The sequence below is a fragment of the Thermobia domestica genome, chromosome 6 (genome assembly GCF_964235325.1).
Source record: "Thermobia domestica chromosome 6, izTheDome1.hap1.1, whole genome shotgun sequence".
NCBI lineage: Eukaryota > Metazoa > Arthropoda > Insecta > Zygentoma > Lepismatidae > Thermobia > Thermobia domestica.
In genome coordinates this window covers 76,121,740-76,181,570 of record NC_137459.1, presented here as the reverse complement: position 1 = coordinate 76,181,570, position 59,831 = coordinate 76,121,740, and the positions used below count along the sequence as shown (strand labels likewise).

The 59,831-nt window shown below is 35.7% G+C and overlaps 1 protein-coding gene across 1 annotated transcript; it reads right to left on the bottom strand.

Annotated features, from left to right (window-relative positions):
- Positions 1-22,920: 22,920 nt before the first annotated feature.
- Positions 22,921-51,677, bottom strand: PIG-B (phosphatidylinositol glycan anchor biosynthesis class B). The gene is made up of 5 exons (XM_081760678.1): positions 51,370-51,677; positions 42,669-42,820; positions 40,148-40,265; positions 37,950-38,175; positions 22,921-22,982 (listed from the first exon to the last, which is right to left on the bottom strand). Exons 2-5 carry the CDS (start codon positions 42,794-42,796, stop codon positions 22,921-22,923), a joined length of 534 nt encoding a protein of 177 aa, XP_081616804.1. The 5' UTR covers positions 42,797-42,820; positions 51,370-51,677.
- Between the last annotated feature and the right edge of the window lie 8,154 nt (positions 51,678-59,831).

Here is a 59,831-nt window from a genome sequence, read left to right as displayed (position 1 = left end):
CTTTTTTCTTCCCATTTTGAACCGGTACCTGAAAATGCGATTTTCTTCATGTTTGCCTGTGCCGATTTTGAAAATTCTTTCAGTAATCTATTTCTGTCGTCGAGTACTACAAGAATCAGTTAAAATCTCGCGGGCCCTTTTTTCTTCCCCATTTTGAACCGGTACATGAAAGTGGGATTTTTTTTTTTTTCATGCTTGCCTGCGCCGATTTTGAACATTCCTTCACTAATCGATTTCTCTCGTCGAGTACTACAAGAATCAGTTAAAATCTCGCGGTCCTTTTTTCTTCTCATTTTGAACCGGTACCTGAAAATGCGATTTTCTTCATGTTTGCCTGTGCCGATTTTGAAAATTCTTTCAGTAATCTATTTCTGTCGTCGAGTACTACAAGAATCAGTTAAAATCTCGCGGGCCCTTTTTTCTTCCCCAAGCCAATATTTTTTTGTATATTTTGAATGTATTCAAGTATGGAACAAAAGTATTATATAATTCCCTTAGTAGGCTTCTCAACTTAATATTTTTCAACTTAAATTTTATTTATTTTAATTATTTATTTTCTTGTGACTCAATATTTAATTGCAATCGTTCATTGGGGAGAAGGGTGGCCATTCTCAAATATATAAATATAGCATTCTTAAAATTTATGTGTTCTCGTACTATTAGTTTCTTCCACTAGACCTGGAAATTGCAAAATTAATACCTGGAAAACCTGCAAAATTCAGGGAAATTGAGTTCCATATTTATGTATGAACACTGCTATTTACAATTTTTTTTTTTTTTTTCGAATAGGGAGAACTGTACGAAAGGGTGGTTTGAGAATAGTATAACAGTAGGTTTCTGGGAGTGTTGTTCGAAATGAAATCTTTAAGTTTTACGTCCCACTATTATGCTGGCTAGGCTCAAGATGACGGGGTGTTGTTCAGTGGGGGTCAATGTTGCCAATTTTGGGTAAAGTCGCTAAATAAGGGTAATTCGACCTCAACGATAGCGCAGGGTGACCATAAAATTTTCAGTTAAAAACGGGACAGGTTCTTGCAACACTAGACTTTTAGATCTACCTTTGTTCTTATCAGTGCCTTGATATCAGAGTTCCCCCTCTCTCTCTTCGTTACAGAGCGGGTACTTATGAAAAAGGAAAGACACGTTGAAGTTTGTTTAACACACAACCAACTGCTAAAACCTCTGCTGCCTTTCGAGCAGTACTGCGAACTATAGAGTATGTTTAATATAGGGATTTTCAGTTCAATTTTTGCCGCTTTGTTATTATTAATACTTTTAAAAGGAGTAGAGGTACTGGGTTTGTTATTTACTTCTTTCATTTACATAAAACGGGACGAATACTACTTTTTTCCATCTACTGACGGGACGGCCGCGACACGCCCCTAAAACGGGACTGTCCCGGTCAAAACGGGACGTATGGTCGCCCTACGATAACGACAAAAAAAAAAAAAATTCCGATTGGAGACTTTTTTGGGTGATTTTTAAATAACGATTTACCTACTTACACATTTAGCGACTTTTTGCTGCAAACAAAATGTTCATCTGTAGAGAAGCATTATTAGTTCAAAACAGTTTTTACGTTCTTTTTTTCTGTTTGTTTGTTTTAATCAGCGCAAGTGATGAAGAGTTTGGAAATACAGCGTACTCACTACTCCACAATCCTGCATTGTTATGTTACCCTTGCCCTCTAACGAAGAATAACTACAAACTTGATGTCCTTTAGTTCGCAGAGTTTCCGTTGAGAGACACACGTAATACATCATTACCGATAGCAACAAGATTAGCTATAGATGCGTGAAAAAAGGCGAAGAAGGTGTTTGTTATATTTGTCCTCTGGGGTCTTTTAATTATTCTGCACTTTTTCTTTTACAAAAAATTGCTTAACGTAAGTACTGTAGTGTTAATTATTTCGGAACTATTTTGACCACAACATGAACAAAAGTACCCGAAACAACCTGAAATGATCCCTGAATTAAAGGATTGGTTGCGCCCTGTTTACAAAGATGTGAATAGAACCAGCGGCGCAAATCTGTCTTCAACATTGGGGGGGAAGGGGGGGTAAGACCGTTACCATACTTTTTTTGGCGATGTCCAAAATACTTATGAAGTTGAAAAACAATGTTGTGGAGGATCAGAGTTGTCTTTAGCGTTAGGAGGCTGCAGATTTGAGGCTTATTCTGGGGGACATCTCACGTTCCTTTGTAGCAATCGGACAAAAATCATCAAATTTCTCCCAAAAAACACATTTCAAATCGGATTATTTGGGAGAAGTCCCCCTCAGTTCCAAGATTGGAGGGGACATGTATCCGTCATCCCCCCCCCCCGGGATTTGCGCCAGTGAGTAGAACATATTGTTTAGTTTACATCTACAACTTTTACAATGCTTATAGACAATGAATTTCTCGATTATTTCTTATAGCGACTTTTCACCCAAAATTGGAGTCGTCACCTCTCGTTTCGCAAACTTATTGCCAACATTTTAGAAACTGGTTGCGGGGAGAGCTACAATGGATGACTCAAGTTATTTCGTCGCTTCCGCTGTGAACCTAAGTACAAGATTCCAAAAGTCACATTTTTTTGGTTCCAAACAATATGTCTGCTGGGTGAAAGCATAGACTGGAATGTGTTACCTTTCCTACCTTATCTTTAATCCCATAGTAGCTCCTTTCCCAAAGTTAAAAAAATGCAATTCTTCCTTTCTTAATAGTACTTATGACCCAAAGTATTACGTAAGCATTGTATGTTACTTATGTAGCTCACAGAGCCGCAGCTATGGGCGAGCAAGCAAAGCACGTGTCCCGGGCGCGTGGTTGGAGGGGCGCCTAAAAGAGAGGTTATATATTAGTACTTTTCCTGGCGGTATTTAATACTTTTCATCAGAGTGCGAAATCATGAAATCAAAGTGAGAGGAAAAAATGAAATGAAATCTTTGAGTTTTACGTCCCACGGTTATGCCGGTTAGGCTAAAGGAGACGGTGATTATGAGAAATGAATGAAATGGTGGAATGAAGTAAGTGGGAGGAAATGGGAGAACCCCGAGAAAACCCACGCACACGGTGTTTGTCCACCACAAGGTTCACTTGGCGGGGCTAGGATCGAATCCGTGACCCCAAGCACCAGAGGTGAACGCTCTACCACTGAGCCACCGCGGCCCTAAAAGTGAGAGGAGACTGGAGGAGTGAAGAGAGAGAGAGAGAGACAGAGAGAGAGAGAGAGAGAGAGAGAGAGAGAAGAAAACGCTCGCACTTTTACACTTCAAAGTAAATTAAGTCATTTATTTTTTCTGTCCCCCTCCTCCCCCTCCCCTAAGTTCTGTCAAAGTAAATAGCTAAAAACACTCCCAGGCCAGAACCGTATCTACGTTGGAAATTTCATCGAGATCGGTCGATCGGTGCAAGAGATTAAGAAAAAATGAAATGAAACCTTTGAGTTTTACGTCCCACAGTTATGCCGGTTAGGCTAAGGGAGACGCTGATGATGAGCAATGAATTAAATGGTGGAATGAAGTAAGTGGGAGGAAATGGGAGAACCCCGAGAAAACCCACGCACACGGTGTTTGTCCACCACAAGGTTCACTTGGCGGGGCTAGGATCGAATCCGGGACCCCAAGCACCAGAGGTGAACGCTCTACCACTGAGCCACCGCGGCCCTAAAAGTGAGAGGAGACTGGAGGAGTGAAGAGAGAGAGAGAGAGACAGAGAGAGAGAGAGAGAGAGAAGAAAACGCTCGCACTTTTACACTTCAAAGTAAATTAAGTCATTTATTTTTTCTGTCCCCCTCCTCCCCCTCCCCTAAGTTCTGTCAAAGTAAATAGCTAAAAACACTCCCAGGCCAGAACCGTATCTACGTTGGAAATTTGATCGAGATCGGTCGATCGGTGCAAGAGATTAAGAAAAAATGAAATGAAACCTTTGAGTTTTACGTCCCACAGTTATGCCGGTTAGGCTAAGGGAGACGCTGATGATGAGCAATGAATTAAATGGTGGAATGAAGTAAGTGGGAGGAAATGGGAGAACCCCGAGAAAACCCACGCACACGGTGTTTGTCCACCACAAGGTTCACTTGGCGGGGCTAGGATCGAATCCGGGACCCCAAGCACCAGAGGTGAACGCTCTACCACTGAGCCACCGCGGCCCCCGGCCGGGAATCGAACCCGGGTGTCCCACGCCAAAGGCGTGTTCATTAACCACTTAGCCACGAGGGAGCTCATCTTTGAGGCAGTGTAAACCCCCCAAAAAAGAAAGAAAATAAACGCACACTGGATGTTTGCGCAACTGAGGATCAAAACATTCTCAATGGAGTATGAGAAATAGTAAACGTCAATCAATGTGTGCTTTTGCTTATTCATTACTTCGTTAATACTTAATTCCTTCTAGAAATAGTGAAACAATACTATGAAGAAACACTAATTAAACTAATAACAATTACGTTGTATTTCTTACCATACCGTTTTTACCACCCATAGAATTTCAATCTAGCACTATACTGCATTAGTCACGCCGTAACGAAAGCTGAAATTCAAAGACCTGGCACTCGTTAACTGTTGAAGCTGTGTTGTAGCTACCTGTATATCACGCGGCCTGCGTTGGTACTCCTCAACATAAATACGTCACAGCCCAAAGCCAGGAAACATCACAAACAGAAGACAGGGGCACAAGCAGTGCCTGACACTTCACGAACTCAAACCCACCAAGACTCAACTCAACATGACCTTCAATTACGTTCTAGAAACCAAACCAGTGCTAAGGCACAAACTCACCAACTTCCTATATGAAAACACAAGAAAAAAATCTAACGTTTTGGTTCCAAAGTGATGACATAACAATAATACTAAAAAGGTTTTAATTTTCAGTAACCCAAACATTAATTAACTAGGGAACATAACAAAGCAAAAATAAATAAATAAAAATAAATTAAATTAAAAAATAAAAACCTGACAAGTAAGCTCTCCCTGACTCCTTTTTTTTTTTAATTTCAGTGAGGCTGTAAAATATGTCAATATCTTCGTTATATATATATATATATATATATATATATATATATATATATATATATATATATATATATATATTTCATTGTAAACAAGTTCTTTAAACAAAAGAAAGCTTTGAGAGCGCTTACCTCTGACGCGGTAGGTCCCTGGTTCGATTCCTGCTCCCGACAAATAGGCTTTTGGTGAACACTGTAGTTGTGGTTATTCTTAAGACTTTCCAGTTTCCTTACATTTTCTTGATTCCACCATTATCATGTATCTCATCGTCACCTTCTCTCTTACATTGATGTACAATCATGAGGCGTTAAACTAAAAGAAAAAAAAATCTTGCAAATATCCTAGTAAAAATGAGTTTTCTAAACTACACTAGTGGCCCCGCGTAGCGTATTCGCTAACGCTCTCGCCTTCGGTGCGAACGGTCCCGGGTTCGATCCCGGTGGGGGAACTCGGTCGAAAAAGTATCAAAAGATTTTAAGTCCAGCCATCCTGAATGAGGTTTCCTTGGCTTTTCCTCATTCACAGCAGGCAAATGCCGGAGTGGTACCTAACATATAGGTCCCAGGCCGTTTTCTTCCTTCCCAAATCCAAAAATGAAAATGAAATCTTTGAGTTTTACGTCCCACGGTTATGCCGGTTAGGCTAAAGGAGACGGTGATGATGAGTAATGTATGAAATGGTGGAATGAAGAAAGTGGGAGGAAACGGGAGAACCCCGAGAAAACCCACGCACACGGTGTTTGTCCACCACAAAGTTCACTTGGCGGGAGCTGGGATCGAACCCGGGACCCCAAGCACCAGAGGTGAACGCTCTACCACTGAGCCACCGCGGCCCCATTTTTCCCCAATCCATTCTTCCCTTCCTTTCCCCGGATAGTGTGATCACCGAGGGAAGTCATCCCTCATATGCGACGGGCTAACAAGGCCATTGATGCCGAAAGCCCAGAAATCTAAATCTTCACTACACAAGGGAATTTTCGCGCTGAAAACGGTTTATTAGCAATTATGTTAAGCAGCCCTGTAGTAAAACTGCTCCAAGTAATAAATCGTCACATATAAAACGGAATGAATAAACACATAACATTCATTTTGCTACCTTGAAATGTAAAATGTTTCAAAACATTAATATTTAAAGATTTCTCAAAATTCAGATTCACCCATTCCATTGTCCTCAATCATTAACGAGTTTTACAATAGTAAGAATTGTATTCATAAACTACATTACTTACTTAGTACTATATTAAAGCAAGTTACACTAAAAGAATATATAATTAATGGAATATTTAACTAAAGTAATAGTTAACTAGTGTACTTACCCAAGCATCTGTTTCCTTCCTCTCTTCTTTTCCGTTTGTAAACAACCTCGTTTCGCAAGCAAAAGACGGTAGTTCAATGACGTCAGCCATGGCGAAAGAAAGAGGTGTCTATAGGCGGCCTGGATCTCACACACAGATGGACGTATTTAACATATAGCTGAAGTATTTAACATACGTATACGTATGTAAAATACGGAAGATTGTTAGATGTCAGACATCCTGCAGCGACATGATGTAATATCTAAGCGGGTAAAAGGCAGTACCTATGTAGTATATGGATAAAGTACGCTCCGTACAGATTTCCTTAGTAAACATAACGAATCCTTGTATTTGTACAATATACCGCTGTCCGGATAATGGATTTTTCTCAGTGCGTTTCCTTCCACACATTCTATATTTAATCTGAACTTAGTATACGTGTTCTTTAATCTACAAAGCATAAACATGTGGCGTTTAAGATCTTATTTCAATGTTTTGTAGTTTCACGTCTTACGAGAGAGTTCCTATGGAAAAAAAAAAACAGCTATAGCATTAATAAAAATAGAATTTATCCCTCATGACTCTATACGTAAATTCTTAAAGTGCGTAAAATATTTTCCACAAAGAAAGCTGTCTAAGGTAATATAAATCCTTGCAAGCAGTTAAAAATATGAGAGAAGCGTATATATATATTATTTTTACATATATACGTATATTCTACACTCTCCATAAAAAACTTCTATAGTGAGTTTAAAAATCATTGGAGACATATCTCCAGACTTACTCACAAGTATAATATTGCAGGCTTTATGATAGCATGTCCAACCACAAGTATAAAATGTATATAATCATCACAAACACTGGAAAATGGAAGTTTTTAATGCTGTGACATATCTGCCTAAAAAGAATTTATGTTAATGATTCTGGAATATGAATTACCACATGTTTTCGAAAAATATCTTTTCGAAAAATGATTTTTTTCGATAACGAAAAATATTTCAAAAACAAAAAACGATAAATTTTCGAAAACCGATTTTTTTCGAAAAATGAAAAACGAAAAATTTTCCGAGAAACGAAAACAAAAATATCTATCGAAAAACGAAAAATGCATAATTTTCATAAAACAAATTAATTCCTTTCAGTTGTTGAGACTTCGAAACTACTATGTATGAATATAGGAAGTTTTATAGATCGGCTATGTTCGTCTGTCTGTCTATCTGTTCGTTCTGTGGCGAGCATGCAGCCGGAATGGGTTGAATTATATGTTTATTTAAAATAATTTTATTATTAAGAAACTGGCATTTCTTAACGAAAAGGGGAAACATCCGGACAGAGTTGTTATTTCAGAATAGACGAGCTATTCAAGGCAAGCAACCAGCCTAAATTCAAAACCAAACACACAAATGTCCTACTGAAGCATACTTTCACTTAGTTATAAATAAACATTCAACCTTCACAAAAGGTTGATCATTTCGCAATGAGTTAGCCTGCTCATCTTCCACAGGCTAAGGATCAAGGGATCCTAAAATTTCACTGTAGGGGGTCATTTCTTCTCAGATTTGGGAGAGTTTGAGCTACTTGTGTTCTTCTTGGAGGCCGACATCTTGGCAGAGGTACAAGCAGGACAATAATGCCGTGGACTAGTGTGGATGTAGCATTAGCGGCAACCATTCTCCAATCTCGCATATACTGTAGATTCGTGGTAATTTCCCGGACGGTCTCTACCAACAAGTGGCAAACGTTGTCTCTTGAATCATCATTGTCGCGAAGTTCACCGTCTTCACCCTTAACAAGTGAAATAGGTATGGTTGTACTAAACGTCTAAAAGCACTTTTAGGAGCACTAATAGAAGCACTAGGAGGACTCTACACAATGGCTGTAAAAACATAGGATTACTGACAGTATTAACTGGTGGTCCTCTACACACCAAAGGAGACACATTTGGTAACTGTTCAAAAGGTAAGAACAGTGTAGGCTGGAGAAACACTTGGGCTCGTGGATAGGAATTAACACAAAATTCCTGAGTAGTTTTTCCAACACTTGACTAGGAGATGACACTCTAGAAGCGTCGCAATAGTTCATGCAGTCCCAAGAATGTCCTGAGGCTGAGCATTTGCAAGTATGATGCGACATGATGTTGGCGTGGTATTAACCGAGGACGGTTATACTCATGGAAATCTATCGCAACCAATAAAGATCAAACGATATCCTTCACTCCTTACTTCTTCTAAAGAAGTGCGTAATATTGTAGTAAACGTTGTTAAAAATTGCTCAAGCTTTAGAAATTCGAGTCAGAGGTGGCCACAGGCGGGTTTTAGACTGCTTAAGAATGGTAGAATGAAACTAAAAAAAAAACTAAATATTTGAGGGGGATAAATGTACATTTGGGGCACATAATGGTCAATTTACGAGGACAAATGGTAGATTTTTGGACGGAAAGGTACATTTGGATACAGATGGTAAATTTAGGAGCAGCATGACACACTTTGGGGGGAAGGATGGTAAATTTGGAAGAGCTGTGTTCAAACCCTTGGGAGGATGGGTACACCTGATTTGAGGGATGCTCTGTATCTATAAAATATTTCTCTCAGTAAAGATGATGCTAATTAGACTACAAAAGAGAACAGCTTTTCTCCTTTATCATCCCTTCCCCAATCTCTAAGCCTAAATACACCTTACCATGTTCAAAAGATCCATAACTGGCGACTCAAATTTACAGGATAGTCATCAAGTAATGTAAGAAAATCTTCTTGAAGCCCCCAACCATTATCCTTTATAATTTCATAACGTCTCCTGTTGCCATAACAAAAAGTATTAAGGGAAGGGAAGATTTCAACGTCCATATGTTTCCTCTTAAAATGATAAAGTATTTCACTGGAAAGTAACACGTCCTTCCGATCTTCTGCAGGACGTGGAAAAGGTCAAAATGTTTTCTCTGTTTTGTTACTTCTAATTCAATGACTTGATACCTATATGACCAACCTTGTTTTCGTATTCATACTGAAAGTTGTGCACAACATAATGAATGTGTATTTATATGTGGTTTACATCTACTGCAAATATGATTACCATTATTGAGTTCAATTATTAGAGAATCCAATAAATCAAAACACACGGGTCATTCGAGTTCCTCCAAAACTGTATCCAACAACTTCTTTCTTTTGTTCCTAATATTTTTTTAAAAAAATATTAAAATCATAAGTATATTAAGGTATTTTTCTTGCAGATTGTTTATCAATATAATATAAAGTGGTTGTGGAATTCTTATGTTAGATGAAATTCTTCGCTACTTGACTAAAACACGCAGCAAAAATATGCAGTTCTCTTACATCGATTATTGCATAGATGGAATATTTAAACCAAGTCGTCAAAATGTGTTTGTACCATGCACTGAATGCATAAAATATTTAAGAAATTTCATAGTTTAGCTCCAAAGACTATCATCAAATCCTAATCAAAATGTATATACATATCTCCTACGCAGACACTTACTCTTTCTAACAAAAAAGAATCATAAGATTCAGTGCACCTATGTGGAAGTTATCCGTGAACATACAACATAACTTTTGTAAACATCTTTCAGTTTAACATCCAACGATTATAGCCGTTAGGCTAAAGGAGACGGATTATTAAAGTGAGTGAATGATGATGGAATAGTTGGTGGAATGAAAAGGTGGGAAGAAACAGCAGTACCCCGAGAAAACCCACATACACGATGTTGTCCACCACAATCTTACTTGGCCGGGGATCGAACCAAGAACCACAAACACCAGAGGGAATCGCTTTACTAGATAACTTATGTAAAATACAAAAGTCAAGAGAGGGATATGATTTATATTCACAATAACACCAGATTAACTGTGTTGCTAACTCAACATAAACCAGGCCCGCGGTGACTCGATGGTAGAGCGTTCACCTCTGGTTCCTGAGGTCCTCGGTTCGATCCCAGCTCACACCAAGTGAACTTTGTTGTGAATAAACACCGTATGCGTGGGTTTTCTTGGAGTTCTCCCGATTCCTCCCACTTTCTTTATTCCACCATTTCATTCATTACTCGTCATCACCGTCTCCTTTAGCCTAGCCAGCATAATCGTGGGACGTAAAATTTAAAGATTTCATATCACTTTTTCGACATAAAGTAATATTTGGGCCTCAATGGCTCAGTGGTAGAGCGTTCACCTCTGGTGCATGGGGTTCCGGGTTCAAGCCCTGCTCCCGCCAAGTGAACTTTGTGTTGGACAAACACCTTGTGCATGAGTTTCCTCGCGGTTCTCCCGTTTCCTCCAACTTTCTTCATTCCTCTACCATTTTCATTCGTTTCTCATCATCACCGTCTCCTTTACCCTAGCCGGCATAAGCGTGGGACATAAAACTCAAAGATTTCATTTCATTTCATAAAATAATATTTCCTCAAATGGCACACCTGTTTAAAATCTACATGTTAAGCTGAAACTTATAAACCATCTTTATTATCCAGTGTTACAAACTAGGAACACTAGAGTATCAGAAACATATAAAATTGGAGGTTTCTACAGCAGTAATAACGCAAGTGAATCGGACGGGGAAATGCATATCGAAAGTACCCATGTATGATCATGATGTGACATACTCCGAATAAGTGGAACAAATTTATCAGTGATTGAAAACCTGACTCTTTCACCTGAAGGTTTTATTTCGCAAATTTGCTTAGATAAGCATTATATTCAACCATGTAGGTAGTGTTCAAATGTCGTAAATATCGTAGTATCGTTTACAGCAATTTGTCAGCTCGAAGAGTTTCGGAAATATGATAAGTTAGTAAAGTTCACATTATCGTTTAAAATTATGTAATTGCGACAACTTGCTGTAATTACAACTATCGTTGCAATGTTATAGAAGCAGAGGAAAGTAACAGTCATTTAAAGATTTCCCACAAATTACTTAATTCTAGCCAGTATAGCAATTTTCACCCGTGTTTTTCATATCTGCGAAACGGTTTGATATTATATATTGCTGTAAACGAGATTATGACTTTTATAGCTTTTGAAAACAATCTACGTCAGTCGCTCCCAGAATCTTGCTCATTCGCCAAGAATGGGTGAGCCGAATTTGTTCAGGTAACGTGCGGGAAGTTCTTACGAGTAAAGAAGGATAGTCAGGTCAGTGTTTTCTCTTCGATACTTCTGACGCCATATCAAGTAGTTCGAGTGGGGCAGACTACTAGAACAGCTAAAGGGCAGTTAATTTACGTTGCACGCATAATAAAAACTAAAGCAGTTACAGTAAAATTAATAACAAGCAGCAAAAAGTCACCAATACGAAGGTCATTCAACTCATCTTGTGAGGATTTGTATGTTTGTTTGCAGAAGACAGTAGTAGCATTAAATGTTTAATGTGTTAAAAAAATTAACGAGTTGCCCAGGAAGCTTAACATCAACCTATTACAGCAATGAGTATGATTAAGTTTGAAGGACAAGGGGAACCCCAGGTTGCTGCATAAACGAGAAAAAAAGGATGTTAATAAATATAAATAGCAATTATTATTATTATTATTATTATTATTATTATTATTATTATTATTATTATTATTATTATTATTATTATTATTATTATTATTATTATTATTATTATTATTATTGGTCTAACAATGACTTTTAAGTCTCTCTTAGTAGCTGAAGAGTAAGCAGTAATGTCGTAGCTTGCTACACAGTTTTCAAATTTACTTTCAATGTATAGAAATGTATTTCTCAAAGATAATTCGTGGACCACCAATGATGCACAGCGCGGGCCCGGTAGACGATGCGGAACGCAATAATATTCCAATCACATCCAAAAGATGTATAAAATGTAAGCACTACTAATTTAATTGTTTTGTTTAAAATAATATTTGAATAATTACTTTTGTGTAAGCAAAGAATGATATTTATATATATATATATATATATATATATATATATATATATATATATATATATATATAATAAAATAGTAATATACAGGGTGTAACAAAAAGGTACGGAAAAATTTCAGGGATGGATTCCTTATGGGTAGGCAAGTAAGAAAGCTCATATGATCATGCATCGTTAGAGTTACTGCCATTGAGCCTCCTGAGGGTGTGAAATAGTCACTTTCTGGATTCCCCTCAATGTGACTCAATTTAAACTAAATAGCTCAGCTCCTAATTAAGATAGGAAGATAATATTAGTATTAACGTCTTCCTGAAGGATGAAGATTTCTACTACTTTTTCACAGGTGGACGCGGAGTCAAGAACAAGTTGCCCATTGCATCCAGTATGTGGGTTTCCAGGACTCTTGATAGGTGTTTCCTATAAGCTTCTGCGGGAGTATGTGTGGGCCTAGTAAAGTGTCACCGAATACCGCATCACGCACTGAGAGCAAACTATTGTTGATGTCTTTTTGTACTGATCACATGAGAATTATCATCCGCTCAAACGTGTATATTATGGTAATTGAAGATGCCTTTTCGTGTGAACTGAGCTTCATCTGTAAACACTATTGAGGGTGGGAAAATGAGATTAACGGCACACTGCTGCAGGTATCACTGGCAAAAGCCTACTCACGACAGATAGTCGGCTGCTGACAAATACTGCATTCATTGCAGGTGATATGGATACAGGCTCGCTCGACGACAAATATGCCATATCTGCATGTTGTTTACACGTAGTTCACCATCAGGCGACTCAATGGCCGTAACTCTGTAACGATGCATTTCCCGACATATGGTCATATGAATGTTTTTACTTGTCTACCCATAAGGAATCCACCCCTGAAATTTTGCCGTATCTTTTTGTTACACCCTGCAGTGACGGCTACTGTTAGTGTTGCAGCGTTGCGCGACGACCAAAGATTTTTAAGAAAAAAATATTAGCAGTAGTAGTAAGGAAGTGAAGAATTTTAGTTTCTATTACTCCTTTACATACCTTAAATAACAGATTTTTTTTACTTCTATAACTGTAAAATTCATTAATCCGTTTTAAAAAGCAGAAAACAATCCGTCAGAGAATCGCTAATTTGTGTTGCGTTGCAGCCAGCAAACAACGACCAGATTTCTGCAACACCGACATTGGAGCGAATGCTAAGTCGCTTTCCCCTATCTCAGGAGTTAAAAATCCTGGTCGTTGCAGTGCTCGTGCAACGCGGGACGGTTTTCAGTGAACGAGATGACTTTTTGCGCTAAATAAGATTTCTGAATATTATTTCACTACCAATTAACAAGTGGCATTCATTTTTATGGATTCATAATTATATTTAAATTATGGAATTGTCATGAAGCAAACCAATATAATAATACAAATTATTAAAAAAGAAGGTGATCGCAGAATTACAAAATAAGAAACAAAATATGTAGTAGTGCAGAAAACAAATGAAAGTATACATGCATTTACAATTTAATTATTAGTTTATATAGATAATGGAGCCTTTTTGTACAGTAATTTGTGAACCAAATAATAATAATGTCAATATATAGTATCATATTTCAAGAATTATTAATATGAATCCTTCATTTCTGAAGACAGCGAAATTCTTTGAACAACAACCTGGGTACTATCTAGTAATCCGTAGAACCTGAGTTGATATAATGAAAAATCACATTTATGCTTTCCAAAACATTTTCCAAACAGACGTTTATGCTGAAAATTGTAAACCATTTCCTTTCTGTAGATAGTATTTTAGTATATATGTATATCTTCTATAAAATAAATGTATCATATACTTTTGATAGCTTTCCGTATGGGAGCATGGTGGCTTACCTTTGGCATGTGGGCTCCCGAGTTCGATGCCCGGCCAAGTAAGTTTGTAGTGGACAACATCGTGTCCATGATTTTTCGCAGGATACTCCCGTTTCCTGCCACATTCTCATTCCATCAATTATTCCATCGCCATTCACTTGCCTAAATCATCCGTCTCCCTTAACGTAAGGGACATAATCGTGTGACGTTGAACTGAAAGATTTAACTTTCCATATGAAACTGAGTAATGCATTGGCCACAATGCAGTTGGAACTACTTAGCAATGCTGTTTGCTTTAACTTTCTTTGAGTTTTGGCTCCTATTATATGCTGAACCTAATGCGTCCAGAATATGATCATAAACAATGTGTTTTAAACTAGCTTAGAGGAGACACGACTAAACTGACTCCACCTCCAACCCGAGAGTAGTTAGAAAATTAATAAATTTTAGCTCAGAATTAGATGTTGCTTTGAGAAAACCTACAGAGCTTAAAGGGACATCCAAAATGATCTAGAATGAGCCTCCTAGAGGTAATGCTTGAGGTTTGTCAGGAAGAATTACCATACAAAATTAACGAAGCTCATTTCCTGGCTATTATAGCCGATGAAACAAGTGATCCCAAGTGTATTTCAAATGTACTTCATAATGATTCGATATTATTGTTTTTCGGTAGTTCAATGCAGAGATTTCTTATATATATATATATATATATATATATATATATATATATATATATATATATATATATATATATAACACTAACTTCTGCCACGAACTGTTTTCAGTCTACGCTGTAGATAAATTTCGATCACTGTCAGGGATATGGGTTAGCTAAAATGAATTGCACGGATTAATCTAGGAAAATCATTTAGTGAATCTAAAAAGCTTCTGAAATTGATAATAACTGTACCTATGATGTCAGCAGAAGGAGAAATTTGTTTTTGCATATTGAATAGAATTAAAACTTTTTAAAAGAATTCGATGTTTCAAGAAAGGTTATCAGTATTGGCAGTCATCGAAAAAGACTATAATTATATTTATTTTCACATATCACCTAGTATGTGCGTCTAAATTTATGTTGATTAGTTAATGAATCCAGTTTCTGTCTCCGATTGTTTGTACTGCAACACCCGAGACCAGCACTTACCGGCCGCCACTGACACCCTGTATAACATCTGATTACAATAGATTTGTGAAACTTCTGACGAATATTTTTGTATCTACGTACTCACAAAAAAATACTGGCAAGTAAGATTGAAAGAATCACATTTTATTTTTTTTATTTTATTATTTTATTTTTTACTTAAATCATTCTCTTATAACTTAAATCAATTGTACTTGAATTTTTAAACGGAATACAATTTAAATGCTATTCCATTTTCAACTAGTAAACCACTGGGTTATCAGATTTCTTGCAATCTGTGATGTAAGAATAAAAACAAAATCGAGGGTTTCCTTATATTTATTGTTTTATCCACGAGCGCCCCTGGCGAGAGACAGGGCGACATGTTCCCTCCCCCAATATTTTATTGACGAGATGAAATTGACCAACGTTGATCTATATACAAGAAGTGCATACATGCAAAACAAACGAATTTATATGTGTTAAATATTTGGATGGTGTGATTGAGATGCCCATTTGACGTGTGCCACTTTCAAGAAATACAGTATGGCACTAAATTCATAGTACAAAAGCAGAGAATTGATTCCTGAGAGTACAACAAACAAAAAAGTTCCAATAAACATGGGGCGAAAACCCCATCGTTTACGTGTTATAGGTTACCAAAAACATGAAAAAATGAATTCTAAAGGTTCATAGCTCCAAAACTATGGGATCTAGTGTAGTTGGGTCAAGACTTCACTTAGGAACTAGTATATGCTCTATCCAAAAATACATGTTTTAGAATCCTAAGGTAATCACGCAACAATTTTTATGGAAGTAGTTGGAGAGTACTTTATATGATAGGCCCGTAGTCAAACTCCCTCTATAAAAACTGTTGTGGAAGCACCTCAGGATTCTGAAACACGCATTTTTGGATAGGGCACATACTAGTTCCTATGTTAAGTCTTGACCCGACTATGGTAGGTCCCATAGTTTTGGAACTATGAACCTTTAAAATTCATTTTTTCATGTTTTTGGCAGCCTATAACACGTAAACGATGGGGTTTTCACCCTATGTTTATTGGATTTTTTTGTCTGTTTTACTCTCAGAAATTACTCCTCTGCTTTTGTACAACGAATTTAGCGTCATACTGTATATAGATATGTATTTAAAAAGCTACATTTTTTGGTTAGTCAAAATAGTCTCGATTTTGACTTAATTAGTAATTATTGGATTTCACGACGATCGAAAACCAGAGAAGGTAAAAATGTATGGAAAGTTGATCTGCTAATGAAAAAAAACGAAATCTACAAAAACTGAGAACTATACAATAGAAGTAAAGGCGACAAGAGAAATTAATAATTATAGAGAAATTTTAATAATGTATATGAAGGAAAATTTCATGAAAATAAAAGGAAGCAAGGGAAAACTACTATGGCAATAGAAACTAAAGATATAAATGAACTTTTAATGAGAGAATTGCAGCTTCGAAAACATGGAAGTAATACATTGAGGAACCGGATGATAGCAAGAATACATTTTATATCTTAGGTATTAAAACGAAAAATGAAGTAAATGAGGATGGCAAAGAAATTCGGATCCTAAGGGACAAGTTCAAAAACATATAATGAAATTAAGGATGAAAAGGTAGACAATATACACCACTTTATTAAGAATGCAGAAGAAGAAGGAAAAAAATATTCGAATATGTAATCAAATAAAGAGTGTCATCATAAGACTTTTTTCAGAGGGTCAAGATTTTATATGAGGATTATAGAACTACACAGCTTCAAATGCACTTAAGAACACTGACTCACAAGCAGGGGCGTCATTTCACACTTCGCTTGAGAGGGGCAAGAGCACCACCGACGTAAGACTTTCACGTTTTGTACTAACTGAATATATTAGTAGACAATCGATTAAAGTATATGAATTCCTCAAACTCTTGTGGAGTGAAATTGCCCCCTCCTGCCTTCTCGAAATAACGCCCCTGCTCGCAAATTGTACACAAGAAAAAAGTGATTGTAGATTGTACTGTTCCCAACATGGCATCGGTAGGACATGCTGAATGTGAAATACATACTATTCTAAAGCGTACAACACTGGTCTTAATACCACAAATAACTACTCCGAGCAGCCATGCAAGGAACAACTCAGATGCGTAGCTGGTCGTACAGGTGCTGTATTTCTGGTCATTGTGAGCTCGACTGGTCAGGTGCCACCCCATAATGTCGCACAGTGCCCGATAAAGTCCGGAGATCTAGTAGGCCAGGGAATGAGTTTTCTGACAGTGAGTAGAGGGTAAAGGGTTCACTAGTCGGTATGAAAATGCGCCTTGTGCTAATGAAGATAAGTGTCCAGATAAGCTTTGAGGATTGCAGACAGTCTAGTGTAGGTTCTATATGACAAATTGATACACGCTAGATTTTAACGTTCACCCGGGCAGAGACCCATCACTGCGTTCAAAACAAAACTACTCTCATCATTGAATATAATAATTTTTCACTTCCCTTGCCACTGCACTCTCCCTCGATATATATATGTATATATATATATATATATATATATATATATATATATATATATATATATATATATATCACAGAACATAGAATTATAGCAAGTGACTCGAATACAGGTACTAAAGAAGCTTAGGCTAAAAGATCAAAGATTCGAAAAAAAAACTTACATATGAACCAAGTATTTAAATTTTGAATACCGCAAATGATATAGGATGACGAAATGGGAAGACCTAATTGATAGCAATTTCATCTCCCAATAGCATCATTTACGAGTACTATCTAGAAGAGTATCGAATATGAGTTTGCTTGTGAAACATATTGATTATAGGAGGTAGAAGAGCTAATGATGAAATGAGCGTTACCGCAGAATCTGAATCTAAAATAAACATGATACCAGAGAACATAAGGGAAGACTTTGAAAATAATATGAGATGAAAATAAATTTGAAAAATATTAAATCAATGATGGGTAGATGATTGAGGCCGTGATAGACGTCTAAGCAAGGCTGTAGATTAGGTGCCTATTACAATACCTACATAATATTATTAACTTAATTATAAAATGTAAACTTTAAATAGAAACACTGGTGAAAATAGTAAAAAAAAATCCTTAAGAAGATAGTAATGATTGTGATGAAAAGCATGCTGTGTGAGTCATTGAATGAAGAGTTACAAAAAGAACTGGGATGAAAAGTATTGCATTGTAAGAAGCAGAAACGTTGCATTACGAGAAGGCAACACAAAATATTCGAGTTCTGGAAATTTGTACTTTGAGGTGAACGTGAAATTTGGAGGAATGAACCAGTGAGGTGCATTGAGAATAATGAGTAAAAAGAATATAAATGGGAGTAATTAAGAAGATATTAAGACATTGTTGGAGAATGAATTATATTCCGAATGACATGTAGAAGGAATGGTAGAACGAAAACAAAGAAGGTAGAGAAAAAATAAATTAATGGATAGCATTAAGAGTATAATTGAATCGGTGAGACGAAAAAGGAGAATATTCCAAAAAATAACGAAAACAAACTGAAATAGCCATTTTGTTCTCTATGAGTAAATACATGGAATGAACGTAAAAAAGAGAGTGTTACTTCATAATCCAGTGTTAGACATTGATTTGAAATTTCCGCTGAGTGGAAGAAAGAGAACATTCCTGGAAAATTCTCCTTTTTCCACGCAACACCAGTAATTCCCTGATCGGCCACTAGATGATGCGCCAGTCACAGGTAGGCTTTCACATCAGTCGTGGAAGGTTGTGTACTGTAAAGTAGTCGTGTTAACACCGGAATGCTACGTGTTATGAACATTGCAAAATAATATTCTAGTGCCTTGAAGTATTCTTTAAAATTGTGTCTCAACAATGTCTTCGTCTGAAGACGATATGTATGAACCTAAAAGGAAAAAGGGTAGGCACAATAAAGACCAGCGTATCGAAGAAATTGAAAAACAAGCTAGACAACGCGGAGAAGAGTTTGTGACAAGTAAGGGGCATTTAGTGGAAACAAGAGTAACAGGTAATGATTGTAACTGTCGCAAAAAATGTACAGAAATGTTTACTGAAGAAGAAAAACGATGTATAATAAATGTTCTTTTCTGTGGACGTCCTAAGAACGAACGTGATACGTATCTTGTAGGCTTAATTGAACGACATGATGTTGCACGTCATCGTCCTTTGACAACTGAATCTAAGCGTAATACTTCATCTTTTAAATATTTTGCAATGAAATATAATACTAGAATAGAGGTGTGTCGCAAAGCTTACATGGCTCTTCATGCCATAAAATCTAATAAAGCAGTTGAACGTTTAACTAAGCTAGTAGAAACAAATCAGAAACCAGAGGATAAGAGAGGTAAACACACTAACCGGGGAAATACGTTAGGTGCTATAGTTTTGAATAAATTAGATGAGCATATTGCCTCGTTCCCCACAAAGGTTTCACATTACACATCTCAGCCCATTACTTATTTACAATCTGACTTAACAGTGAAAACAATGCACGAACTGTTTGTAGAAAAACATCCAGAGTTAAAACCAGTTGTTAAATATGAGTATTACTTACGTTATTTTCGGGAAAATTATGGTTACCGATTTGGACGTCCACAAGTGGATGTGTGTCCCACATGTGAAGATTTAAACACGAAAATAAAATCTACAACTCTTAATGATATAGCAAAAAAAGTTGCAGTAGCAGAATTACTTGTCCATAAAAGGCGGGCAAACAAATTTTACTCTAAATTCAAGGAAGTCAGTGGCATGTGTAAAAGTAGAAATGACGTCATGGCCATAACATTTGACTATATGCAGAATCTTCCCCTACCGTTCATTCCTGTTCAGGAAATATTTTATTTACGGCAACTTTGGTTTTATGTTTTTAATATCCATGATATAGGTAGACAGAAATCAGTATTCTTTACATATACTGAAGGAGAGGCGAAGAAGGGCCCTAATGAAGTATCTTCATTCATTTACAGTTTCATTAATAGCATCCCAGATGAAGTTACAGAACTGCATATATTTAGCGATGCTTGTGGGGGTCAGAATCGGAACCACACCCTCAGCAGATTACTTTTGGGCCTAACCATGAATGATAGATTTAAAGTGGTTAGTCATTATTTTCCAATCCGGGGCCACAGCTTTCTGCCATGTGATCGAAACTTCTCAGTTATTAAAAGGGCAATAAAAAGGTATGATCGCATTTATACACCAAAACAATATGAAGACATCATTAAAACAGCCAAAAAGACGTTTCCACAGTTTGAGGTAAGGAGTGTCAAAAACGATGATATCATTAACTTTAAGGATTGGTGGCCTTACTATTTCAAGAAAACTACAACAGACATTGAGAAAAAAGGTGAGAAGTTTTCTATTAGTCAATATAGACATCTTGTGTACAATAGTGAAACTAAAGGCTGCATAAAAGCCTATCAGTACATTGATGGCATAAAAAACGTAACTTTTAAACTGAACAAAACAGACGCTAGCAAGATGGTGTTTCCTCAAGACCTTGCTTACAGGGCAAAAGTACCAGTGAATCCAAAGAAGCTCAGAGACATTGAAAAAGTTAAGCATTACGTGCCGGAGGTGTATCAAGATTTCTATAACAATATCGTGCAGTTGCCAGTTTCTGAAGATGCTAGTAGTGACATTGATGATGAGTAGATACAAAGGTGTTTTGTTTAAACAAACTTTATTCTAAATGCATTTACTATACATTTTCTACGTTTTGTATCGCATCTAAACTGATGTTATAAATAACTTTTCATTTTTAAAAGAAAATGTCACTAATATTGTTTTGAAACTTCCAATGTAAATAAGTTTTTCACTAAATGTACCATGTATTAATGAGTTGACGGTTTTTAACCATGTGTTTAGAAATAACATTGGTTTTTCTGTATATTTTGTACACTTTTTTGCCACATTTGTTTGTTGCGTGGAAAAAGGAGAATATTCCGCAAACAAATTTCCTGTGTAGCCGGAAATATAACATATTTAAATGTTTTTTCTTCGTGGCAAATAATAATCCTTAGCATACACTACAAGTTTATAATGCAAAACAATCTTGTATGAGCAACAGATTTCTCAATAAATAGTTTTTTTTAGTTTCCCGAAAGTAAGATATTCGGGAATGTTCTCCTTTTTCTACTCACCGATTCAATTCCTATGTAAAGGCGAAGGAGTTACCTAAAATCCACATAGTATGTAAACTTAAATTTGTAGCAGTAATGAAAGAAAATGATGATGTATGGATGAGTTAAGCAAATTTATCACTACTGCACTAAACCTAAGTGCAAGTATCTAAAACTTACATTTTCGATTACAAACAATATGTCTGCTACTTACAGAAATCATGGGCTAGTGGACGTGCAAATAAGTTTCCTTCTCTTACTTACCTTTGATCTATTTGGACTTCAAAGTTCCCTCTTTCAGAAACTTATATACAGTGGCGGATCCAGGATATGATCAAGGGAAGAGCCAAGCCATAGTTTGCAGCTTTATCCAGTGTATACCTGAGCGTCAAGGAAGGGGGGGCTATAGCCCCTATAGCCCCCTTGGATCCGCCCCTGTATATATATATATATATATATATATATATATATATATATATATATATATATATATATATATATATATATATATATATCGGATGTAACATAAATTCATGACCAAATGGCCAAAAGTGACGAGATGAATGCGGACATCCAAATATGTAAAAATGTTCCTATAAACATGGGGCCGATGCCACTTCGTTTCCAAGATACAGAGTATTCAAATGTCGAGTCTCTCCAATGGCTCACTACGAGAAAGTGAATGGAAATGTTCAATATTACAGGAATAATGCAATCAAGTGGAATTGTGCCTGTGCAAATACATTTACACTAACATAGAGAATGAAACTAATCAACATTTGAGGTCATTGGGTTGTCAGTGTTGCCAACCAGGTACAAAGTGTCATATTTTCAAATAGCTGTAGACGTCCACACTTTAGCATATAATTGCTCACATCAAAACCTTCCTAAACATGGGGCATATTCCGTTTCGTTTTCGAAAGGCAATTCGTCAAAATGTGAAGTCTATTAACGGCTCACAATAGTAAACAACGGTTCATAGTTCACAACTACCTAGGTATTCCATGTTTCCAAAGTAAATAATTGAGAAAGGTATTCGATGGAGGCTACAGCGTTCGTTTATACCACACATAAACATTGTAAGACAGTGCTCGTAAAGATAGTGACAAAATGTATTACAAGAAATGTTCGAAGTGACCACCTTCAGTGCACATACACACTTCCAACTTTCGTTGCATTGATTACCTGATGCTCTGGTGTATTCCTGCAGTATTTCGGATTGTTTCACAACCAGCACGAATACAATCTCGAAGCGCTTCTACGTCTAGCATTGGGGTAACATACGTAAGTCATTTCAAATGTCCCCACAAATAGAAATCTAGTGGATTCAAGTTTGGGCTACGTGGAGACCAGGCAATAGGTCCACCGCGGTATATTCAACGATCATGAAAGGTACGAGTAAGAAAGAGACGAATATCCTGACTAAAATGTGTTGTAGCTCCGTGATGCATGAAGAACATTTGCTGTCGTATGGCTAGTAGTACATCGTAGAAGAGATTGAATCAATCCTTCTCCAAAAATACGAGGTAGGTTGGTCCTGTGAGGCGAAGTAGAAGTACGGAAGGCACCAATAAGCAATCACCGACAATACCGGCCCAAACATTTACAAAGAATTGCTGCTGATGTTCTTGAACCGTTCGATGGTGATTTTCTTAAGCCCAAACGTGCTGATTATGAAAATTAAAAATTGCAGCTCTTGTAAACGTTGCCTCATCTGTAAACAGTATAATTGCAATAAAATCAGGGTTTACACACTGTTGCACAAGCCATTGACGGAAAGCTCGTCGTACAGGGTAATCGCAGTTGATGAGGCCTGCACCCGATGCACATGATAGGAATACAACCCGTGACTATGGAAGAGCCTCCATACCACTATATGATCAACACGATATCTCTCAGCTAATTGTCTTGTATTTACAGAGTGATTTGCTTCGACACTACGTAACACTGCCTCCTCCATCGCTGGAGTCCTTGTTGTTCTGGGTCTCCCATGGTCAGCAGTGAATGGAAAAAACGTACCATGTTCGCTGAGACGACGATCAATGGACTGAAACATTCTCCTGTCTGGACAATTACGGTTGGGATATGTCTCACGTAGAGATGCAAAAAAGCCGGCTTTTTTGATTCGATGTTTTTTTGCACATAAAAAGCAGGCTTTTTGGGGAAAAAAGAGAATTTTGGAAATTTTGGCTTTTTTCATTTTCATGATTTTTCTGTTTAAATTGCTTTCTTATAGTATACTCTAAAGTTAAATAAGATTCCATGACCTGAATGCCATATTTCGCTCTGGAATTCACCATCATGATGGATGGAGCACATGGTTTATGAATTAAAGTAAACATAAAGTAAGTAGTATTTGAGGGCAATTTTAGAAGCTATTTAACTTTATTTTAACTTCTGAATTATCGACATTTTTTCTTCTCTAGATCATTTCTGTTTAGTCATCCGTGTTTCACTTCTTAGAGCTTAGTACTCTAGCTTCTAGCACATAATTAAACTTATGTTTTTCAATATATCTATCAGAGCGTACGTTTTTCAATATCTGTCAGAGCGTACTTCCACATTTCCGTTATACTGTAGCTGTGCAATGATTTAACAATAATCTTCCGGATACAACCTTGAATACCACTTGATAGGAATAATCAGTATCGGATTTAGAAAAATATTTGGGAGTGGTTTTTCTAAATAATGTTTGTTTTTTCTAAAAGTTCCTAACTTTTATTTAAGAGGAGCTTAAGTTTATGAGTACGGGCATAACAAATATTTCGTTTCGTTTGTATATTCAGCTATAATCTTCCAGATACAACCTTGAAGACCATTTTATACTGATAATCAGTGGCGTATTTAGAAAAGTATTTTGGGAGGGGCTTTTCTTATTAATGCTTAGTTTTTCTAAAAATTCCTATTTTTTTTTACTTGAGGACAGCTTGAAGTTTATGAGTACAGGCAAAACTAACATTTAGTTTGTTTTAGAAATTCCGTAATTTCGGGGTAGAGGCTTGAATCCGAAAGACATCCCCACCCTAACCCTCTTCACAAACCCATCACTGCTGATAATTAATAATAACAAAGATTTAAAAACGATTAGAAAGTAAGTCGGCCAGGACTCACAGTACACGTACTATCTCTACATTCACAGATGGAATTAAAAAAAAAACTTTTGTCAAAATGGTCGAATACGGGTTGAATCCCGGACTTAACGATAGAAGCGCGAAAGCTAACCACTCACTCATGTTTGTTGTGCTGTTGTGCTTAACTTAAATGTATTCTCTCTCTCTCTCTCTCTCTCTGTCTCTCTCTCTCTCTCTCTCTCTCTCTTTCTCTTTCTCTTTCTCTGTGGCCACAAAAGCTCTCCATTGACTTCAGTCCTTATCCAATTCAATCCAGTTTCTACTCTGTATTCCTATTTCTGCTACATCCATCTTAATATTGTCCTCCCATCTGGGCCTAGGTTTTCCTAATGGACGTTTCCCGATTGGATTTCCAGTTAAAACTTTGAAAGCGTTCCAAATTTCTTCCATTCTGGCTACATGGCCTGCCCACCTGAGCCTCCTAGACTTGATGACGCTAACGATATTTGGTACGTCGTATAAATTATGTAGTTCCTCCTTATGAAGTTTCCGCCATTCCCGTTCCTCTTGAGTCCAAATATTCGCCTCAGAATTTTATTCTCAAATAATTTCAGTCTGCGTTCTTCCCTCAGCGTAAGCGTCCATGTTTCACAGCCATAAAGCATAACAGGCATGATTATCATTTTATATATTGTAAGCTTTAAATTCCTTGACATAATTCGCGACGACAAAATATTTTGGACTGAATAATAACAAGAATTTCCTGATTTTAGTCGACATTTAATTTCTTTGTGGGTATGATTTTGGTCTGGTAATACTGATCCATGATATTTGAAAGTATCCATTGTGTCGAAAGTATTAACTGATATTTTAACGCATTCATTATTTGCCGTAACTTCCTTGTGAACTTCCTTGTATTTAGATTTCTCTGCATTTACGCATGTCCCTGCAAGCGTTTAATAAGGCCTCTGCATTTCTTTCGATCGTTCTATCAGATTTACATCATCAGCATACACCATAACCTGGTGAATACCATTCAACTCTAGGCCCTGGTTCCTATCTTTGATTTTTCTTATAGCGTACTCCGGAACAAAGCTGAATAATAACGGCGATAACGCATATCCTTGTTTCAGGCCAATCTCGACGTGGAAGCTCGCATTTTTCTACTCGGACTTTACTCTGGAATTCATTTAAACACTTAATAAATCTAGCTTTTTTGGTATTCCAAATTCTGTAAGAATGTTGTACAATGATTCCCTCCTTACCGAATTGTAAGCGTTTCTAAAATCAATAAACAGTTGATATACTCGGTAATATATGCCCATTTCTTTTCGAGTATTTCTCGAATGGTAAATATCTGGTCGATTCCGACTAAATTCATACTGATAATCTCCAATAATTTCATCTGCGTATGGGGTCAATCTTATTAATAGAATGTTAAGAGAAATGCCTCGATAATTATTACAATCAATTTTGTCGTCTTTCTTGTGAATTGGAACAGTGATTGATTCTTCCACTCTTTTTAAATGTATTCCATAGTTTTTATTTTTTATATGAAAGAAAGTTTCGTGACTATGTGTTGAATTTTCTCGTTAAAAATTCAGAAACCGTGATGGTGGTTATATATTCTACAGCCTAGGAAACCATACGCTCAGATGAACCGTCTATTACGTATATGATCCATGAACAGAAAATTCGGTACTTTCCCGATTCTGAACAAGCTTAAAGAGCAGTCAGTGCATTACAGAATTTGGAGCTTTACCGATTTTGCAGATCCGAAGCACCTCATAGGTGGTAACATATTATTACATATGTGATCAATCAGTGAAAAATTTGTTCGAAATATTCATACAATGTATATGAAAGTAAAACTTGACTGAAAAATTTCAAGAATGTACAGAACCACCCGAAACGAAGCTCTTGATGTGCAGATTTCTCTCACGTTTTTGTTTATTTTGTTTCAAAAAGAAGGTATGTAATATTTTGAAGTAAAAATACTACATACAATTTTGCTAGTTATTTGTGTATCATTTTTTAAAGTACTTATTGTATATAAGAGGTTAAAATATTACTAGCAGCGTTCACCCCGCTTCGCTGCGGTCACCCCGGAACGCAATAAACTTTGTTACTTAGATAATTTTTACTTTTTCGCTTTCAAGTGATATGATAAAAACCATAGAAGATTGCAGTAAATGTTAACATTATATCGCCTGTCATTTATGTTAACCCGCCCCGCTTCGCTGCGGTCACCCCCGAACGCAATAAACTTTGTTACTTAGATAATTTTTACTTTTTCGCTTTCAAGTGATATGATAAAAACCATTATAACGCCTGTCATTTATGTTAACCCGCCGAGTGACACGGTCATGCGGGTTGCATATACATACGTTTATTTTTATACCTATGATGAACTAATAAAGGATTTGTACACCTTGTCTCAAAAAGGTTGAGCGCATTCTTTATTGGTGTTTTGAGGCAAAAATTTTCAAAGTCCAACTTCGGGTATCTTCGGGAAATAGTAAACCAGGTTCGAACCTCCAAGCCAGCCTTTGCAATCGGGAAAAAGTTTGCAGATGTGTTTTTCTTCTTTTAAATATAATAAGACTTGTTACCAAGTGTACAAAAAAAGCAACATTGATTGAAATACTTAATGACACAATATTTCGAAACTTTGTATTAATGTCAGCTCATGTTTGTTTGTCATTTAGCTCTCCATACGTAATGGAACATTTAGATATGTAAACGAATCTTTCCATATGTAAAAGAATGCTCAAAGTTAAGACATAAAACATAATTATCGCCTGAGTACTAAAATAAAAGTCAAAGTAGAACAAAAACAGCGTTTCTAGTGGGTATGAATGTCATAATTTTCTTGAGAACCATTATACATCGCTAAAAGTGCCTTAGCAGAAGTCCTTGTGTTAGCTCACTGGTAAGCTGTCGGGTTTCAAATCATAAGGTTGTGAGTTCGAATCCCATCTGGGTCAATGCTCTTTTAAAAATTATATTTTCCGCAATGCATGAAAAATTATATAAAATAATGATATTAAATACATCAGTTGTATATATATATAACATAATCATTGCAGAATGTAGTAATTATTATGTTTAAAATATAACATCTGAAATATGTAGGTGTTCACAGTAGGTCTGTATTATATATATGAGAATGTTAAATACAAGTTAAGAAACTCGTTCACTAGCAATAAATAAATCATGTAGTGTATTTATTTGCAGCTATTTGTTATACAGATGTAACTTCTCAATATTCTCAATACAGCATGTCATTTACATTCGTGAAATACAGTATATTCCTACGGATATAGAAAGTGTGTAAACAGAGTATCCAAAGTCGGATCCTGCTTCAAGACACATAACTTTTCCCGATCCCCTTAACGTCACGGGAAGAAACATAAATTCTCTTTAAAACGGAATATCGTTACTTAGAGTCTCATTCGAATACGTTGAATATGCTTTTGTATATTCATTTCTCTCTCTCTCTCTCTCGCGCGCGCGCGCTTTGTTTATGTGTTGCGGAATATCCCAAGTTGAATACAACATTTGCAAAGTATATGACCATCAGTGTCATGGAATACCGGAAATTGAAAGTCGTGTTTCTTCAGGTTGGATTTGCGTGTTCATGTTAGCTCACTGGTAGAGTACGGGCTTGTTAATAAGGTCGTCTTGAGCTCAAAGCCTGCAGAATTATTATTATTATTATTATTTTTTAGTAGAATTGCACAGAAATCGGATTCAAGGAGTGGTTTACTTCTAGAAATATTTTCAGAAGCGTTTAGGTAGCCCTGAAAATGACTGTTTTCGGGAGTTAAGGCGGGGACATTAATATTGTGTCCAATACCCTTCTGAATTTATTACACGCCCCATTCTTCTGGGCATGGAATCTATTAAATGGGTGACAAATTTATCTCCTTCCCCTACCTCCAGCTATGCTTCGGAAACAAGATGCCACAGGTCATCCTGGGTTCTTGGTGGATCTGCCTCAGGCCAACTATCCCTTAGAGTACGCTTCACTTCTGCCCACATATTTTCCGTGAGATTGAGGTCTGCTCCACGAGGCGGCCAGTCAATTAAATCAATCTCAGGCTGCCCTGCGAACCATTCCTGAACCACACGGGAAGTATGTATTGGCGACTGGTCTTGCTGGAACTGAATTACATCATCAGGCGGAAATACTCGTACCCATGATATTACTCATAATATCTAAGTACTGAGCACTGTCCAGGTGTCCTTCAATTCTGTGAAGCTGTTCTGCTCCGCGCCTGAAAATCCAACCCCAACATGAAATAGATACATGGCCACTGCGATTTCAAGCAGCAACACATCCAGGGTCATATCGGGTGCCTCTCGGGCGATACACAAAACGGCGTCCCTCATTTGATGTTGTGAATATGGATTCATCTGAGAAAACTACGTTTTCCCAATTGCGACCCACATTCGCCTGTGCAAACGCGAGACGGCAAATTTTGTGGTCGTCTGAGAGTTTTTCCTTCACGGCAGCAACACAGCCACGTAACCCAGCATGACGAAGCCTTCGCAGAGCTGTATGCTTACTACCAGGTAAGAGAGAAGCTTCCCTTAGCTGTCTAGACGTCCGTAGTGGGTCTAACCGGGCTTCGTTTACTAATCTCGCATCTTCTGCTTCGGTTGACACATGCGGACAACCAGAAGATCGTAAATTACCAGTTTGACGTGTAGGACCATATTTCCGAACCCATCGCCGTCCTTAGAGGCCGGGACACCTACTCGCCTGCTAGCTGCAGTTGCAGAATAGCCTTCCAACTCCCATAAAGTAATTACTGCTGTACGTCTATCCATAGTTACCAATGTTCTGAGCTGTGAGCAGGAAGCAATAGGTAAAAGCTAGTACCTGACGTGTGGTTGGTTGATTGCACGACACGCCTATTGTGGGGAACGACTTGGTCAACGACTCGCGAAAGAAATCTGAAAATGGTGCGCCGTAATAATAATATTAAAAACAGTTTTTATAAAGGAATATTAATACATACGAAAAGCTGTTTAAAGAATGAATTTTTATACTGACTTTACACGTATAAAAACATATACCATATACCAAACAGATTGAGCGATATGATGATAGCTGTATTGAGACGAACACTTTCGAAGTCCAACTTCGGGTATCTTCTGAAAACAGTAAACTAAAGCTGCTGGTTCGAACCTCCAAGCCAACCTTAGCAATCGGGAAAAAATGTACAGGTATGTTTTTCCTTCTGTTAAATATAATAAGACATGTTGAAATGGTATTAAGTGTAGAAAAAAAGTAAAGTTGATTGAAATACTTAATGATACAATATTTCGAAACTATATATTCACACTTTCGTTTCGTCATTGTGATTTCCATACGAAAAAAATAATTTACGTATGAGCTCAGTTATATTTCAGAAGCAGCTTCCGAAAAGCGGTCATGTTAGCTCAGTGGTACACCCCCGAGCGTTTAAATCGTGAGTTCGATACCCGTTCAGGTGAGATTCTTTTATGATATTCTACTTTCCTCAATGCATGAAAATTCTGTAAAATAGTTACATTACAATTCATCAGCTGTATATATCAGTTGAATATATATATTCATATCATTTCACGACATAAGCAATTCTTATCTTTAAAATATAACATTTGAGGTATTGACAGAACGTCGGTATGTTATATGTGAATATTAAATACAAATTAAGAAAATCGTGTAATAGCAATAAATAAGTTATGTAATGTATTTATTTGCAGCTATTTTCATACGCAGGTAACTTCTCAATATTCGCATTACAGCATTTAGGTAGAGAATATCGAAAATCGGATCGTGGTTCAAGACAAAAAACTAGCTAGCCCCAAACTGTCACGTAAGAAATTCACCAATCGCAAAAGTAAAGTGAAGAGATTGAGAGCGGCAATATCTTAATCGCTCTCTCTCAACTCTCTTATCTGCATTTATGTTCCAACATAACTCATGTATGCCTAGAGCAGGGTTTCTCAACCTGGGAGTCGTGGCCCCTAGGGGGTCGCGATGATAAGCGGAAGAGATAAATATAGTTAGAATCTAATACCGGAAATTATTTTGAATTTTGTTCTGATAGGCATACTTTTATTTTTATACATACTGTAAAGAACAATAAAAAATAAGTCTACTGAACATTTTCAAAGGGTGCAGAGTTGTTTAAAAATGAATTTAAATGAAAGACGTATGATATGATACTAATGAGAACTGTATATAGAAATACTAGAAAAATACACATGGAACAAAACCTGCACATTGAAATACAATTAAAATTGAAACCTAATGAGATACCTAAGCATGGTGTAATTTCACTAGTGCAGCAATGCCCGGTTCAATCTTCGTGACGAACATTATGAAGCCATTTTCAACTGATAAGCGATTTCTTGTCTTTGTTTTAATGTTTACCATAAAAAAAAACTTTCGCACAAGTACGATGTAGCAAATGGAATTATCACTTTTAAAGCAGCAGATACCAGACCAGGATATTCTTCTCTCCTCATCAGGCAGAACTTGTCCAAGTCTTCGTTACAGAAAACCAGTTGCAAAGACTTGTAGCATGATCATTCTATTATTTGGTCAAGAAGTTGTGGGCTTAGATCAGATACGTTAATGGCCTCTTCAATGAAGGAGTTTAACATCCATCTTGAACCAGCACCTTCGTCGTTGGGAATATAGATAGTACAGTTACTGTATCCACTGCCAATGCCGGGCGCCGAAAAAAGAGGCACAAATTTCGGAGGAAGTGTGTTAATCATGTTAGGAAAGTAAGGATGCACGCGAGACAAGACGAGACGTGAAATGGAAAATTTCGTCTCGTCTCGCAACCTCAAACGTTGGTCTCGTCTCGCGTAAGGTCTCGTCTCGCAAATGTGAAGTCTCGTCTCGCGTCTTGCATAAAATTTTGAGTCTCATCTCGCGTCTAGCGCGAGACTTTCTCGCATGGTCTCGCAGTCTCACATATATTCTAGGTCAAAATTTTGCAATGTGTTATTCTATGGCTGTTGAATGAGATGTGATATTCTGTCCGAAGGCAGGTATTTGAGCTAAAAGTCCCTTGGCAAGGTGAATGGTGGTTTGCCATTGCTTTCCATGGGATGAATGTTCATAACATCCTAAGGAGACGGAACCTAGAGTTCAACATGGTATTCGAACTTGTGTCCCCTCCGCTACAAATTAAAAGAAAAGTTGTGCTGGAATTTGATCGCTGGACCATTAATTTTCGTCAAATTAATAGCATAATTTACAGCAAAACCAGCATAAATTGTTGCTGGATCCAACATTGTTTTCCAGCTTAGAGGTGTCCAGCAATATTTGGCTCTTCTAAAATATCGTCGCCACTATCAACATTTACACGTTTTGGTCGTTTCCTTGAAGGGTGATTTTTCCAGTATAAAGATGTTTTTATACCACCAAAAGCGCTTGTACACAACAAAAGAACTCCTCACAACACAATACGACCCAATTCTTTTGGTTCGTTCGTGCTTGTAGCAATGTTGCATTATCGCATTTTATCAACTTTCGCTTTCAACTTATACTGCCAGATCTAGAAAATAAAATTACTGACAGATATAGGGCCATTCCTACCATCTCCTACGAAACCTATATGGACATCCTGCCAAACCAGTATTTGAATTAAACTTCCGAGCTAGAGGGGGATGTTTTTGATAAATATATAGAAAGAAAATACTTATTCCATGTAAAAATATCATGTTATTTCTGCGAGCCGGGCCGGGGATAAACTTTGAGAGAGGGGATTTCCCCGCCATCCCCCAACATTAATCGCTAGTAGTAATGTGAAAAAGACAGAAACAACAGAAATAACATATTTCGCAGCAATAGGGAGTCTTATTCGCTTTTCAGACCAAAAATAGAAGTTCATGTATTCGTGCGCGCCCGCGTGTATGTGTTTGTGTCGCAAAAAAAAAGTCCTAAATCTATGCTGTAATAAATATCCAATTTACAAAGCTTTTCTTTTTTTAGAAACTAAAGAAGGCTTTAATTCTGAAAATTAACCTTGATTAATAATAAATCTCATAAAATGTCTATTGCCCCAATCACTTTTTTGTTCCTGGAGGCATTAACGCTCAACTTAGAAAACTCAATAAATGTAAAATTACTAAATATACAATTAAATGTAATTCATAAATGTTGCGAGACTGCGAGAAGTCTCGCGAGACTTCTCGTGCGAGACTTAACCGAGTCTCGTCTCGCATGGTTTAGTCTCGTCTCGCGTCTCGCATAAAATTTTCACTCTCGTCTCTCACTCACGCAAATGCGAGACGAGACGCGAGACGAGACGAGACGTCTCGCGTGCATCCCTATAGGAAAGTGCATGTGCACATGTATAAAATAGAAGGAAAAACGTAATAAAATGTGCTCAAAATCAAGGAAAGGCAGGGTTTACTTTTGAAAATTTTATTGAGCTTCGTGCCAACCATGGTGGCGCTTCGCAGCTAGTCTGTCGACCTCACTCATATGTACGGAGACATCGTCGTATACTCTCGCCCCGAGCGCTGATTTTCCATGCCACGGCACTGTTCACTATAAACAAGAAATTGATTCTACTATTATAGAAATAGGTATGTTAAAAATCCCACACAAGCTTATTATAAAACACAAATTATAAAAGGGTCGCTGGCAAGAGGATGTGATAAAAGGGGATCGTGATAGGAATTAGATTGAGAACCACTGGCCTAGAGTAATTTTAACCAAATTTCTTATAGTTTGAAAAAGAATGCTGTCGGGTTACCTATGGTGAATGGGAGGGGGATACATATAAAAGATTGCTAGAAAATGATCGGTATTAGTGTCGAATTCATAGTTTTCGGGGTCGCTTAGATAAATAGTGTGACTTTCGATTTCGCTTAACTCCGATTAAGCTCTCATTAGTAGGGATGGGCACGAGCGATTTTTCTTTGAAACTCGACTCGACTCGAAACAGACATCTTTGAGGTCTACTCTAGGACTCGGCGCGAAAAATATCCTGCAACTCGACTCGGATTAGAGTCGAGTCAAACTAAAACGAGCCAAATCCTGTGTGTAGTCCTACCGAGACAATACATAGACAATATAATTATTCTATTATCAATTATACTACTATTACTACAAATAATAATAATAATAATAATAATAATAATAATAATAATAATAATAATTATAATTATTATTATTATTATTATTATTATTATTATTATTATTATTATTATTATTATTATTACACCGTGTATAAACATGAACGATAGATGGTTAGTAAAGGAATACTAAAAGCTAGTTGACTGCCGACGTCGGTAGTCATGACGTCTATAAAGCAAAGACATCGTTCATTACCCTAAGCTGTAAGCGTCGGTGGACTACAGATGGTCAACTATTGACCTCTCGCCAAAAATTGGTGGCCCCGCAGCGACAATCCGCGGTGGCCCCAGTTCCATTTTGAAAACATTACTACCAGCGGCAGAGACGCGATGAAACGACGACGAACCACAAAATTACTCTCCCAAAATATGTTAAAATGCCTATATGTGTGATTTGTTTATATTTAGGTGAGTCAAAAAAACAAAACAAATACCCCGGGGTGGACGCGAACTATCAATATTACGATTACTAGGCACGTGTTCTTCTGATTTCCCCACGAAAACGATCATAAAAAGCTTGCTTGTTGATGGATAAATCATTGACGTCTTAATTTAGCCAATCAGACAAACCCCTACATCTCGAGTTCTAGGAGGTGATACTGTGAACCGTTTCAGATTTATTGCTTTCTGGTGGGGTACTATCTATGTGCAAAATTTGAGTATAATAGCCGACATGCATCTTCGGTGCCTCTTATCTTTAGTACAATTTTAACCAGAGATGGTGTGGGTCAATGAAAATTTGATCCACGAACCACCATGATCCAGTATCACCCACCACCCAAATGACCCATTGGCCCACTCTGACCCATCATCCATCGTGATCCACTCTGACCCACCACCAACTATGAACCACTCTGAACCATTGCGACCAACTCCGACCCACCAACACCCATCGACATCAACTCTGACCCATGATCCACGTCCTCTTCTCCGTTGACTAAAAAGGCTACACTTGTAATAAAACAAGACTGTGAAATTATCACTTATCGGAGTTTGAATTTCTACCGTCAATGGCTCAAGCACCTCTCTGTTACAATACTGGTGGATCTGACCTTTACGATATATAATGGCAAAGTGTTTCTCAACTTCCGAATTAAAATGAATTTAAATTTATCATATATAATTATTTCTTTGTTGCCTTACAGACACATTTCAGAAAATAGGATGAAATTTGAAAGTCTCAAATCAAGGAAAAGTAGACCAACGTAAAAAAAGAAAGAAAAACTAATTTTCTATATCATTAAGCACCTGGAGTGCCCCTCTTTATCTAATCCACCTCGAAAATTATGGATTCGACACTAATGTCGGTCTTTATATATATATATATATATATATATATATATATATATATAATTTTGATGTCAGTCCCTTTCATTTCTCCTAGGAGAGCAAACGGATACTGCCTCCGTTAGGACTAAATTTGGTCTTAAATGACATTAAAATTTCTACCAATTAATTTAGCGACCAGTGTTGCATTTAAAAGCTCGGCGCCCCTACGCACTTTTGCTCTCGGCGCCCCCAATAACTACATATTTCTCCGCCCCTTCATCCCTAACTTAAAAATAAAACTTAATTCAAATATGCTTAGTTAGTGAATTTATTACATTTAAATACCACTCACTACATGCTACAGCTAGAACTACGTAACAAAAAATAACAAATGTGAAACGTGTTCTGAATTATTTTTAGATTTCTTACGCTATTATTATACATATTAGAACAGTAAAAGAGGATTGTTCATGAAATAGTATATTTGCTCTTGATTTTTAACTTTTTCATACGGAAAAAATTAAAATATTATTCAAGTTTTAAATTTTGCACTCTGCAAATATATTGCCCTCTAGGCAGTGGGACTAATGTGAAATGTGGACTAATGTGGACTAATGTGAATTGCGGCGCTGAAGCGGCGCTGAAAACTTACGATTCGATTCTAATATCGGTTGATTTCGATATTTTTATGTCGCTACGTAACCACCCTGGGTGCTAATGGGAGCTTAATTGGACTTGAATTGAAAGTACAACTATTCACCTAAGCGACCACGAAGCTATGGATTCGATACTAATATCGACCCGTTTCTAGCATTTATATGTATCCCGACAGTACTCTTTTCCAGACTGTAAGAAATATAGTTATAATTGCGCTAGATATATCAGAATTATGTTGAAACACACACATACATCCACTTTTATATTCTGTATAAATAGAGAGTGAGCGTCCGAGCGAGAGAGAGCGACTAAAGGCATCACCACTTCCACATTGCAAAAGCATATATCAGGAATTGAATTGAAAATCTATGTAAAGACTTTCTGCTGTGGCGTGCTTCATAAGGACAATTCCAGTCTGCTCACGTGACCTTTGGGGTTCATGAATTTCTTGCGAGCGTTGCGACTTCGGATTCTCTGTTTAAACCCTCGGTTTATGCATCGAATAAGTTTTCAAGAACATAAATGACATGCTGTATTATGAATGACGAGAATTACCCTCTATATGACAAATAGCTGCAAATAAATACACTACATGATTTATTTATTGCTAGTGAACGAGTTTCTTAACTTGTATTTAACATTCTCATATATATAATACAGACCTACTGTGAACACCTACATATTTCAGATGTTATATTTTAAACATAATAATTACTACATTCTGCAATGATTATGTTATATATATACAACTGATGTATTTAATGTCATTATTTTATATAATTTTTCATGCATTGCGGAAAATATAATTTTCAAAAGAGCATTGGCCCAGATGGGATTCGAACGCACAACCTTATGATTTGAAACCCGACAGCTTACCAGTGAGCTAACACAAGGACTTCTGCTAAGGCACTTTTAGCGATGTATAATGGTTCTCAAGAAAATTATGACATTCATACCCACTAGAAACGCTGTTTTTGTTCTACTTTGACTTTTATTTTAGTACTCAGGCGATAATTATGTTTTATGTCTTAACTTTGAGCATTCTTTTACATATGGAAAGATTCGTTTACATATCTAAATGTTCCATTACGTATGGAGAGCTAAATGACAAACAAACATGAGCTGACATTAATACAAAGTTTCGAAATATTGTGTCATTAAGTATTTCAATCAATGTTGCTTTTTTTGTACATTTGGTAACAAGTCTTATTATATTTAAAAGAAGAAAAACACATCTGCAAACTTTTTCCCGATTGCAAAGGCTGGCTTGGAGGTTCGAACCTGGTTTACTATTTCCCGAAGATACCCGAAGTTGGACTTTGAAAATTTTTGCCTCAAAACACCAATAAAGAATGCGCTCAACCTTTTTGAGACAAGGTGTACATTTTCAGGTACTAGACTGTTTAGAACCACAAAAAGCCAAATAAATACAGGAAGCAAGGAATACTGTCTGCAACGCTGACAATATTTAGTTTGTCTAGCCTTCATTAATGTCAATTTTTGGTCACTACCTAAGACAATTATTCTGTTAGAAAAGCAAGGTTTACTACTTTTCACATCACTCGAACTTTTGAATGTCTCGAAATAAACCCTATCTGGACAGGTTGGATTTTTTTTTTTTTTTTGTTTGTTTGTTTGTTTTTAATCCTTATTTTAACAGCTTCAGTAATAGAATTATGTGGGACTGAAATTCTTACCAAATGTAAATAGTAGGTGGTGTATTACCTCAAGTTTTAAAACATTTTGTAGGTGAAATAGTATCTCTAAAGTTCTGTCCAGCTACAACTTGTGATGCTAAATATCATTTTTCATTTACAAAACACTTTCAGAAAAACGTTAAAAAAAAAAAAAAAAATGTCCTACGAAATACTGAAAACCTAACTATAATTTATTGCAGCCACAACGTTCATATGTGCAGAAGTAAAGTGTATTGTGTAAAACATATTTAAAATGTTGCAGTAAATGTACATTTCGTTATTTTATTTGGTTAGTTTATATGTATCCTTTAATGCATATATAGGCAAGTTTTAATGCAGATCGATCCGCACTCTAGTCATAACCCGCTTCGGCTTTAGTTCTGGTAGAAGCCCTGTCTCAATTAATTTACTGGATATGATTGTCGAAATTAAATGATAATTTTCTCGCAACATTCCAAATTGATCAACAATAACACATAGCGTTGCATATGCACAAAGAAAAATAAAATCATATTAATTTTCCATTTAATTGTGAGTCGGGAAAACTACAATACTATAGTGACAGTTCTAACTTCTTTCTAATGATGAACCTTGACCATAGTTAAGTTAATAGTATACCCTCCATAAATGACGCACAAATTTGACCGATAAATTCTAAATATTAATTAACCTTAAACCCTTCACAGTCACGTTCCATAAAACAGAATAAAGTTTTGGTTTGCTGAGTTTCTTAAATAAATTTCGCCATATATATCTGTATATACATATATGTACTCTACACTCACATCTATAAAAAAAAGATATCGCTATACGCTTGAATAGTGTACTTACCCCTTCTTTTCTCTTGCCATGGATAAAAATAGAGAGCAAGTGCAGTCAAGGCAGTCTCCAAAGTATTACTAAGCGTTCGGGAAGAACAATAATACCAGAAGTATGAGGTAGCCACACTGAATGCAGCCCAATTGCCTTGACTTCCAGTTTGTTCGCATACCCACAGCCAAAAGTAATAGTCAGCTACACTACTTAAAATTGCCTGCAAAATTCTTGGTAGCAATGTCTAAAAGTAAAGAAAAAAGAAAAAGAAATTCACTGTTATTTCAGGTTTAGATAATTCCCTCTTAAAAGTTTTTAGAAAAGCCCGCAGCAATACTGAATGAAGCCCAACTGGCTTCACTTCCAAATAGGTTAGTTCTAATAGAAATATATCTGATTTCTATAGGAGTAGGTCTCCCATCATCTTGTTCCACACATTGTCTGAAAAACAGTCTAACTGGACTGTTTTGTCTCCTCCCTCTTTCACTACATACAATGTATACCTTAAAATCAGTCTCTACGGGCGAAAATAACGTGTTGGGCAGCCCAAGTTTTCAACAGTAAACGGAAGTTGAACACTCATACTCTTACAAGAACCTGAAATGTCCTTTTTATTCTTTATCCATCATTTATTATTTCGATAAACATACGAAGATTTTATGAAATCGAAGAAAGGTACACTACTTCTTCAGTCAGTGTTGATATTTGCTAATTTCTAACACTCAAGACTGATGACTTGTCTTTGCTAAATTAATTCTCTGTATTATGTAGTAATCTTGACCTCTTACATACAAAAACCTGTATAGATAGGTATCTATAAGGTCACTCAAAATTTCCGTCTTTTTTGTAGGTAATCTGATCTGACCCGATCTGCGAAAATGTACTCCTACTGAAGAGTGAATAGTGATGATATGCGGTCGTCTACGTGGTTAGACATACGAACAGGTGCGAGATGATTTCACCCGTTGTTCAAAAGACCTCCTCCAACAAGACAAGCTATTAAGAACACTGTCAACAAATTCAAAAGAACTGGCAGCGTGCATGAAGAGCGATCTGGCAGGTCACCTGTTTCACAGGAAACCATCCATAACATTCACCACGCTCTTGACCCGCAGTCCATGTGCACCGACAAGATGATTCAGTAGGCACCTTGGCACTCCTCGAAGTACTGTTTGGAAAACATTATACTTTACATTGAAGCAAACCTATCACGTGCAAATTTTACATAACTTGGAAGCAGACGACTAAGCAGTGACGTGGTTTGATCTGCCATAGGCTGTTACGTTTGAAGGGTTAATGGAAAATGTTCTGTTAAAAGCGATGAAGTTATGTTCCAGACGTGCGCGTTAGCCAACGGACATAATATTGTAATTTGGGCACTTGAGCAGCCGAATGAGGTGCTAAGAGTGGGGACGGGACACGCTTTACGTTAATGTATGGATAGCATTACCAAAGAAAACTGTATGGACCATTCATGTTTAGAGAGCAAATAATAACGGAAGACATCTACCTAGACATGCTGCAAAACTACTTGGCGCCTCAGTTGATCCAGGATGGCATTTTGAGTAATGCAGCATGAGGCATCACCCCATTTTGCTCTAAGTGAATTACTTAATATCACATTTCCGAGAAGGCGCATTGGTCGTACATAACCAAGGGTTTGGGCTGCCTGGTCACCGCTCGATCTCAATGAACTTTCACTATTGGGGCTTTCGTAAGTCTCGGGTATAGAAGATAAAAGTCACCAGTGTGGAACAGGTAATGCAACATCTATGCAGGAATTACTTCAGCTATGTTTGAATGAGGGATTCGAGACCTACAGAACAGCGCTGGGAATCATGTGTAGAGTTACAAGACCATCAAGTTTAAAGATAATGTCTTCTGCAAGTACGTATGTCTGTATGTATTAATTAAAAAAAAAAAAAAAAAAAAAAAAGTACTGGTTAATGTTCATAGCGAATCCACCTTTTGGTATATTTATCCTTACGTCAATGAAAACTGTTGAGTGACTATGGAACACCCTGTACATATATATCACTGATACCTACAGATTTGGTGTTTTAGCACATAGACCTCTAATACAGATTTGAATCAAGAAAATTTACGATATTGTTAATATAATCGTACTTCCGGATGAAAAGAGCATGCTTTGATAGAAAGACATATCTAGAAAAGAAAACAACAATAATACATGGAATAAATAAATAAATACTTACTAAGACAAGAACGGAATCCAGGCCAACAAACTCAACAATTTTATATAAAAATGCAATAACTGCAGGATATAAGTAGCTTCGAAGTCCTTCTCTCCATTCCCATGTTAGATAACCGTATCTTTGACCAAGTTAAGGAGTTCAATATTAAACAGAGAGAAATCAGTACTGGTTCTATTCAAGTAGTAGTTGCGAGTGAAAGATAAACAGTTCATTTAAACAAGCACTCACAATGATACAATGTTAATACACAAGGTATACAGCAAAATTGCCGGCAGAGAAGTTTCGAAACTCAAAATGTAAGCTTATTGGTTCATCTAGGAGGTTCGTGGAGAGGGAAAATAATCTAAAATTAGATAATACTGATTACTTGGCTAATAACGATAGCACTCATACTAAATACACAATGAAGTTGGGAACTGCAAAAGACATCACTGTAACAAAAATAAATTGGTAAAATTGTCATTATGTTGGTATAATCGACATTGTATATCAAAGGCAGTGAGGAGAGGTAATAATATTAATAAAAGAAATCTGACTGAGACAGACTGATTGGGCTAGTCGTAAACATGGATGACTTAATATGCACCCGACAAATATTTTACTAATTCAGAATAACTATTGTCGTTGAAAACTTCAAAAATCTTCGAGTATTTAGAATACAGCTATTAGCTCAGTAGTGAATGTTCACTCAATTCGTAGCAAGAACACCTCAAATACAATGGAACACGGAGAGAATAGCATGGTAAGCAAGCACATTTAAACACATTTGGTCCTATAAGCGTGCAACACGCGAAAGCAGCACTCTGCAGGTGTTCCATGCGCGTGCATAGCACGCTCCCTTATTTCAATAATGCATTTTAAACTGTGCGCAATATACATGCAGAACAGTTGTAGTAAGTTTCATAGGGGCTCTATTATGAATATATATATATTGTAGCTATGGACAGTATATACTATGGCAGTAAAACTATGAGCTGTTTGTAAGTTAAAGAAGAGACAACGTGAAAGAAGTCTAAAGGAGGTTTTATTATGAAGGAAAACAGACGCAACGTTAGACAACATTATAAACAAATCTGGTATGGACAGAAGTGAACAATTAATAGCTCACTGACCTCTCAAACACGAAACAATTATAGTGGCGGAAAAACTGAGTTTCCGTTTGCAAAAGACGAACCTTGGGTGACCATGAACAATGTTCTATAGAAACTAAGTGCCTTAGAACTTACATCTACTGGTAAAATATATGACATTACTCTCAAATTAAGCAAAGAAATGTAAAAATTTCTTCATGAAAAACCACAGTAGTCACAAACAGGATCCAAGAGCGAAAAATACGTTTAAGTAATATGGCAAATTTTTGTTTGAACCAAAAAGTTTTCATAGCACCCCACATACAACCTGTGTTACTGACTAAATAGGCCTGAGTTGTTTATATTGTGGAACTTCTTTAATTCCCACCTAAAGGAACCATGAACAATTTTCTAATTATTCACAATTTCAAATCCTTCACGTTCATTTAACATTTACATCATGTCACTTACCCCATGTAACACAGGTACGCTTAAATGTAGTACATATTAGTTGAGATCATATTATCATTTATTACTGGTACACATAATATATATTTTCTAGGTTTTTATTTATTTATTTACTTATTTATTCTGTCTGTGTGTGTGACTTGTAACGTCTTGTAGCTTCACTTCTGGATAATTCTCAAACATGATATTTGTACAGCACTATAATACATAAGAAGAGTTTATCTGTCAACATTTCAGATTTTCAGCTTTGTCCCAACAACGATACAGTGTCAATTTCTTATTTATTTATTTTTAATTTTCTATTTTTGAAACATAGTAACTTGTAAAGGGAGCAACTTGCAATGTTTATTTTCCACATGGTACTTTTCAGAGCGACTTACCCCAAAAACAATTAACTATGAGATTACATTCCTTCTCGGGGTAGTATGCTTTCGAACACTGCATATTTATCGATTTCAATGTCAAGTGATAGGTGGATTTGGACAATTTTGCATACAAATTTAATTAAATGTGTACTGGACATAAGATAGGTTGTTCTTATATATATTTTGGACTCTGTAATCATGTACTAACTCCACATTAAATAGCATTTGGCTACAAAATTGTCAAGAAACCATTTTTTTCTCTCTCTCTCTCTGGAAAACCTGACATGGACGAACCCTTACGTGCTATCAAATCAGTGTAATTTAATTTACAACACTTTATAAATGAAAACCAGAGTTTTCGCAAGTTAAAAAAAGTTCACGATATTTAGTTGAGTTAATCGATGTTCTATTTGCCTCATATCCCAAACAGCAACTACTACCGTACTTGTTCCCTCTCTCCGCCCTCCAACAAAGCAATATCTGCATGTTGTCTTATGGTATATGGATGTGAAGCGGTGGACAGTATAAGAAATTCAGCTTAAATTTTGAGAAACATCATTCCACTATGTCTATTTTGTACCTACACACAACCCAAATATAAACCAACTAAAAGGATACCCAAATGCTAAATTGTGTGCAACTTCCAGTGATTGCCAATATTCATCTGGAACATACGACGACTGAACCAAAACTACAGATGAAAGCCTCACAAACAGGAAAAAAGCAAACAGCCTCGGTCGTTTCATTGTTTCTCATCCCTTTTCTTCAACCTGCAAAGAAACTTCAATTAATGAAAATGAAAATAAAAAAAAAATAAAAGTTGTGGGCAAGAAATGAAGAAACTTACCTCATGTACAGACTGATTCAATTTAGTTCACATTAGTGTGAATATATCGTTGTAGTTAAAATCAAGCTGAATTTCAAACAAGACTTTTTACGCATTATTTCATTTCCTCTTTAGGTGAGTTAAGTTTAGCTACCTTTGTTACAAACGAACTCTAATATTACCCACACTCTTATATTACCTCGAAATTTAGTCAGGTATATTTAGGTGTCCGGGCTAACAGAATGTATCGAATTGTATAAATAAACATATATAATAGAATGCAGAAAACAAATTGTACCTCAGCATATATCGGCTAAATTGGTTTGATATCGTTAAAAGACACACTGTGAAACTGTAGATTATAAGTGTCCTTTCTTAGAACGTGACTCAATTTTCGGTATCTGGGTTACTACTATCTTTCGAACTTAATACTAGAATCAAGTTGGAAACTTAGGTATTTACTAGGTGAGAACAAAATGGAATCATATCCGGTTATTACTAAAAATAGAAATGTACACCTGCATCAACAAATAATGAGTTATTGACTGATAGAACGTACGGCATATATGGTTCAATGTAACTATAGTACTTACCTAGATTTGTATTCCTTAATGTAAAATAAACCTTCCAATATTTCAGTTACATCCACGAGTAACCTTTAACGAGGATTAATGAGGCTTAATACATGTATATTATATTGAGATCTTTATATGTTTATTCTTTCAGTATCAGTGAAAATTTCAAACTTATATACTCTACACACATCATCAATTTAGGGAGAAGCCAATTGTCTGCATTATCTTTTACACAGAAAGTGAAATTCTTCATGCTAAAAAAATCTGACTCCCTCCTAAATTGATGTGTGTAAAGTGCACTCCAACAAACTTTACATATTAAAGCTGTTATTTCTATTTCTCAGGGCTGTGTTATTTCCTGCCACTAATCTTAATGTCATGAGTTTATTCTGCATTAAGGAATACAAACAGGTGAGTACTATATTTTCAAATAGTGAGATATTTTCAGATGTATAGTGTTTAGTCCGTTTCTTTTCTTTCTTTTTTTTCATTTAGGTAACGACTAAACGAGCTTCATTTTCGTTTACATATATAACATAATAATTAAATTTTTGTTCTAATCTAGTAATTACCTAAGTTCCAAAAAAGTTGTTAATATTCTGCTCGGAAGACATGCCCCATATATCTAAAATTAAGCTAGTACGTTCGAACAGAGTACTTGAAAGGTATGATTTTTAGTGTTTATGAAGAACTATGTTGGAAGAACTATAACGTCCTTTTCAGCACCAAGGCAATGTGAGACAAGGTATATTTATTTACTAGGGATCTGAAACACTATCCCAACGAAGTACCTGGAGCAGAGAATTATGGATTCCGTTTGGAGTCACGTGGTATCATAGGTTGTAAGTTATGTTCTATCAGGTGGGCGACTTGAATCGTATAATACATGTGCCGATGTCAGTTTGACGTTAGTTTAAAGATTAATTTAGGAATGAACGTATTGTTTACAGATGATGAATTTCTTATTTAAATTTATTTCGTTTGTCATGTGAAGTATGTGATACGGAAAGTAATAGTCATACATTTTCTTTAAATATAGGTATTTTTTAGTTAATGAAGAACTGAACGTTAAACGTCATAAGTTGAACAGTTCTGGTCACAGAAATCTAGACTGCCTTCCAGACACTAAGTGCAGAAAAAGAGTCCAGATCCTCTTGAATTTCATTAGGCCTGACTTATCTTCCCTGTATTTTCCTAACAGACAGGGTTGGGAATCGAACGATAGTATTATTGTATGTATGTCATAATTTGCTTGCCTGTACGATGTACGATCAAACAACACTACCATACTAAAAATATGGTACTTTTAAGTTGTAAATGTGATATTTTAAAATCTGGAACAATTAAAAAAGGAGAAATATGGCAGTAGGAGCAATGTTACACCTACGAATAGATTATGATAACTAACCGCCTGTTTTACGTGCTTGTTTCACTGTCAGTTGAGTGTCCCTACATCATGCCCCTGTATGGTGATCTTTGAAGTCATCAAAAGCTCATCGAAGTCAGCACGGTGCAAGAATATTTGATAACATTATGTTGTTTTCTGGTAACATATCACCAAAAGGGTTGAAGATTTCAGGAAATAAAGTAAAACCACATTTTCATGCAATGTCACTATAAGCTTCAAGACACACTAAAGTCACTATATGTTAGAACGTAGTAGACAAGCAGGGTGGAAAAAAAATCACGATTTTTTTTTAAAAAATCATTTTTGTTGATTTAAATCAAATCCTTCTCCTCGTATAATACAAGTCGCGAACTGAAGAAAAAAACATTAGAAATTAGTATTAAATGTTAATTATGCCATTTAAGTGAAAGTATTGGAGTTTAATTTTGAATTAATCCCCCATCGTTTAACCTATTTCAATCCCGAACAATGTTTCTTATATATTAAGAAAAAAAAGAAAAAGTGCAGCAACGTTTATCAACATGACACTTTTTTTTCATAAAAGTTACTGATATTTGGCAGGGGTATATTTTTAAAAAATCGGCACGAAATACATAAATTTCGGGTACAGTTATAAAATCTTAAAATAATAATAAGTTTCGGAGAGGGAATCGGACCTCTCTAAATACGCCCCATTATCTGGGAACGAATGAACAGACGCGAACACAAAAGAATTTTCGTCTTAAATGTCGATGATGATTTCCCCGGTGGAATAGTTAACGATTTAAAAACCCAATGTTACGAGAAGAAGACAGCAGGTTTCTCTCGTTACCCGTTCAAAACGGGATTTTCCCTAATCATCCTCTACATAACACTCGTTTCCATATTGTGCTGTATATACATTTGAGTTTCATTGTATTATGATTATTATCTTCATAATCAAAATAACACAACAGAAAGGGAACTTTACTTATTTCCACTTTAAAATTATTTATTTCGGAATTTGATTTCAATCAGTGATTTTTATTTTAAAAAATCAACTGATTTAAATCAATCCACCCTGTAAGAAAGTAAAACAAACTTTGAAGAACTGGTATGGGTTAACACATTTTACTGCCCATATAGTGGGTATCTGTTTTTTTATTGTAGGTAGGACCCTTAAAACATTTTTTTTCAGTAAAGTAGCGTAAGATGTTTGTAAACATTATATTATATATATATATATACCAGGTGTTGTAAAAATAGCGCCGACGTACTACAGAGCACTATTCTAGAAGTTTATATATAGGGAAAAATATATACAATTGTATGCCTTTCGAGTCCTCGTCCTGAGACGAGAATTGCACTATGTGGGAACATCGCAGTTAAAGGTCAATAGACGTTGAATTAGCACATTAGCGTAAGGAAGGAAATAAAAAAAAAAAATTGCCACAGATTGACCCAGAAAGGAAGTGGAAATGTAAAGCTAATTCGTTTCATTAGGAAACTTATGAAAGCAATGATATTTAGCACAACCAGGTAAACATCAGTTTTCATCACTGAAACATAGGGACAATTTACAGAAAATTAAAAAAAAAAAAAAAAAAAAGTATCAACTGCTGTGAGAATTTTTATACCAGTCTATAAATAAGACACAGCACTTATGACAATCCATCTTGCTTCCTTTTAGGTGGCTACTTTTCATTGGTTTGGAAGAAAACGACATATCTGTCATAGTTCTCTCACTATTATAGAATGTAACTATATATATAATATGTTTTCCAAGTTGCCACAGATTTCCCAAGAAACCACAATTTAAGGTATACTTCAATCAAAAATTCTCTTGTACCTTTTATATCTGGAGAACTACATATAGTGTAGCCAAACCCAAACTATCAGTTAACTCAGTATGATGTGCTTATTCTGCAGAAATACGAAAACTTGATTAAGGGCCGTTAAAAAATTGTGTGGCCCCTGATCCAAAAACTAATTATTGACCATAATCGCAATCTTTGATTTTTTTTTTTTTTTAATTCCTAAAATTATTGTTCTATTAATAGAAGCTAAGAGTATTTTTACAGCTAATAACTAAGTTAAGTTCTCTTCCATTGCAGTCCATAAACAGCTATGGTCGACGAGATGGATTTCAGTTATTTGGTGTGTGATCAGCGTATAAGCTTCCACCATTTTTATTTGTCGAAATAAATATTTCATATATATATATATATATATATATATATATATATATATATATATATATATATTTTCTATCTTCAGTTCTAATCAAAACATCAAACAGTACAAAATATTACCCCACACCTACACTAAGAGCAGACTTCCATCCGTGTATCCCAGTATCATGAGATTCTGCATCTACTACAGATTTCAATCATGCATTACTCAATATGCCAGCTCTTAACTAATTTATTTTTTATTGTCATCATGTTCCCGTTTTCTACATGTAGATACTTACCTGGCGACCATGTCCAACATGGTCTATTTCTCTTGTAGACACCTTCTAGACATTTACGCACGTTACTCTGTGGCAGAATGGAGTAAAAATATATTTCCCTGCAACCAACACACTTGAGGAGCGTAAGGATCTACGTTCATTTCTTTGGACTTGGTTTTTGGAAGGCAGATTAGGTTTTTGTGACCCGAAATGTACAAGTCGTATTCAACTTTTCGGGAAGATCGCACGAAAATGATTCCCTTAGTGAACTTATGATCTCATTTTAAGAGAATTTTAAATTTCACGCATGGATTCAAGCGAATAATGTTACAATTTAAATGTTACGAAAACAAATTTTTCTAAAAATGTTACCTGGTATTGGCCAGAAATACTCTATATTGCTAAAACATGCTGCTGAGCTATATACAAGTTGAAATTTAAGGTATTTAAATTTTTCTGTTATGTTTGTCATTTATCTGTTCCCTGACTTTGATGTCTAGTAATAAATAGTCTCTAATGGGTAGGGGGCTTGCCCTGAAGTGTATAATAAGCGGCTCCTAATCTACATTAAATGATTTCTGTGTGTGATTGGCAGTGACTCTTAAGAAATACTTTAATGTTGAAAGAAATTCAGTACAAGGGTTAGTTTTATGTTTCTGTAACCTCTACCGCTGAAGCAGTCGTATGATTTTCAGGAATCGGAAAAAATAGTAGTTCTCAGTGTATCTTTTATTTTGAACATTACACATTTGAACTTGAAGTTTAGATTACTGAGAAAGTAAGTTGGTATGGTCCTGAATTTATAGGCACCTTAAATAGGCAATAATTATTGTATAAGAATAAATGTGCAGATCAACTTTTGGCACACCAATCGAAATAATTGTTGCAAAATACATTTTTTCATTAATGCCCAGTTAGTTTAAAGACTTGTGCACAATCCTGTAGGTACAATTAAAATGTGTACAATACTGTATATATTTTTATTTTGTACTTTCTCTTTCTATGATAAATTATTAAAACGAACTGTACAAGAAATGTTTATTAAGTATTGGCCTGTACCAAGAGGTACGAAAAAATGAATAAGAGCTGTTAGTGGAATAAAAATGTCTCTAATGGTATGTACAGTTGGTTCAGGAAGTATTTATTGAATGCTTTTTCGTTATCTGATATGCCTATTAGGCCGGATACTTGAGACTCCATTGTATTAATAGAAAGTTATTTCAGATTTCATAAAAATAGGCACTAACTATACATTGAAAGAGGAACAATGAACCTAATAAAATTTACTATTGGCAGGCTGTAATATTTTAATAGGAATTCTCAAAAAAAAAAAAAAAAAAAAAAAAAAAAAAATTCTGCAGGTCATTGTCTCCGATTTTCCTGGAATTAGGATGTCATTCTGAAAAAAAAAAAAAATTCGACCCGTATTTATTTTTTTTTCTGCATTATATAAAAATCTACTAGAACTAGACCAAGCATTTAATGCAACTGAGACTTTCGGTGACTGTTTACCATAGGACATATTATAACTGCGAAAATTTAGAGTTTTTGAAGATGGCCTTTTTCTTAAAAAAAAAAAAAAGAAAAAGAAAAAAAGAAAAAAAAACAGGTTAAATTTCACCTTTCTGAATCTTTTAAATTGCGAAGTTATTTTTTATGACAGAACTTTTGTGATATTAGTGTCTTTTTAATAGGATTGGTTGGTTTAAACCAGCTTTTTTTTTTTTTTTAAAAAAAACTGCTTTAAACCAAAAATGTTCGTAAAGTATAAGTGTTCGTAAAACCTTGACGACACATTTGTGGGTTATCACGTTTCACTCCCGTATATTATTCGTATTATATTGAGAACTAAATTATCCCCATTCATTACTCAAAGAGATTATACTGCAAAAGCAACTTTTTATATATAAGTTCATGAATGTTTCTTTTGTGATTTTTTATAGTTTGTTATTACTGTTATGCAACTGCAATAAAAGAAAAATTCTAAATATTGTTTCGTTTTAATAATGTTTACTATTGATAAAATACATCGAAATTACGTACTTTGGGGGGGAAGCATACAAACCCCACGAGAGCCATTTATTGAAATCAGAAGTATATTTGGTATCAATTTATGTATAAATGGGTCAGAACCAAAGTGGATTCAAATAATTCGTATCTTTATTCACTTTTCTTACTGATATGCAAATTAACTCGTTCTTTTTCATTAACTTGGACTAATAAAAATCGTAGTAAACTAACTTGTAATAAATTTAGTTCTTCTATACCCTGCAGTATTTTGAAATTGTCCATATGTAATTCTGTATAATGGTTTCACTTGTGCAACTTTTTATTTTTTTGTCCTTCTGAAATGGCTCGTGACAATTATATTAACAAATATGTAAAGATCAGTACAATGTATTTTTATCAGGAGTCCTTCGTGAGTAAGCCGGCAGACGTATCACCAGTTAATCCTAGTTTCGGTTTCGGTGTATCGCCAGTTAATCTCGGTTGTAAGCCGAGAAGTTGTTTGGATTTCGCTTTAAGCTTATGTAAACCCTTCCAGCGTAACCCGATTGTTGTATAATAACACCAAGCCAAACAAACTTATTTCTGTCCATATGTGATATAAATACATAGAGCAAATTATTTACCCCCCCCCCCCAAAAAAAACCTGGTTTAAACAAAAAAAACTTTTTTTTATTTTATCAATAAAAACCATGTTTTTTGCCAACCCTGCTTTTTAAGGCTTTCAGTGCGTAAACATCCGGATTCTAATTATGAAATACATTATAACCCATCTAAGCATATTAACCTATTTATATAAGGCTCTGCGCCCAAACGTCCTGCTCTGTCAGCGAAGGTAGGTTATACGCATATGCGAGGGCAATGAAAACAAGTGGGTTTTGGCAATGATACGAGTTCCAATAGCACTTGCAATGGTTTCACACTAGTAACGCTTCACTTGTAAACATAAAATGCAGCTTCTGTACACTGTGCAGAAATATACCGCAGTTGAAAATTGTATCTACTTCTGTCATCTTTCATATGTACCTACTTATTTTATGCGTCGTAAAGCACTTGTAATGGTTTTACACTAGTAACCCTGAAATACTGCTGTATTATTACGTATTTAATTTTGTCGCCTGCAAAAATTTGTTCCTTATAAATATGTCTTTTCATCTAGTCTTGAATTTTACTTGTAATTATTCCGAAATGAGGTGGGCCAAAACTTGAGCAGCACCAGAATAAAAACAGAGAACGCCACGACTTCTAATCAATTCGATTCCTAAGGAACCAATTCTACCGAACTATTCCAAACAACTAGTTACTTGGTAAAAACATGTCTTAAGTGTAATCTACAACTAATACAAAATAAACCATTATGATCTAAAAGCTAGTTATAAAACGACGAACTGCAAAAATTTAATCCCAGGTTCCTGGGGAATTAAATTTTTTACATTGACTCGAACTTGTGGTTTAATTAGGGAGCTACTTGAATTACATGCAATCTAGACTAAAAAGCAAGGAACAATGGCCATGAGAATCGATACACTGGCAACATAACTTACCAGTTACATGGGCGCTTTCTCCCTGGCTATTCCTCTAAGAACAGCACTGCCGACAGCTTCGCTTAACACGCTTAAGTATTGCAAAAACTTATAGTTTCATCCGAAATACTTGAATAATACAAATTTCTTTCATAAACTTATACGAATATTTATACCTCAGCAATAATTTATCTTTTTGTGGTACGTAGATGTACTCCATTCAAACCATGGATATAAACAATATTTTAGCAAAGGAAGTAAAATCTCATATTGTAATACTACACTAACCCCTCTCTAACTTGTATTGATACCAAAAACTTACACGTGCAAGAACACTAATAACATGATTGTGTTGATTTTGTTACACTTGCACTCTTCATCAGAAGGGACGCTATCATCTTCCAACCCATAACAGTACTGTAACAACTCTTGCTTTAAAACAATTACTGTTTTCCGATCTCAACTTACCTTTCTACCAGAAACACCATATCTAATTCTAAAACAAACAAGAATTTAATATACAGTAACGATTTGTTACAAACAACAATCTTTACATTTACTGTAACTTACCTCCTACGTCTAGTAACTCTTGCCGCTCTTAGAAAACATAGTACTCTTATTTTCAGTTTTCATTACTGCACGGGGTTAGACTACAAAACTGAAAAACAAAAATAAAATAAAAATATCTATAATTGTATGGCACCAACAATACCCAAGTTAATGAATTCCTTTTATAGCTTTTGTGGACAAAAATAATTTCGTAGTGAAGCAGAAATAACTAAGATCTGTAAACTCATATCAAAGGTGCCGTTAATGGTGAAAGCGTGTAGCCTTTAAATTCTTTTACTTAGCACAGAATTGTGGGAGTGTTTATTTTGAACACTTGCATGTAGGTGCAAGGGAGAGCGTCTGCCGAACAGCGTTGCCAGTTCTATATATTTATGGCTAGGTAAACAGATTAAGCGCCTTATTCCGTGCCAATCGCCGCAAATATGCGGGCTATAATACAACGTAAACTATCCATTAAGAACTCTTGGTAATAAGTTTGCGAAATTAATTACGGAGTTACGGGCCGCAAAATGACGATTTTCTTATCAATACGTAGTAAATTGGATCAGAGAATGCCACACGGGGGATTCCGGCCAGTGGCGTAACAAGGCCAGGCGGGGCACAGTGGCAGACATTGGCCAGAGGGCCCCCTTAGAAAAAGTAAAATGTTGTTTGATATAATCACCTTTTTATTTTTGAGATACAAGCACATAATTAGCAGTACATTTAATACCATTTATAGTTTTTAAGTTACACGTTGTTTGTAAAATTATATTTTTTAACCAGACAGAAGAAAAGATAATAACCTTAATCATGGGAAATTCATATAAATAAATAAATTAAAATAAAATGTTACAAGAATTTTCTATTTTTTTTTTTTTTAAATTACTTTTCAAGCAGGATGAAATAACTTAAAACTTGGTAGATGTTTTCAGCATTTATTTAAAGTTTTCATGAACATTATATAAATTATACAAATAAAACATCAAATATAGGATTTGTAGTCAACTTAGTATAAATATTTTGCAGACTGTGCAATATATACAACTTGTATTGTAGCTATAATATAGGATTATATCATTGAATATTACAAAGAAGCCAGAATGGAAAATTGTGTTGGTAAATTACAAAATTTTACGCTACTTGTGGAAGGAACAAATAGTTGCAAACTTAAAATATACCCTGCAAACATATATATATATATAGTATCAGAATTATTGTAATAATATGTAAATTAACAATAGGGCTTTCACAAACATATTTAGCGAGCGATGATGACATTTTAATACTCAAATTCTCCAAACACTATTTAATAATAGCAGCTGAAAGACATATACAAAAAGATTTTTCGAAACTTCTAGCTTCCTTTATAAGTTTTATTCTGTGTTGTTGTTCACTAAAGTGATGAAGGAAGCAGGAGCTTCCGAAACATCTTTTTGTACATGTCTTTCAGCTGCAGTGTTTTTATAGTTTTGGAAGAATTAATAGGGCTTTCAATTTACTTAAAAGGTTTATTTTTCTTGCCTTCTTGTTAGCAAATGCATCAATTATTTTAGAAAAATTTAATTGCCTTGCCCTGTGATTTTCAATTGAAAGCAATGCTAACGCAGAAAGTCGTTCCTGACTCATTGAAGTACGTAAATAGTTTTTAATGAGCTTTAGCTTGGAAAAGGATCTCTCTGCCTTTACAACTGTTACAGGTATTGTTAGGTACAAATAAAGAGCAGTACACAACTCAGGGTAACTAGACACTAAAGTACTGTTTTATCAGCAACAGATCTGCAAACTCTGACATAAGTGATTTTTCTAAGTTGGTCTTTGAAAGATGTTCTGTTCTGATTGATTAAATTTGTGCCGGGAAGTGTGGTGAAACATCGTTGGAAGACGACTCCGAAAATTTAAAAGCTTCTTTTCGGAGAACGTCGTCAGAGGCATTGGAGGCAAAAGAAGGCTGAATGACTCTGTACATGTTTACGATTGATTTCATCCCTTTCAAACGATTGTGTAACTGGGAGTAGATGGTGTCGATCATGGGCACTGTTAACCTCTCATCTTCACATAGTTCGTCAAAATGTTTTCTCACATTCTTCGCTTGCTTGGAGGGGAACGTTCATGCAATTCCCCACTTGGCACATAATGAGCGACAGTAGTACTCGCAGCACCTGATCGAACTTTTGATTATCCAATTTGGGGCCACCATGGACCATAGTGAATGAATCAGGGATGCTTTGACCCGGGATTGCGTCACCTATTGAAATTTTGCTTATGCTTATTTAGGGGGCCATGCACGCTGGTGCGAATGAGTCAGAGGTACCTTGGCCCTGCTATGACGTCATTGAATTGGGAGTTTTGGATCAGATGTTATAATGATTCTTTAAATTACTAAAAATATGGTCTTGATGATTCATTACGTTATGAAATAGTACAGGTTTACGAATGCTTTTTTTTATTTTCGTTCCCTTTTATGGCATAAAATTAGGAGATTGTTATCCCTTTGATGAGATGCACTAACACTGGTGCAAATGAAATCTTTAGTTTTACGTCCCACGATTATGCCGTTTAGGCTAAAGGAGACGATGACGATGAGAAATGAATGAAAGTGTGGGAGAAAATTGGAGTATCCCGAGCATAATCTTGCCCACCACAAAATATTTTCGCAGGGTTTGAACCAAGCACCACATACAGCAGAGGTGAACGCCCTACCACTGAGCCACCGCACCTCTACTGGTATGAATGAATTAGAAGTATTTGGTTCGAGCTAATATGTTCGTTTGACGTCACTGAACTGCGATTTTTAGCTTAGAGCTTATGATGGCTTGTTTCGTTCCCTTTTATGGATATAAAATTACCAAAACAAGGTTTGATCTCTTCCTTGATGACCTATTACATTATGAATTAGCAGACCCAGTAATAGTATAAATTAGTATTAGTATTAATATGAAACTCGAAAACTTTGGAGTTCCTCCGTGGCTAACCGGTTAGCGTATGCGCCTTTAACGTGGGAAACCAGGGTTCGATTCCCGGAAGGAGCTCATGCGGTTTGGATTTCACATTAATTAGTAGGTTTTATCCTCGCTACTGAACAGGACGTTAAACTTAACTCGAAAACTTTGGGAGGAATACTTGATTTTTGGTTAAGGTATACTTTTCATTTACGGGACTTATGGGATTCGAACCACGATATTCAATTGTCAAAAAGTGTGTCCAGGAAAGCATACATTTATTTGAGACGCATAAAAGAGGGGGAGGGGCGATCCCGGACTTGATTAACAATAATAATTTTTATTGTATTCGTTTGTGGATTAAATAAAACTGTTGGAAAGATTTAAAAAGCTTCTTTGTGTATTGACTTACAATCATAAGTTGAAAAAGAATCATCAACTATATCGTGTTACACAAGCTTACGAATTCGTTGTCACAGTATTGTTGGCATTGTTTGTTTGAACAAGTACGGTGTTTAATTGTCAAATAGTGTGTAATGGTTTACTTTGAAAAAGATATATTCATTCTTTGAGAAGGAGAAAAGGGATGAGATGATGTTATTTTGGACCTAGTTAGTACCTCTTGTTTTTGTCTGTGACGTCACATTTACGTTTCGCTTAAAACTGATTAGTTCATTGTAATAACGATTAATCATACTTATGTAACGAGATAACATTGAGAAGTTATTTCTTATGACAAAATAAGAACATATATGTGTAATGGTTTACTTTGAAAGAATGCATTCATTCGTAGAGAAGGTAAAAAAGGGAAGTGATGAGCTGAACCTAGTTACTACCTTTCGTTTTCGTTCGTGAATAAATAATAATGACGTCATGATTATAGTCTTTTATAGGGCATGGGTACATCAACGAACACTAAAATTTAATGAGTGGTGGTGTTAATTTGGCAGAACCAAAGTCATGGTCTCTAGAACTAATTTTAGTATTTGATCACCTAAAATTGCTAAAAATATAATTTCGGACGGATTCTAACCTCACGTATTCTCTTTATTACGTTATAGGCATGCACAGACTATATTTAGTTTCCGAAGGTCATGAGTTTGATTGTCGATGATGGCTTATATGACTGATATTAACAAATTTTTGTGCTGTTTTGGATTTATGCTCTACATAGACGTTGTGTGAGCTCTTCAAAGTAGAATTTACTGTCACTTTATTTACATATAATGAGGATTTGCATACCTTAATGCACTCCTGTTAAGCTTTTTGATAAGAGGGAACCACGATACTTTAAGGTTACCTTCTTGGTCTTGGTGTTAGTTCGTGTAATTTATATCTTAAATAACATTGACGGTTTAGTTAAAATCATCTCAAAATATTTTAGCCAAAATTTTTCAGTGAGTGCAAAGAGGGAATGGTTTCACGGTTAACCGTCAAACCTTATCTGGTTTTAACTATTCGATTAACACATAAACGGTTTTTAACTATTCGATTAACAAATAAACGGTTTTTAACTATTCGATTAACGAATAAATATACTCCATGGTTCTGGATAATCACAATAACATTTTAAAACACATTTTTCTGACCAGAACAAAATGAATTATTTAATAATTATACGATTTTTGTTACATTTTCAAGGACCTAACCTAACCTAAATAATTCATTTTGTTCTGGTCAGAAAAATGTGTTTTAAAATGTTATTGTCGATTAACAAATAAACGGTCTTTAACTAATCGATTAAATTTTGAGCCTTCACTATTTTCCAGTTATTACAAAAGTTCAAGTGAAAATTTGAAACTAAAATTTCTAGAACTCAAAAGTTTAAAATAAAAAAAATTGAACTGAAATTTTCGAAATAAAAGTTTCAACCTGTGTCAAACTAAAATTTTTATAACTTGAAATTTTCAAATCAGAATTTTCTAATTAAAAAAAGTGGAAACCAAATTTTAGAACTAGAAAAGTTGAAGCTAAAATTTTCGAACAAAAAACGAAATATTTTTTTTCGAATTCGAAATTTCAAATCAAAGAAAAAATTCAAACTGAAATTTTAGAATTAAAAGTTTTCGAAACAAATTTTGGAAAACTACAAATTTTCGAAGAAAAAAGATGAAATAAAAAATTTGATTTCAAATTTTTTCAAATCAAACAATTTCACACTGAAATTTTGAAACTAGAAATGTAAACTAAAATTTTTCGAAACATGAAATCAAAATTTTCGAACCAAAAGAGGTTGAAACTAATTTCTTATAACTAGAAAACCTAAAATTTGAAACCAAAATTTTCGAACTGAAAATTTAAAGTTTCGAACAAAAATAATTCGAAATTTTCATACAAACTTTTTGAAAAAAAATAAGCAGAGGTTTGAAAGTGATCACTTAATTAGATTACACCTTAGAAATAAACGGTTTACAACAAATGAACGTTTTCGACTAATCAAAGTGTAAAATTAATGAATAGATTTCAAGGTCGTACTAAAAGTTAGAGGTAGGGATTAACCAATGTTGGGCAAAGGAAACTTTTCATCGATAACTATGCTCTATTCAAGTTTTATAGTCATAAAGGTTTATCATGTCAGATGACGAGAAAACTCCATATTAAAAAATAGCAATGATATGTTTGGTCATAACTCATTTCATAGCCGTTTACTGATTTTAAAATTTTAATTGTCTTGAAGAAATATTTGGGACTAAGTTTTAGAGAGATGAACTGTTCGGTAAGCCATAGCCGAATCCAGACATTGATATTGCTTGAAATGAAGTTTAATCAAGCTTTATCTCATCAGACAGCCCTAGCTTACGAACCGTTTCAGATCAACGGCCAGCCATAATCGGACTTTTTTTTCGTATCATCTTGAAAGCACGCAAGGCTTCTTAGAACGGTTATAGGCGTTACGCTACGTAAAAACCCGAATCCCTACCACAGAACAAACATAAACGCATATTTCAAGGCCTTGAATCGAACCTGGGACCATTTTAAGAAAAGGTTACTTACCACAGCGCTTCTCAACCCGACCCAGCCAAGCTTTTGAAACGGCATTATACTATAAACCGATTGATTTTCCATTCAAAGATATGTTGATTCTGCACTTGAAATCACTTAGTTTCGTCATAGATAAAGAATGTAGCATTTGCATTTTTGTTAGCTCAGTCATCTTGGTATTATGCTTCGTGCTCTGAAATAGGATTTCTTGAAATCGTGTTTGTGATGTTAGTTTGATTTCTTCCCTCGCCAGAGTTCTGAATTATGGTTCGCGATAAGTGTCTACTATTAAGGATCGCTGTTTCACAACAGTGTGTAAACTTCATTTGTCAGTCTTTCCATGAAACGTTGTCGTTCTCAAGGAAGTACAGCTGATGCTGACACTTGCAGAAATCATTTTAACCGACCTTGCCACAGGTAATCGCATTTGTTTTCATTACGAAATTCAAGCATTCAACCTATCTTGAGTTGTACTTTGTTATCACAGGAGAGAGAGATAGAGAGAGAGAGCAATAGATCATTAATGTCAGCCTGAACGAATTTGCACATCTTAGCATTTTGCCGTTTCACTTAAGCGGGATGGACTGAACACATCGGGATGGGAATCGCTGTGGTAAGTAACCTTTTCTTAAAATGGTGCCACGTTCGATTCAAGGTCTTGAAATGTGCGTTTATGTTTGCTCTGTGGTAGGGATTCGGGTTTTTACGTAGCATAACGCCTATAACCGTTCTAAGAAGCTTTGCGTGCTTTCAAGATGATACGAAAAAAAGTCCGATTATTCTGGCCGTTGATTTGAAACAAAAATGCACTAAAACGGTTCTCAAGTTAGGGCTGTCTGTTGAGATAAAGCTTGATTAAACTTCATTTCAAGCAATATCAATGTCTGGATTCGGCTATGGCTTACCGAACGGTTCATCTCTCAAAAACTTATTCACAAATATTTCTTCAAGACAATTAAAATTTTAAAATCAGTAAACGGCTATGAAATGAGTTATGACAGTAGTAGGGGTCCGCGTATATCTAGTCGAGTCAGCAAATTTTTTATGACGTCATAGGTCAAAGGTCAATGACCTTGGCCCGGGGTCAATGACCTAGGGGTACATAGGACCACCCCTCTAAATTTTGGCAGGGGTACTTAGGACCACCACTCTTAAATTTTGGAAATTTCCAAATCTAAAAACTGGGAATGGTAGCCTAGGATCATAGTATGTACCTCTATCAGTATTGGGGGCCTATGTCGTTCCCTTTTATAGGTAAAAAATTGCCAAAAATTGAAATTTCGGAGGTCCTTGACCTAATTTATCCCCTTTGATGAGGTGTTATTACCTTATATAGTTATATGGGCCTATACAAGGGTCCATTAGCTTTCATAACGTATGGGTATATTGATGCACCCCTTTAAAAATTTGAGAGGGGTACCTTGAACCACCACCTAAATTTTGCAAATTGCCCAATTTAAATATTTGGTATCATAACACTGGATCCTAATATGTAGCATGATAAATTTGGGTGGTCCACGTCGTTCCCTTTTAGGGGTACAAAATTGCCAAAATATAAAGGTAAACAATACGTTGTACCACGTGTTTGGTTTTTTACCTAATTTATCTCCTTGGATGAGGTCCTATTACCTTATATAGTTATATGGTCATGTATAGGGGGTCCATTCCCTATCATAAGACATAGGTACATATGTGCACCCCTTTAAAACTTTGGGAGGGGTACCTTGGCCCACCCCTTTAATTTTTGAAATTGCTCAATTTAAACATTTGGTATTACAGTATAGGACCCTAATATGGATCACTATAAATTTGGGTGGTCCACCTCGTTCCCTTTTAGGGGTACAAAATTGCCCAAATATAAACGTAAGCAATACGTTGTACCACGTGTTTGGTTTTTGACCTAATGTATTCCCTTGGATGAGGTCCTATTACCTTATATGGTTATATGGTAATGTATAGGTGTTCATTCCCTATCACAAGACATAGGTACATTGGTGCACCCCTTTTAATTTTTGGGAGAGGTACCTATCTTAGCCTGCCCCTTAAATTTTGGAAATTTTTTGATTTAAGCATTCGGCATTATAGTACAGGACCTCAATATGTATCATGATAAATTTGGATGGCCCACCTCGTTCCTTTTCATGGGTTAAAAAATTGCCAAATTTACGTGTAACCACGTGTTTGGTTTTTGGTCAATTTTATCCCCTTAGGTGAGGTCCTATTACCTTATATGGTTATATGGTAATGTATAGATGTTCATTCTCTATCATAAGACATGGGTATGTTGGTGCAATTTTTTAAATTTTTGGGAGAGGTACCTTGGCCCACCCCCTTAAATTTAAAAAAAAATCGATTTAAGCATTCGTTATTAAAGTACAGGACCTCAATATGTATCATGATAAATTTGGATGGTCCACATCGTTCATTTTCATGGGTAAAAAAAAATTGCCAAAATATAAACATAAGCAATACGTTGTACCACGTGTTTGGTTTTGACCTAAGTTATCCCCTTAGATGAGATCCTATTATCTAATATGATTATATGGTCATGTATATAGG

Excerpts from the sequence above, each read along its gene's own strand:
- PIG-B (XM_081760678.1), bottom strand. The coding sequence starts at position 42,796 with ATGAAACGACCGAGGCTGTTTGCTTTTTTCCTGTTTGTGAGGCTTTCA. Across the intron at positions 40,266-42,668 it reads GCACACAATTTAGCATTTGG|ATACGGTTATCTAACATGGG; the intron begins GTATCCTTTTAG and ends ACTTGGTCAAAG. Across the intron at positions 38,176-40,147 it reads TGGATTCCGTTCTTGTCTTA|ACATTGCTACCAAGAATTTT; the intron begins GTAAGTATTTAT and ends CTTTACTTTTAG.